The sequence below is a fragment of the Nuphar pumila genome, chromosome 7, assembly GCF_984573655.1.
Source record: "Nuphar pumila chromosome 7, dmNupPumi1.hap1.1, whole genome shotgun sequence".
In the NCBI taxonomy this organism is placed as follows: Eukaryota; Viridiplantae; Streptophyta; class Magnoliopsida; order Nymphaeales; family Nymphaeaceae; genus Nuphar; species Nuphar pumila.
Window position 1 is genome coordinate 26,268,593 of NC_143255.1, and position 56,576 is coordinate 26,325,168.

General features: G+C 38.2%; 1 protein-coding gene and 1 pseudogene across 1 annotated transcript; one reads left to right on the forward strand and one right to left on the reverse strand.

Moving 5' to 3' along the window:
* Positions 1 to 1,071: 1,071 nt before the first annotated feature.
* LOC149831606 (GDSL esterase/lipase APG-like) lies at positions 1,072 to 5,458 on the forward strand (annotated as a pseudogene).
* Positions 5,459 to 30,486: 25,028 nt separating this feature from the next.
* Positions 30,487 to 31,514, reverse strand: LOC149831607 (uncharacterized). The gene is made up of 2 exons (XM_090013047.1): positions 30,915 to 31,514; positions 30,487 to 30,777 (listed from the first exon to the last, which is right to left on the reverse strand). The coding sequence occupies exons 1-2, from the start codon at positions 31,512 to 31,514 to the stop codon at positions 30,487 to 30,489; spliced, it is 891 nt and encodes a 296-aa protein (XP_089869173.1).
* Between the last annotated feature and the right edge of the window lie 25,062 nt (positions 31,515 to 56,576).

The following is a 56,576-nucleotide window of genomic DNA, read 5'->3' on the forward strand; positions in this document are numbered from 1 at the left end:
TTTTTTAAAATATAATAGAGTTCAGATATCCATCAAATCCGCATATCGTAGCAAAAATCCAAAACCATTCTGAATCCAATTATAATAGGGTATGGTTTTGGTTTTACCAAATTTGACTAAATGAAATTAGATTCGGTTGGATATCAGACAAAATCCAATCCATTGACATCCTTAAGAAAACCTCACATCAACGATAGCACATTGGTGCCCCTCCGATTGGTAAATCCTTTGAGGTCCCAAGGTAGTACACCCAGCTTCAATCTTGCGGCAAGAGACACCCCCATGTGAGTTTCGAACTTTGGTCTTCTCATGTCAAGTGACAAACCACAGTAGGCCCATATATGCATACTTAGCTTTTTTTGTGGTACTTGATCATTTATACGATCTTTGGTAACTGCAAATGAATGGGCATTGCCCATCAGAATACAAATGGGAGTTAGTTGGCCTTGAGAAAGGCCAAGCGTCAGCCCAAAATACAAATCAATCAGGTCAGACAATATCTTGGAATATTTTGGATTCTCCAACCTAACTTTCTCTGAATATTTTTGGTAACAAACTATACTAAAAACGTTATTGAAGTATAAAGGCAATCAGACCAGATGATATCTTGCAGAATATTTTGCTTTTTGAATTCACTAACCTTTCTTCCTCTGAAATATTTTGCTAACCAACCATTCTAAAAATGTTACGAAAATCAAATGACATCGGCCACAATTGGAATCCATTGCTTCCATTGAAAAGGGCCATAACCTCCAATCCTATTGCTTACACACACAATAAGACGCAACTATTCACTTTGAAGCTTTATTCTAGTAACCTCTCTCTCTCAGGCGCACACATAAAAACTCACATTGTGGCATTAGATTTAAAATAATGAGAAGAAATTTGTTAGGAGGACGAGTGGTGTAACCACTAGCATTATTAAAGAAACCAACTTAATGGATCATCGTAATTTCTGTAGTAGTGATCAATGCCCAACTGTTAGCAGTAGAGAATTTAACATAGCACGTCACTGTATATCAACTGAGCATCAAAACTAGGAACTGTGTCTAACAAGTTGTCGAGCTGGAAATGTGTAGGTCTCTTGGAAACTTAACCCCTAAAAGTAAATGCACTCAAACAACCTTCATACTCTACTCATAAATATCCACTCTAGCTGTCTGCTAGTGCACTCATCCACAGTGCCAATATACCCAACCTCCCCCTTTTTCAACCCTGCAATTTTCACCTTCACATAAGCCCACCACCCTCATTTTCCCAAGCTTCAACCAACCTTTGTACACAGCAAAATGGGTTGGTGTCTCTCGTACTTGGGATTTCTTCTTCTGCTGGCCTTTCCAGTGCATGGACAACTTGTTCCTGCAATCATAACATTTGGGGACTCAGCAGTTGATGTGGGAAACAATAACAACCTCTACACTCTGGTTAAGTCTAACTTCCCACCTTATGGAAGGGATTTTGTTTCACATTCTCCAACTGGAAGGTTCTGCAATGGAAAACTAGCTACAGATTTTACAGGTAAATCAACCAAAATAGCTGATATGAGTCTCAGTAAGCAAGCACCACACTGGCTGTTTTCTCTTTTGGTAAATGTTTTGCAAGCTTTATATTTTTCAAGCACAACCTTATATGTAAAATGCTTTACCGATTGGCAGCTGATACTCTTGGATTTTCAAGCTACCCACCAGCATACCTCAGCCCTCAAGCTTCTGGGAAAAACCTCCTGATTGGTGCTAATTTTGCCTCAGCTTCTTCTGGGTATTATGAAAGGACTGCAATACTATATGTAATAATCTAGGAGATAAAGTACTTGTTCTTTTGCGACATTTTTTGAAGATATGTTAGTTCATTTTTGTTGAATGGTGCTGCAGAATGCCATTCCTCTGTCCAGGCAGTTGGGTTATTACAGAGAGTACCAGTCTAAACTGGGGGAGATTGCAGGGAGGTCCAAGGCCTCTTCCATCATAAGCGACGCCCTCTATATTTTGAGTGCAGGAAGCAGTGATTTTATTCAATACTACTACATCAACCCACTGCTGAACACAGTCTACGCCCCTGCCCAGTTCTCAGATATTCTAGTTCAGGGTTTCTCTTCCTTCATTCAGGTCTCTCTCTCTCTCCCTCCCTCCCTCCCTCCCTCTCTCGTGTGTCTGTGAAATTTGTTCTTTAGACATTAGAGGCAGTGACTTTTACTGAAATGGGCACAATGGAGGAAAAATAAAAGAAATAGAAAATGTTTCTAAAAATTTGCCACAGATATCAAGATGAGGAAAACCAAATTTATTTCTTGAAGAAATATTCACACAAAAACTCTACATGAAAAAGGTTCAATAAGATAATCTCAAGCTTTCCCTCTTTCTCTCATATATATGAGATATGAGAGAGTAAATCCCCTCTAACAAGTAACTAAATGGGTTGTTTAGTTTTCAATGTTGCAGGCGCTTTCTGCTTAATGTGAAACTAAAGATGTGTTTATAATGTATAATGGGGTGGCATGTTCGACAGGAACTGTATGGGTTAGGTGCAAGAAGAATTGGGGTCACGTCCCTACCGCCGTTTGGTTGCCTGCCTGCCTCCATCACTCTGTTTGGACTCGGTAGCAATGAATGCGTCTCAAGATTGAACAGTGATGCCCAGGTTTTCAATAAGAAGGTCAGTAGTGCTGCTCAGTCCTTGCAGAAGGCACTTCCCGGGCTTAAGATTGCGGTCTTTGACATCTACACTCCCCTCTATGATCTTATCAAGGACCCTGCCAAGCAAGGTAACCAACTATATTGTGGCAAAAGCCATCAATTTTCATGATTTTCTTGGCTTTCCAAACACACCTGTTCCACCAAAGTTTTCAAGAGTTAAGTCAACGACTATGGTTGTGCTCGCTCATCTTTGTGACCGGATTGACAAGTGATGGATGGTCACGATTTTTTCTTTTTTTCTAAATAAGCATAAGTAAATTCGGGTGGTTGGTTAAATGTAAAACTGATTTAACAACATTCAAGATTCTTTGCTTTGGCTAGGCTCAGCAAATCCCTTGATTGACCAAGTCTATTTAAGGATACAAGACTTTGCTATCGACAAAAAGAGGATATAAGTAGGGATGTCAACGGGACCCACCCGTATCAAACCCTATAGGGTCCGGGTATGGTGATAAATAAGAAGATCTGATTAAGACCCGAGTCCAGACCCGAAGGTCTGATTAATACATGCACTCTGGTATAGTTTGTGAAATTTTATACCAGACCCGGGTCCGACCCGAGTTCCGATTAAGACAGTGCAATTTTTCAATGTAAAAATGATAAAAGACATTGTTTTACCGGGTATGGCCTGGGTCGTGTTCTTATCGGGTCTGGGTATGGTTTCTCTTATGGTGGGTCTGATTAGACCCAGGTCTGGACTAGATACCATACCTGAAAATCGGAGCCAAGTCTGGTTCCACCTGGGTCCGAACCAAACCCGACCCGTTGACACCCCTGGATATAAGACTTGGCGCTGTTTACTCGTGTCTTTACTTTGATTGAGCCCAACTGCACTCTAAGGGCACGTTTGTGTGCCACAGAAAATGGGGCTTTTCCGCGGAAACAGACGAGACCCCATGCTTTTCCACGGGCCTCACATCCCATTGAAACACAGGATTCACTTTCAGCGAAGAAAGGGGCCTGTGTTTCAACGGGAGCCCCCCCTTTTCAGCCGAAACAAAGTCCGACGGGATTAGGTCAGACTTTATTTCCGTGGAGAGTCTGCGCGGAGGCCCTTTCTTTGGCAAACAAACGTGTCTCAAGGGTACGTTTGCATTGCATGGAAAGTAGGCAGTTTCTGCAGAAATGCATGGGTCCTGTGCCATTTCTACGGGCCTCACAATGCAACACTATGTGCTGGACCTTGGACCCTCCTTCCTAGGGGTGCACACGAGCTGGACTCGAGCCAAACTGATGCTCAAAAAGCTCACCTCGTTCAGAAAAAGGCATGTTCAAGCTCAGCTGGAACCGAGCTTGAACAGCATGTGTACAAACTCAGCTCGAGTATGGCTCGGCTCAGCTCAAGCAAGTTAATTTTTTGAAAAAAAAACATTTTCAATGAAAGTGCGGAGGGTGGGATTCAAAGCACCCACCTCTCTCACAAATGTCAAATGCACTACCCACTTGATGAAACTTTTGTTTGTGCCTTTGATCCAAAAAAAAAAAGTTATACATATATATATTCAATGAGTCTGAGCTTGTGTTCAAGCTCGGCTTGTTTATTTACTCGAACGAGTTCGAGCTGGGCTTAAATGAGCCGAACCTGAGTTTGCTCAGCTTGTTGTATCTCTTTCCATGTACTCATTTCCATGGGAGGGTGGTCTGATTTGCATTCCGTGGGAGGAGGTGCCGTGGCAGGTGCTGCCATGGCACCCTCTTCCACCACGCACCCTAAAGGCTCACTCTGTTCACTGGTTATAGCAACTGATTCTACTTGAGGCTACTACTATGAATATCCTTATCCAACACTGGAAACTTCATTCTCAAGCTTGGATTCGAGATCTGATTACTTTAGATGCACATGCCTCTGACCCCACCCCCACTGCATTTTACATTCATGAATCTCTATGGGAAAATGAACCTCAAATATTCATTTTTGGGTAGATATGAGATGCATGAATCTCTATGGGAGAAGGTGCTGACCCTTTTATCCCAGGTTCGACTCTCACTGAGTGTGTGGGTGCTTTCAACTGGTGGGCTCCGTAAGAACATAGGCATTGGTGACCTCACCCGGGGGTTTACCTCTCAGGAGGGCGAGCCTATCAAGTGACCCGGCAAAAAATATGCATTGCGGGGATCTGTGCTCCTTCTATTCTATTGGTGATCCTCTGTTTTCTTGACCGTCAGATATGCCACCACATCGATACTCAAGATCCATCTGGTGTGATGTGGACGGTTGAGATCTAGGGCATTCAAACAGCTGTATCATTTTTTTTGTCTCTCTTCCAACAATGCCATTATCTGACTTGAGACTTTGGTGGATGCATTCATTATTGCAAGAAACTTCTAATGATTCATTGGAGGTGGTGCACCTAGTTATTCTAACATTCCAACTGGAACCCACCATCATGGCCCCTACCTCACACCCATTTAAAAAGTGGGAAAGGTCTGCTTTTTCTTTCTGACTAAGCCATTGTGAGACAATGGATCACCAACCTTGAATTTGTACAGGATTCTTTGAGGCCAGGAAAGCATGTTGTGGGACTGGAACCATTGAGACCTCACTTCTCTGCAATGCCAACTCTCCTGGCACATGTGCCAATGCGACTGAGTACGTGTTCTGGGACAGTTTCCATCCTTCTGAGGCTGCCAACCAGGTCTTGGCCAATGCACTTTTGCTTCAAGGGATCTCTCTAATCTCATAGGAGCCATCATCATTATCAAGCAAACCATGCTTTTTTATTCCTTTTGGGTAGTTGGTCTCTAAAATATTTTGTTTCGTTTGTGACTATATATGTTCTAGTTGGTACATTAAAATATTGTAATAAACTCAGACTTTGCTGTCATGTGAAGTAGTGATCTCTAGTTTATAAGGATATTGGGTATTTGATTGGTTTTGTCCTGCCAACGAATATAGGCTAAAAAATTGCTCAATGGTGCCTTTATTCATTCATCTATCTAGAAAACTAAGATAAGCCAAGAAAGTTTAGTGGTTCTAGTGTAATTTTCTAATTTATTTTCATTTTATAGATGAGTAGAGTTGGGAAAACGAGCCGAGCCACTCAGCTTATGTTCAGCTCGTAAAGGGCATATTCAAACTCGCAAAATAAGCTCACCAAGCTGAATATGAAACAATAGGTACTCAGCTCAGTTTCACTCGTATGAGCTTATTAAATAGCAAAAAGTATAGTTCAGATTTTTCATCATATAATATACGTAGAACATATGATTAAACTATTTGCTTTGCAGAAAATAGGTATAGTGGTAAATTCTTAATACTTCTAGCTCTGAGACATTGTTTTTTTTATCGTAATCTTATTTTCATCGATCCAGCTCTAAAACAATGTTATTTTTGGTAAACAAACTTGCCGAGACTTGGCTCATCTAATTAACTCAGACTCATGAACCAACCTAAATGCCTGCTTGACCTGCTTGAACACTTCAAGCTCAGCTCGTTTGCCAAGGGGTGGGTGCCTGAGATATTGATGAACCAACCTAAATGTCATCTTCCTCTCTCATTACTTGTTAAACGATGATTGGATTTTTAGGATGGAAAATAAACGAAATTTCAATGAGAGTAATAATCACATATCTTAGATCAATCGCTTCCAAATTTTGATTAGATAAGAATTTTAATCAAAACGGCAATCATGTTGTTGAGCATTTGGCTTATCCATAATTTTATGCATAACCAATCAGTGAGATATAGTCTAGCCAATTGGTTTATCTCTAACAAGCAAGCATAATTGATCTGTATTCTGCCTTGACTGACGATCTTAATATGGTTTGTCTGCTTCTTTGCTTTTCAAGATATTTGACTCTTTCCCAATATAGTGCAATAACTCGAGGTAAATCTTTGAGTTTTTTAGCATGATGACCAATCTGAATCACAATAAAATGAATAATTGAAGCTTGTTGTCGGATGACAATAGTATGCCTTGGCTAGGCGTGGACTTGAGATATCGCAAAAGCCTCTGTGCTACCTCAAGATGTGACCTCCTTGATGCATACATAAACAAGCTTAAGATATTGACACAATGGGCTATATCAAGCTATGTTATAGTAAGATATATCAACTGACCCACTAGTCAATGATAATGGCTCAGGTCATTCAATGGTTCTCCTTCCTCTGAATTATGTTTCATATGTTGCTCCATAGGAAAATCCGATGGTTTGGCCCCCAAGTAGCCATGATCTCCAATTATGTCCAACGCGTATTTATGCTATGATAAGAAAATGCCCTTGCTAGATCTTACCACTTTGATTCCCAAAAAATATTTAAGTGCTCTTAGGTCCTTGATGTGAAATGCATTGTTTAGAAGGACCTTTAGTTGACTAATTTTTGCAACGTCATCTCCAGCAATGATAATATCATCAATATATACGAGAGCAAATATACATCCATGCTTTGTGAAGCAAGAAAACAATGAATAGCCAACTTTAAATTGGGTAAAACCAATCCCTTTAAGAAAACTTAAAAATTTTGCAAACCAATTTTGAGATGACTGTTTGAGGCCATAGAGAGATTTATTGAGCCGACAAACTTGTTGCTCCCCCTATCGCCTAAAACTAGGAGGCAATTTTATGTAAATTTGTCTCCGTGTAAAAATGCATTGTTAACATCAAATTATAAAGAACCCAATTTCTTACGATGGCGACTGCCAATAGGCACCAAACAGTGGCGAGCTTAGCCACGAGAGCAAATGTTTTGTGGTTGTCAAGGCCCTCTATATGTGTATAGCCTTTTGCAATAAGATGTGCTTTATAATGCTCAATGGTCCCGTCGAATTTGTACTTCACCTTGTAAACCCATTTGCAATCAATGAAACATTTACCTGGTGGAAGATGTATAACCATCCAAGTTTGGTTGTCTTCGAGGGCTTGAATTTTGACTACTATTGCTTCTCTTTAATTAGCACACCCTACAACTTGGGCAAAGGTTTGGGGTTTTTGTTAATGGCTTCAAGGAAAGCACGGTGAGATAGAGAGAAATTTTCATATGTGAGATAATGAACAACGGGATACCTTGTACCTTTTTGGTTGACACTCTAAGCATTCGATGTGGGCAAGCAAAATGCAACGTAGCATTTATAATCCTTGAGATAAGTAGATTCAGTCCTCTCCCTAGAGGATCATCTGATTAAAACCGAGATAGGTGGTTCTGACTAGGTCAAACTAGAAGTGGTTTGATTGACTGGAGAGGGAGGAATAGATTCAGATGAATTGGGATAATCTTGTGAACTCGATATGCTGTGATTTAGAGAATCTGGTATAATGTCGTCTGAAGTATCAATTTTTTGGATTGAAAATGGACCATCCGGTGTAGAATCAAAGAAAGTAATGGGTAGGACATCTCCATTATTAGGTGGTGCATATATATCAGATTGGAATGGAAAAACGTGTTCATGAAAGATCACATATCTGCTGGTGAAGGTAACATGGGACTCAAGGTCATACAAACGATATGCAACTTGGCTATATGGATATCCAATGAAAATGCATTTTCTTGCTCTACTATCAAATTTTTGGGAGTGATTTATATTATGAGTATAGCATAAACACCTGAAAACCTTAAGGTGTTTATAATTAGGACTTTTTTGGAATACGATATCATGAGGGGTTCATCCATTATGGGTTTTGCTAGGGACAAAGTTTATGAGATATGCGGCAATCATGATACATTCTCTTTAAAATTTGATAGAAAGATTTGCTTGAAAATGCAAGGCCCGAGCCATATTAAGAAGGTCTCGGTGCTTGCATTCGACCGATCAATTTTGTTGGGGGGTGGGTATATACACAACTATGTTGATGAAATATACCCTAGCTGCGAAAAAATATTTGCATTTCATTAAAATAAAATTTACTCTCATCATCACTCCTAACCTTTTGGATTTGAATTTTAAATTGGGTTTTGATCATGACAAAAAAATCTTGAAAAAGAAAAAAGGTTTTGGATTTATAACGCATTAGGTAAACCCAAGTTGAGCAAGAGTACCAGATAATAATAGAGTTTGATGTCCTCCCCATAAATCAATATGAATGAGTTCAAAAACTGATATAGAGTTAATAACACTATTTAAAAATAGAAGACACGGTTGTTTAGCCAAACAACAAATTGAACATATTACATCAAACTTGCAAGAATTTATTTTATTAGAATCAACAAGATACTGAAAACAAAAATGCAAAATATGCCCAAGACGATAAGATAAGCAGGACTGAAATTAGAGAGTGTGACTCCACTCTTGATTTTAAACATATAAAGGCCATTTTGCATTTTACACACTCCAATTGTCTGCTTCGAGCAACGGTCCTGAACAATACAAGATCCATTGGTGAAAACAGCATCACATTGTAAATCTTTTATCAATTTGCTAATGGATATCAAATTGTATTTGAAGCTAGGGACACATAAGACATCGGTTAGGCATATTTGTGAATTAATGTGTGCACTGCTAATGTGGGTGACTAGAGTAGACAATCTGGTGGGTAATCCTATTGGTGGACAAATAATGGGTCATGGCGAATATAACAAATCTAAACTAGAAATTGTGATCGGTGGCCCAAGTGTTTATTATCCAACAAGAAGAGCAAGAAAGAAAGGCTAAAATTTTACCTGCTAGGCTGACTTATGGTTTCTGTTTACCTTGTGACATAAGGGTTATGAGATATTTATATTTTTCGGGTGTGATATGAGGTATGGCAGTTCCTTCACTTGATGTAGCCGAATTCACCCTTACACTTGTGTTGCCATTGTTGATTGAATTTGGATAACTATAAAGTTGATAACATCGAGTCTTGATGTGACCCAATTTACCGTAATGGTCATATTTGGGTCTTGGACGATTTGGATATGTTCTTGGTTGAAAAAAATCTTGTATTCATTCATTTATCATCCTTATGCTCAATTGTGGCAGCCAACATGCCATGTTCATCGGATAACGGAAGAAGAACTCACATCTCTCTTTGTCTCTCTTCTTGAATGATGAGGGCATATGGCTTCGAGACGGATGGAATCAGTTTTATTAAGAGAATATAGCTTTGAATAGAGCTGTAGCTATCATTAAGCCCCATCAAAAATTGCATCAATCGATCTCTTTGTTGTATGTTTTGAACAACCTTCATTGCTCCACAAGAGCAAGTTGGATACGAGATATATGAAGCTAATTCGTTCCATATTCCTTTAAGCTTCATAAAATAAATGGCAATGGATGATTGATGTTGTTTGTGGTTAATTATATCAAACTGAATTTGATAGATGCGTGATGCATTGTGATGCATTTGATTGAGAGAACCACTTATAGAGTTAATTCCAGACATCAAATGCAGTTTCTGAATATATAACACTTGAAGATATATCCTTATGAGTTGAGTTCAAAATCCATGAAAGCACCATATCATTATATCTTTGTCATGCCATAAATGAAGTATAATAAGTACCCAGTCTTGGAACCGTTTCATCGATAAAACTGGGCTTATTTTTGGCGCTTAGAGTCATACACATAGCTCATTTTCATGTCGAATAATTATCCTTAGTTAAAACCTAGGATACCAACACCATACCTGAGTTGTCTAAGTGATGCAAAAAATATGAGCTAACGGTTGACTTCATTGATAAATCTCCTTCGATGTTGGTTGATTTCACAGTCTCTGCAACCATTTTTCTTAGAGTAATTTGTGTTAAACACGCTCCACTATTGTGATTGAATCAGCTGTTGTTGCGAACTGCAGCTTACAAGTGGCACTTGATATGGCTTCTCACGTTCATATGAATATTTAAAAGAATAACATCTACAACCTGGTGCTCAGTCCAGCAAACAAAATGTGCAAAGCAGTGCATGATGCAACTGTGAAATATCGAGATGAGCATAAATAAATAACACCGGCTTTGATATCGTGTTAAACGACGATTGGATTTGTAGGATGGAAAATAAATGAAATTTCAGTGAGAGTAATAATTATACAAGAAGAAAGAAGAGAAAAAAAAACTATGAGCTTGAAAATCCCATGATTTTAGGATAACTCTTATCTGTTGGTTATTTACAACAAACAAATCTCAATCACTTTCAAATTTTGATTAGATAAGAATTTTAATCAAAACAGCAACCATGTTGTTGAGAATTTGGCTTATCCATAATTTTATGCATAACTAATCGACGAGATAATGATAAGGTCATCTAGCAGATTGGTTTATCTCTAATTAACAGTACTTGAGAGGGTGTTTGATAGTTGGATGTAACAGTCTGTGACAATTCAATTCCCACCAAATCAGATCGCAAAGGATAGGACTTCTACATCTTCCATTTAATGTGGGACATTGGGCTGAGTTTGGATGGGATACAAATCATTGCGACAGATGTTTGTGCCTTGTCAATCAAACATGTCAAGAGAATTGAGAAAATTAACAAAGCATATATATTGGGATAATTCAAGGGAAAAACCCATCACCGACCTCACATTGGCTGGCCTTCGGTTGGTAAAACCCTTGAGGCTCCCCTACCCACTGGGGGAGTACACTCAGCTTCGACCTTGCAGCAAGGGACACTACTGGTGGGATTCAAACTTGTGACGTCCCATCAACTTGATGACAGTCACAAGTTACCTCCACCAGATGAGCAGGAGCCCTTGTGGGAGTTATGAGGCATATGTTGCATGACAATTACTAACAAAAAGTTCATTATAGAGTGAGTTTTTTATCTCTTAGTATTTATCCAAATCATAGCTTCTAAACTTTTTTTTATTGGCAAGTTGGGGTCAGGCAGACCCAAACCATATTACAAGAGATTAATTAGCATCCAAATTATTTGGGTTTGGCACTCATTCAGAAGGTTTATCCTCCCAAATCCTATGTGCACATAGAGCACCTATTCTGGCCAAAATATGGGCTACAATATTACATGATTTATCAACCCACATGCATTAAAATCTATCATAATCTAGCATCTTTTGCACTATGCTAATAGAGTATGTGGTTGTTGGGTGAAGGGACTTATTTGTTGAAATTTCACAACCGTTAAGGTGGTGTCGATAAAGTCAATGCCCAAAAAATAGTCTAGAGGTGCACAACAATGATACTTTCTTAAAAGCGGTATATGCCCCTTTAAGTGAGAACTCGAGTGCGATAAAGTGGTTTGCACCTCTGCTTTTGGGATACAACCAAACCCACACCTATTTATGCTCTACTGCTTTCTATTGCATTGAGATGACTCACCAAAATCACCTTGAGCATTTTTTGAGAAAAAAAGAAGAACATAGAAGAAGAAGAGTTGCAGAGAAGTGTTTGGAAGACCAAGGACTAATCAAGGAATATAAAGACCTAGGTTAGAATGGCTAGTCAATTGGGTTGCATCAATCCATTAACCACATTGTTTGCATGTACTTATTAGCCTGGGTATGTTCAAAATGGGTCTGATCAGCTGATTGGTCAAACCCAAATATTTTATTTTAAATACTTTATTAAGGAATTCAAAACGATCTAAAAAGTGGTAGAAAGAGTGTCAACTTTAAAATTTAAACAAAACATGACCAAGTCTGAACCAACTGGGCCAAATCTAAATTCAAGTCCAAGATCAAATCAGAGTCTAAATGTAAAGCCAAATCCAAATCTAAACTCTAAAGTTCAATTGACATTTCCCTAGAGGATCTTGCCTTTAAAATCACTCATACACTATATAAACCCCATGGATTTTTTAAACATAATCATTATGGGTCTAAACAATTATCATAAAGTAAATTTTTTCTCCAAAAATCATTTCTTAAAACTTAGGGCAAAAGGTGGGTATTTGGCCAAATTCATGATTCAAAATGCACATAATTTTGAATCAAAGCAACAACAATCCTCGTGTGGATCAAAATTGTGAATAGAAAATAAGAAGTTACTTATGAAAGTCATCTTAAATGAAAGTACCTTCTAAGTTTGAACATTCTCTTAGTGGGTATGAGATTCAAATTATCTTTGAAACTAAGTAGTTAAGCTTTGAACTTAGTCTAGATGTTTGACATCCTATGCTCATTCACACACACTTCTATTATGTAATCATAGGTGTCATCAATATATATATGGTGCATGTATTTAGGTTTCCATGCAGTATCCCATTTCATAAGTACTTTGCAAATAACCTAAATCTCATAGAACGCAACCCACACTTTTATACTTATATAGGTGAATCCATCAAAAGTGGAAACTAGTTTAAACACTTTCACCAATCTTGGCCTATGGATCTCGCTAAAAGTCTTTTCTTTTTTTATTTATGATAAAGTACCCTCAACGAGAATTGGGTCACTTAAAGAGCCCATCCCCTATGAGGTAAACCCTAGGTGAGGTCATTGACACCAAAACCCTTACAGGGTCCACCAATTAAAGGCACTTGCACACTCGATGGGAGTCAAACCTTGAACAAAGGGGATATGAAGGTCATGTGACTTATTCTTATATCACATGTTTTGAGCACTTATATTAGAATAAGATACAAAAATGCTATCTATCTTCATATATATTTTATTGCTTGTTTAATTACCCTAGTGAGTTGTTTTTTTCATTGAACAAAGAACTTAAGTGACTTCAGTGACTTAGTTGGGTTACCATTGTGTGTAATTTCTTTTATAAATTTTAATCACATTCCATCCAATGCACTTTTTATGATTATTGTGAAAGTCTTTTTGTAAGTGGATTTGTCAGGCTTATGCAAGGCTTCATGTACTCAACTAAGATTACTCATTGCTTGAGTAAGCTACTGTGGATCTTTAAACTTTTGAAAACAAAATGGGTTTTTATGAAAAACATTTTTAAAATGGATCCAAATTTGAGATATTGGGGGACCGTTCTTCAAGGCTGTGTGTTTTTCCTCCTTTGTTAAGGAGGGATCAACCAAACCAAGAGCTCTAGATCTTCGTTTTTGAGATTGTAGTTTGCAATTGAATGTACTCTGTACGTGAATCCTATAAAAAATGAGTTTGGTGGCGAGAGCCACCAAGACTTGGAAAAAATAGAAAACAAACAAGAATATACGAACGTTAGGCTTTTAACACTTATAAAATACAAATAAATGATTAAAATAACAATAAAAAGGGATTGGATCTCTCATCAGGCTTAGGTATCCTTTTCTATGTTGACGAGTGCAGGAGAGCTAAAAAAAAGGGGTGAGATAGAGGATCTAAGTTCTAGACTAGGCTTGGTAGAGTCAACTAGGCTAGATCCACTAGGCAAGGTCATGTAAAGATTTTTACAGAGTAAGGGTGCAGTTAGGGCTCAAACTCTAGATATTAAAATAGGGGAGGTGGTCCTCTATTTATAGTTTTTTTTGTCAGATCCAAATATGTTTCATGAATATCCAAGATTCATCTTTCTAAGTCTGATCCAGATTGAGATGAACGACTCACAATGGGTAGTTTTTGAATGAAGTGTTGAGATTTGTCCAAGGCATGTTGCCTAAGATAAGGGACTATTTTTTTGTAAAGGGGATTTTTGCTGAAAATATTGTGTTCTCGGTTTGAAAGTAGGATAGGATAGGATAAGGGTGAAGACATACTTTTAAAACCTGCGGGAATCGTTCACGACAATTGTGATTTGTTGTCAATAATAGGTGTTGACAACAATTCATGGAGGTGGCTCATTCTTAACAATAAATTATTGTGTCATTAGAAAATGTTGATGCTACCTCCAAAAAAAAGGGGTTAACTCCTAACGAGTTACGACAATTCAAGGATACCAACGCTAATTTAAGAAAATAATGACAATAATTAATATGTTGTTAGCAACATAAAACTTGTTTTAGCTATAATTTTTTATGTTGATGCCGGATTGACCTGATTTTTGACTTATTGAAAAGTGAAAATCTTCTCTTTAATTTTCTTGTCATAAAAAAGCTAAAAGAAGTAATTTTGAAGGTTAAAAATCAGATTGAAGTTAACCTTGTTTTGGGGTATATAACAAAAACATAAATTTTTTTAGTGTAAATATTTTAATAAAAAATGAGGTGCCTACATATGCTCCTATTTGTTGTCGAGTATGAAAAGGTTGACCGATAACAAAGAAGTAGACACACCAAATTTGAAAAGAGTTAAATATTGGCTCTAACAAAATATTTAAAAAAAAAAATCTTCTAAAAAACAAAGTCATAGACGGCTTGATAGTATAAGAAGATAGCTAAAGGCATGTACGTAGCTCAATGTGAGTGACTCCCTTTGATGCATGTATTAAAATCACATAGGTCTGATCAAACTAGGTTAGTTTGCAAGCTAAGCTATCCTTGAACTCAGTGAATGTGAGTGGGAAGTATTCGTTGAACAGGGTCAGACAAAGACGAAATTAATGCCTTGTCACTTGAAATTGCATGAAAAATAACTAGTGATTTTGATGAAGACAAAGACTTTTTTTTTAAAAAAGGATAAAGACATGGACAAGCTTTTTAGGACAAAAGCATTGAAAAGTTAAATACATTTTGAAAATGTGATGAAAGGTGCTAGTTTCAGAGATGTGCCTTTCAGAAAAGATTAGGTTTAAAATGATTCACATGCTCGTCAAATGAGTTTCAGATTGGTCCATCAATCCTTAGAATATCCTAAGGATCTAATATTCATCTATCTACAGGGTGATCATAAAATAAGGACTGGGTAGACTTTTTTTTTGTAAACAAGCTTGCCAAAACTTGGCTCATCTAACTCAGACTCATGGACCAACCTAAATGTTGGCTTGGCTCGCCACAAAAAACGAGCCAACCTTGAACACGTCAAGCTCAGCTCGTTTATTAAGATGGGTGGGTGCATGAGATATTGATGAACCAACCTAAATGCCGTCTTTCTTGAGAGGGTGTTTGACAGTTGGATGTAACTGTTTATGACAATTCATCTCCCACCAAATCAGACCGCAAAAGGACAGGACTTCTGCATCTTCCATTTGATGCTCATTGGGCTGAGTTTGGTGGGATACAAATCATCCCGACAGATGACTGCCCTGCCAATCAAACATGCCACGAGAAATTGAGGAAATTAATAAAGCATATAAACTCATCTTGGGATAATAAAAGGAAACCCCCCATCACCGACCTCACATTGGCTGGCCTTCGGTTGTTAAAGCCCTTGAGCCCTCCTGCTCACTTAGGAGTATACTCAGCTTCGACCTTGTGATGTTCGACCTTGCAGCAAAGGGCACCACTCGTGGGCTTCGAACTTGTGACGTCCCATCAACTTGGTGACATTCACAGGTCACCTCAACCAGTTGAGCTGATCCCTTGTGTGTTTTATCAAGCATATGTTGCATGATAATTACTATCAAAAAATTCATTATGGAGTGAGTTTTTTTTTTCTCTTAGTATTTGTCCAAATCATAGATTCTAAACTTATTTTTCTTATTGGCAAGTTGGGGTCGGGCATATTACAAGAGATTAATTAGCATCCAAATTATTTGGGTCCGGCACCCATTCAGAAGGTTTATCCTTCCAAATCTTATGTGCACGGAGAGCACCTATTCTGGCCAAAATGCGGGCTACAATATTACATAATTTATCAACCCATATGCATTGAAATCTATCAGGCATCTTCTGCACTATGCTAATAGAGTATGTGCTAAGGTGGTGTTGATTAAAAGCGATAGTTGTTTTTTTTTTTTAATGAGAACTCGGGTGCAATAAAGTGATTTCATGACCTCTAGGGTGTTGATAAAGAATGCTCAAAAATAGATTAGAGGTGCACAGCTACGATACTTTCTTAAAAAGCGATAGTTGCCCTTTTGAATGAGAACTCGGGTGCAATAAAGTGGTTTGCAACTCTGCTTTTGGGATATAACCAAACCCACACCTATTCTTACTGTTCCGATTGTCTATTCACTACGCCACAAACGGTGCCGTCACTAAAATAAATAAATGGTGATGGCTTCAAACGTCACCGACTCTCGTATAATTAAGGAAAAAAAGGATGCCCTCCCGCTCTTTTTTGGTCTACATTCGCTTTCTTGTTTGGGATCAATAGTGAAATGCTCTGCAACGACACCATCACCGACATCATCTGTTTTTCTACCCCGGATCGCTGGTGGCACAAGGACGACCACTCGATAGGCAAGAGTTTTTTGTGGCCCTCTCTCTCTCTCTCTCTCTTCTCTCTCTCTCTCTCTCTCCCTATAGATTGTTTAGGGTTTCCTTTGAAAGGGGTTTCATCACTTTCTCTCTTATGAATGGGAGAGACTAGAGAAGGAGGTTCCTTCAAAACAAAATGGGAGGGAGGGAGGAACGATTCTCTCTCTCTCTATTGAACTCTCATTGTTAGGGTTTCTATGTTTGTGCAGGTTCTAGCAGGTTTGCGTATGTCATTCATCGTGTGTCCTCAATTCAGAATGTTGTTACCATAATAATGAAGAAGTTTGTTAGTTCTTTACATTTGCTCCCTTGTACATTATTTTAGTTTTTCAATTTTTTATTTTTCTATAGGTTTTTTCTTGAGGATTGGGTCTTTTTTCCATTATTATTGATAATAAATAGTAAAATTCATTGAAAACCATAGTCATAGATATCAGCAATATTTTCATGGTGTCATCATTGAAAAAAAATGAATGAATATACTGCAGAAGTTAACATATTTGATGGGTTTTTCTCAGATGAGGTTTGTGTGACAGAGAACTATACTTACGATTATTACGGTAAAGAATATTGCAAGGAACATTAAAAACCGTCATATAGACAGTGGACTATATCTCCGTCTCTTCAATGATCTACACATTGTCTAATCTCCATAAATCATTGTTTTAAGGGCTTTCTCTCTAATAGACCATGCAAAGGTGTGGTTTTTTTAATACTAAATACTCAAATTCTGGTTTTGATCTTAAGAATGGCTATTTTTGGATAGGTTTGGTGCCCTGGTGTGGACGTATTGCAAGAGGGTGAGGAGCTTCAATGTGACCCATCAACATATGATTGGCTTTAGTATTGACTGGCCCTCCTTGAGGTGCATACTTGAGTCCTTTTATAGCTATAAATGGCGTAGCTTGGAATGGCTATGGTCAAGTTTATTATTCATAATATTTCATTTGTAATGAAAGAGTTTCATCTTAGCTTTAAGGTCACGCTTCTGTGACCCTGTGGATTTATTGCTACAGTTTCGACATTCGACAGAAGATTCGTGATGAAGCTTCTGTTTTTCCTTTTTTCGGTTTTCTTGCAAGAGAGAGCTCTGCCGGAACAATTCGCCGGAAAGGAAAAAAGGGAAAACGGCGATGGAGTCGGATCTGCCCAGAGGTCGCCGGAGCAGGCGTTGCCGGAGTCCCAGCGACGAGGAAGAAACAAAAAAAATTTGTAATCCCTGTTTTCTGGTTGTTGGGTTTTTCTGTTTCGTTTCTCAGAGGTGAAAAAAGAAAGGCAGATCTTCGAATCAGTGTTGCTGCTGTTGCAGCGGTAAAAAAAAAATACGAGTCGTTTTCGTTCTTTCGCCGGAAAGAGGCGGCAGCGGCGGATGGAGAGAAAAACCTCCGGTTATACGCCAGAAAAAAAATGGGAACAGCGGCAGACGGAGGGTAAATCTGTGTTTGTATGTTGTGACAGTCGGTGAGAAGACGCCGATCGGCTTCGGATCGTTCACCGGAAAAAAAAATAGTCCCCTTTCTTCTTCTGCAGGTTTTTTTTTGTGACAGGCGGTGAGAAGGCGCCGATCGCCTTTGGTTCGTTCGCCGAGAAAAAAAAAACGACGATGGTATACGGGCGCTGTAGCTGCCCAAAGGACGCCGGAGAGCTGTCGCCGGTGAAGCAGCAGAGGAAAGGAAGGTAATCCCGTTTCCTTCTGCAGTTTTTTTTTTTGTTTTTACTTCTGTTTTCAGAGAAGAAACCCACTGATAGATCTAACAAAAACGATACTCATTTTTTTTTCCTTGTTCCCCCTTTTTATTTTATGTTTTGCTTTCAGAGGTCGCCCGATGCCGGCGACCTCTTAAGTTTTTTTTTTTTTGTTGGGGTCGCCTGCTGCAGGCGATCCTCTTGTATTAGATATTAAATTTTAAAAAAAAAAAAAAAAGAAACGACCCTGATCTCTTGTATTAAGTTTTTTTTTTTAAAAACAATGTATTTGCTGAGGTCGTCGGATGTCGGCGACCCTCTTCGTGTTTAAAAATGGAGTCTCTATGCCCTTGAAACCTGATGTAGATCCCTGATGGGATCTCCTATTTTTTTTGCAAAAAAAGATGCAGATCTCTCATGTTTGCTTGCTTCTCGATGAGGCTTCTGATTGGCTACAACAACTAATACAAATCCTAGATGGGATCTGTGTTGTTGTTTTTTTCGATAAAAAAAACACAAACGCAGATCTCTTCTTGAGAAATTTGCCAGATAAGAAAAAAAACTAATAGTGTCTCTTACCTTTTTGTTTTTTGATCTGTTTTTTCTTTGATGACGGGAGTCGATCGCGTGCACACCACTAAACCTGGCGCACCACCAAGGCTGGCTCTGATGCCACTGTTGGATCGAAGTGAAGAAGAGAACAGAGGATTTGAGGTTAGATATCGTAAACGGCCTTCTTCAGAGGGGGTTTCTACTCACACATCACTTGCGTAGTGAGTAATCCCTTCTCCATTAAAAAAAGAAGGGTTGCTGGGAGATTTACCTCCCTCTGAGTAGTTGTTTGCCCCAACAACGATTTATGTTTCACCTGGAGTTTATCCAGAACTTCGCAATAAAATTTGGTGTGTGTTTTATGAAAATCCTTTTTTAAAATAATATTTTTAATGAAAATTCAGTGAAAGCCAAACACCAAATAATAAAAACCGGCTCACACAAGTGGTGGAGTTTGGGTCGATCTTAGGGAACAGGAGATACTTGTATTCAAACACATAAGCTAAACTACTCTTTATTGCCAAAATGAAAATGTAAGAGAAAAGTAAATCTAATTAACTATTACAACGAATGAATACCCTACACAGAGGGCTTAGAAGACTTCATTACAAACCCAAAAATTGAATTAAATTCCTAAATTCTAAAAGAAAATGGACCAACAATCAGAGTTCATCATCCAAGTAAATGGACCAATGGCAAATAAGCACACAATTCACTCAGAGTTCATCATCCAGCATGAACAAAGAAGGCTACAAGTACAACACTAACAAAAAAGAAAAAGGAATTTCTAAGAGTACGTATTACCACATACAAATACGTTTATAAGACCAACATAACCCTTGCAGTACCAGGAGGTGGTAAGCTGTCTAAAGTCACATATTTGGCATTTGATCATAAAAGAACTCCTGCAATCCAACCATTGTAAAAGCCTCAGGCATTCCATGCAAGAGATTCTGAGATAACAACCACCATATGCTCATGGCTGCTCTAATTTCACTTATGAAAACTGCTGATTAAATCTTCTGATTCATTGTCAAGACCCATGTGACAGTTTTTTATAGCAATTCATCAGAACATATTTTCCTATTTTTGTGCTCCCTAATATGCTAGTAGATGCTATAGGTATCATGTAACAACAATTATCTTCTCTCAATCACCAGTTATTCAAGTTTTAACAACTACAACATCTGGAATCTTCAGAAACATCTTTAGCATAGAAACAATAGATTTAGATAACCATATAGATTTTTAAAGCAATATTTGCTATAAATGTCCTCATAATACCAGAGATACAGTACATAGTATGAGGGAATTCTGTCTTGTTTAATCCCAGGTCCTATGGTAGAATGTTGAAACTGTAGCAATAAATCCACAGGGTCACAGTGTAAGTAACTGTGGCCATGTTTCACGGAGTTGTTTCAATCGTTAAAGAGAGAGGAGGGCTCACTCTTTCTCTAATGTTTGAGACTTTAGCCTTATCGAGATTAGGACAAGATGCTGCAAGCCTTCTCAGATATCAAGGCAAATCTGAGCTCCCATACACATTCTATTGCGAAGCTTGAGACGCAATTGGGACAACTCGCCGAGGCGCTTAGCAGGCGGAGTGAGGGGGCTTTACCTCACCAACCCCCTGAAGAGCCCTCTGAGGTCTCTAAAAGGTCCTCTCAAGGGACCCTCAGACCCTCAGAAAGACCCCTCAGGGATCCCTCAGAAAAGCAAAAGTTCAAGAAAACATACATTACCTCAAGAAGGGACAAGAAGACTCGAAGCACTGAAGCCTTTTCTTTTCTTTTAGAATTTAGGAATTTAATTCAATTTTTGGGTTTGTAATAAAGTCTTCTAAGCCCTCTGCGTAGGGTATTCATTCATTGTAATAGTTAATTAGATTTACTTTTCTCTTACATTTTCATTTTGGCAATAAGGAGTAGTTTAACTTATGTGTTTGAATACAAGTATCTCTTGTTCCCTGAGATCGACCCAGACTCCACCACTTGTGTGAGCCAGTTTTTATTATTTGGTGTTTGGCTTTCACTGGATTTTCATTAAAAATATTATTTTAAAAAGGGTTTTCATAAAACTCACACAAAATTTTATTGTGAAGCCCATTCTGGATAAACTCCAGGTGAAACATAAATCGTTGTTGGGGAAAACGGCTACTCAGAGGGAGGTAAATCTCCCAGCAACCCTTCTTTTTTTAATGGAGAAGGGATTACTCACTACGCAAGTGATGTGTGAGTAGAAACCCCCTCTGATGGTTTGCAAGGTGAAGTCTAAACTATACCCTGCGTATAATCAGTTGCAGGAAGGTAAGATTGTTGAAGAGGGCGATTACTATCAATCAGATGATATGTATGACTTCTCTTATGATCATGATGTCACACATGGTTTGCATATCACATCTCTATTGTTCGATGACACATATATGGAAGAATGTAATCCAAATGATATACCAAGTGGATGGGCACTCAAATAAAGAAGAAGATAAAGAGGACGAAGATGAGGTGGAGGAAGAAGAAGAATATGAAAGTCAAACAAGTGAGGTGTTGAAAAGATTATGGTCTTCATTCATGGTATATAATTGTTTATCATAGCTAATGTGTTTCATATATGATTTTTTGTTATAGTCATGTGCACTAACTTTCTGAAATTATTTGTAGGCTTTGAATCGTTTCGCGACTGCAAAAGAGGAGCAGGATGCGAGGATAGTGTGGCAGAAGGTGACTCCCAATCGATTTGCTAACATACTGCACAATATGAAGACTACAACAATAAAATCAACTGGTGGGATTGATGATCCACTGTGGTGGAAGGGCCATGACCCTTCTACTATCAGGTCAGATTATTGAGATGCAATGTGCGACAAGTGGGCGAGCCATGAATTTTAAAACCGCTCAGCAAAGGCTGCATAGAACCGAGTGAAGATGCCTTATGCCCATCTACACACAGGTGGTTATAGGACTTTTGGAAGCCACCAGACGAAAATGGTAACTTATCAATATATATATATATATATATATATATATATATATATATATTGTCAAATTTATAAGTATTTCTGCATACTTTCTAATTAGTTTTTTTTATCATTTAACCTTGTAGGAAGCCAAAAAAAGAGACATTGTACCTTATAAGGATGTGTTTGTTGAAACACATAAACGTAAGGGCATGAGAGAGTTCGTATCAGAGAAGACGAGAGCGACAACGGTATGCATTTATTATATTAATAAACATTATAATATATAAGTTACTATGAATTACATTATCATAAATATTGTAATTCTTAATTATTAATTCATATTATAATCATTACTTTGTAGGAGTCATACGAGCAGCAGATGGTAGAGCAATACGGCGATGACTCCACTCAACATCTGTCTTTTGATCCTGCGGCATGGGTGACTGCATCCGGTGGACCCAAAAAGGGTCATGTGTTTGGGTTTGGGAGTAATATGAACACCACACCAATCGTTGCCTCCTCCAGCCAAAGCTCTCAGAGTTCTTTCGCCAGCATCAACTCTCATCGTACGATTGACCCTGCTAATTCTTGGGAGGGTGTTCACCAGTTTGTTAAGGACACAATGCGTGACTTTTTACATGAACTCATTTTTTATGTTGTCCGTAATGAGTTGTGCAACTTTTTTGGGAAAGGAAAACTTCGTCTGCATTCAACATGAGCTCTAGTGCTCGTCAGGTATGAATGATTGAAACACTATGAATTTTTATTGCTAGCATTAGAACATATGTATGCATGATTGAATCACTATAAAAAAAAATTGACTGTCTTGAAATACATATATGCATGATTAAATCACTATGAATTTTTATTGCTAGCATTAGAACACATGTATGCATGATTTCATCACTATGAAAGTTTTTGACTGTCTTATAACACATATATGCATGATTGAATCACTATGAAAGTTTTTTTGACAACCTTAGAGCACATATATGCATGATTGAATCACTGACATTCTTTTGACAACCTTATAACACATAACTACATGATTGAATCATTATATTTTTTTTAATCAGCCTTTATTAGAACAAATATATAAATGATTGAATCAGTATGAAATTTTTTTGACTGCCTTATAACACATATATGCATGATTGAATAACTATGAAAGCTTTTTGACAACCTTAGAACACATATAAGCATGATTTCATCACTATGAAAGTTTTTTAACTCCCTTATAACACATATATGCATGATTGAATTACTATAAAAGATTTTTGACAACCTTAGAACACATATAAGCATGATTTCATCACTATAAAAGTTTTTTGACTGCCTTATAACACATATATGCATGATTAAATCACTATGAAAGTTTTTTGACAACCTTAGAACACATATAAGCATGATTTCATCACTATGAAATTTTTTTATTGCCTTATAACACATATATGCATGATTGAATCACTATAAAAGTTTTTTAACAACCTTAGAACACATATAAGCATGATTTCATCACTATGAGAGTTTTTTTACTGCCTTATAATACATATATGCATGATTGAATTACTATGAAAGTTTTTTTACAACCTTAGAATATATATAAGCATGATTTCATCACTATGAAAGACTTTTGACTGCCTTATAACACATATAAGCATGATTTCATCACTATGATTTTTTTTTACTGCCTTATAACACATATATACATGATTGAATAACTATGAAAGTTTTTTGACAACCTTAGAACACATATAAGCATGATTTCATCACTATGAAAGTTTTTTTACTGCCTTATAACACATATATGCATAATTGAATTACTATGAAAGTTTTTTTACAACCTTAGAACACATATAAGCATGATTTGATCACTATGAAATTTTGACTGCATTATAACACATATATGCATGATTATGATACATAACACATATATTTGACAGCCTTATAAACCATATATGCATGCTTGAATGACTATGACATTTTTTTGATAACCTTAGAACACATATTTGCATGATTGAATCACTATAAAAAAAAAAATCAGCCTTAGAACACATATCTAAATTCTGTTAATGTTCTTCACTTTATTGCTAGTCTATGTGTCATTCTGCCATGTTACTTTGATTATCTTAGATTAGGTGCATTGCATATAATTTATTTCATTATATTTTGTTTATCAATACTAACATTTTGGTTCTCTTGTAGGATGCTGGAGATGATCAGCGTAGAGAAGCTGATGGAGGCATGGATGGAGGAGCAAATTGAGACAATGAAGAGGACGATGATCCAAATCTTGGCGAGAATTAGCTTTATCTGTTGAATTTGTTTCAAACGAAACTCTTTGTATATGTTCACTTATGACAAATTAGAACTTGGCAAGGATTATACTGGGTTGTTAATTTTGTTTCACTTATAACTTGTGTTAAATTTGCTTCACCTACTTTGTATTTGTATTTTTTGTATGTACTTTATTTTTTATACACGGGATATATAAATTGTATAACGAGATTTTTTTTCGATATTTATATTTCAAACAATTTTTTTTAATTTTTTTTATTTTTGTAATAGATTAGCGATGGATAATATCTGTCGCTAATTAGTATCGACCTCCAATTTAGCGATAAATTAGGAACATATATTTATCTGTTGCAAAACTAAATCAGCCAATGTTTTGCGATGGATTATAATTTGTTGCAAATCCGTCACTATAATAGTGACAGAATTTGCCACGGATGTGTATCTATTGCAAAACCAAAACTCTGCAGATTAGCGATGGCCTAGCGACGGATCATGGCATTCACTAATCCATCACAAATTAGTGACGAAAGTAGTGATAGATATGTTATGTCGCCAATTAGCGACTAGAAAATTATGATGAACGTTATTCGTCATTAATCCATCGCTAGTTCATCGCTAAACTGTTTAGCGATGGATTTGCATTGGATTAGCGGTGGATTACGTCTGTCGCTAATTCACAAATTTCTTGTAGTGTGTGTATATATATATATATATATATATATATATATATATATATACAAAATTAGAATCAAGAATGTGAGAGAAATATTATTTTTTATTGAACACCCTTAATTAGTAGCGTGTTGTACATATTTATATTACACACAACTTAAGAAAACAAAAAGCTTACAACCGACCTTCAGTTGTTGATAACAATTCACATTTGATGTTATCTTCATTATTGATAAGGTGAACCATATCCTTGCTATATCGATAATGATATTATGGATATAGCAAGGCTAACCGACTAGCTCTATGTTATCTTGATTCTCGATAACAATGGTTATTGATAACCATTCACGTGTACATTTGATAGCAATTTTCATCGATAATCTTGTTATCAAATATACATGTGTACAATGATTCTTTTACTCTCCCTTAAGTTGGAGCGTGCGAATTGACAATGCCCAACTTGGTTTTGAGGTTAGTGAAATGATCAGTGCCGAGCACCTTGGTGAAAATGCCCGCATACTGGGAATGTGTAGGAATGAATCATGTTTGAATAAGACCACTTTGAATTTTTTCCTACACGAGGTGGCAATCAATCTCTATATGTTTGGTGTGCTCATGATAAACTGAATTGGTAGCAATGTGAAGTGTTGTTTGGTTATCGCAATGTAGCATTATGGCTTGAGGGTGATCAATACTGAAATCCAATAGCATGTACTTGATCCATGTGAGTTCACATCATGTTAGGGCCATGGATCGATATTCGACTTCAGTCGATTATCGTGATACGATAAACTGCTTTTTAGTCTTCCAATACATAGGGTTGTCCCCAATCATGATGCAATAACCAAATGTGAATCTATAAGTCATCGGGCAGGAGGCCTAGTCTGAATCACAGTAACCAACTACTTGAATCTTGCTAGTGGATGACATTAGAATTCCTTGTCCTGTGAAACCTTTGATATATCGAAGGACCCATATGGCACCGTCCATATGAGGTTGTCGTGGTTGACTATTGAATTGACTTAGAATATTGATTGCAAAAATGATGTCAGGTCGGGTTATGGTAATTAAGGCATAACAAATGACCCACTAGGCACTTATATTTCCCTGGATCTTTCAACAAATCTCCATCTTCATTATTGAGTTTGGTATGTGGTTTCATGGAAAATTGACTTGGCTTGGCTCCAAGATAACCCATGTTCTGCTGGATATCAAGAGCATATTTTTGTTGAGATAAGAAATTACCATTTCTAGATCTTGCAACTTCAATGCCGAGAAAATATTTTAGTTGTCCAAGGTCCTTCAATCAAAATTGTTGATTGATGTGAGATTTAAGCTGCTCGATGTATGTAATATCATATCCTGCAATGATGATATTATGTGCATAAACTAGAACAAAAATGTATGCCACATTAGTCGCTGTTAAAAAGAATGAATAATCGGCTTTAGATTGGACAAACCCTTCTTTAAGTAGATAATGTGAGAGCTTGGCAAACTAGTTTTTAGAGAATTGTTTGAGTTCGTACAGTGATTTGTGCAACTTACAAACTTTACGCTTCCTTGAACAGAAAAGCTTGGTGGCAAGTCCATATACGCCTCTTCATCATGATCTTCGTGGAGAAAAGCATTATTGACATCTATTTGATAGAGATGCCAATTTTTTATTGCTACAATAGCTATCAAACATCGCACTATTACCAACTTAGCCACAGAAGCAAAAGTTTCATTATAATCCAATCTTTTAATTTGGGTATAGCCCTTGGCCATTAGTCGAGCTTTATACCTTTCAATGGAGCCATCAGAGTGGTATTTAATTTTATATACCTATTTGCAACCAACGGGGTGTTTGTCTATGGGTAAATCCACAATCGACCAAGTGTTATTCTCCTTCAATGTCTTAATCTCTAAGGTCATAGCATCGCGCCAATGTTGAAACTTTATGGCATAGTAAAAGCTTTTAAGTTCTAAGTGCTAGGAAATGGCACTTAAGAAGACACGGCGTCCTTTAGAAAAATGATCATAACTTATGACTTTGGAAAACTCATGATTCGTGTTGTGGACCTCCTCTCTTGTGTCGATCAATTAGAATATGGGAGCAACCGTGTAACAATTGTAGTCTTTGAGATGCGGTGGTAGTTGACGAGTTCTTTTGGATCTTTGGAGATAAACTTGAGTTGTTTCAATGGCTTTATGATTGAGAGATTCAAAATTTGGATCAAGATGATTGAGATTAAGAATCTTATTGACTTGAATATCATTAGGTTCTTGATTCTCATAAGGTTGAGACTCGAATATGGAGATGGGTAGGATATGCCTTTCCTTTTTATCCAGGTTGTTATGATCTTGAAAGAGAAGCACATTTTCATAAAACTTTACATCCCGAATAACAAAAACCTTTTTTGTTTCAAACTCATATACACGATAACCGACTTGACTATATGGATACCTTATAAAAACTCCTTTGCATGCACGATTATCAAATTTATGAGAGTGATGTATATTGTGGGCATAGCACAAATATCCAAAAATATGAAAATGATTATAAATAGGATCTTTGTGCTTCAAACCTCAAGGCTCTCGCAATATTCAGAAGATCTTTGTGCTTGCATTCCACCATGTCGTTTTGTTGGGGGGTCGCAACACAACTATGTTGGTGTTCAACACCCTTTTTCTTTAAAAAAATTTGCATATTATTTGAGAAAAAATCAGTTCTATTGTCAGATTTGAGACTCAAAATCTTGTTGTTGAATTGATTTTTAATAAGTAAAAAGGAATTTTTGATCTGGACTATGGCTTTTGATTTGTGCCGCATAAGGTGGACCCATGTAGTTCTCAAATAGTCATCCACTATGGTAAAAAAATATTGCGCTCTGAATAATGAGGTGATTTGATATCCCCCCATATGTCGCAATTGATTAATTAAAAAGGTTTTGATGAGAAAATTGACCTGTTAAAAAAAGGAAAACGAGTTTGTTTGGCTATATGACATATATCACAATGATTGTGAGGAACATAACCATGTACTTTATTATCATTTATATGAGTTGCAATTTAGTATTTGAAAGATGTTCAAGTCTTAAATGTCGGATATTGGAATCAAAAGATGAACTAGTCAAAGAAAAATTATCACCGATGTCAAAAACATAAAGTCCACCATGTTGTTTACCTACTCCAATCTTCCTCTTCGAGAGATGGTCCTGAAAAACATAATGATCATGATAAAAGAAAATATTATAATTCAAATCTTGGATCAATTTGCTCACAGAAAAAAGATTAAATTTAAATTTTGAGACAAAAAAGACATTTGAGAGAAAAAAATTTGGTGTCAATCGGAAACTACCCATCTGAGTAGCATGTGTAGGATATCTGTTTGGCAATCCAATAGGAGAAAAAATGATGGGCTTTGAAAGCATTAGATTTGACAAGGAATTAATAATATGGTCTATCACGCCCATGTCTATAATCCAATTTTGGGGCTATGTAGAACAAACAAAAGGGGCATCGAGATTACTTGTTAGGTTGGCCATAGGTGCTAGTTTGATATTACCTAAATTTATTACAGCTAGTATTTGGTCAAGTTGTTCCTGGTTAAGTCATTGGGGGCTTTAGACTGACATTGACTTGTTGCCTTCGGCAGTTATAGGATTCGCGCTGACCTGACTCCATTGATGAGCATTGGAGGGAACCGTAGAGGTGAAAGCATTTGGCCTTCACATGGCCGAGTTTTCTATAATGATCACATTTTGGATGGACATGATTTTGCTGACTTTTATTTAGATCTGTGTTAATCTGTACGTTGGATTTGTTTGTGATTGCCACCACTGGTTCTTGATTAGCCATGACCCTAAGATCATGTTGTCTCTCTTCTTGAACAAGTAGTGCGAAGACTTTAGATATATTCAACAATGGTGTCATCAAAAGCAATTGGCTCCTTATGACACTGTAACTCTTATTCAATCCCATTAAAAATTGCATAAATCTTTTTTGCTTTTGTTGTTCGTGAATGACCTTAATGGTTCTGCATGTACATGGCGGATTGGTTATATATATGGACAACTCATCTCACAGACCCTTCATTTTTGTGTAGTAGGCTATCACAAATGTTTTCATCTGCTTGAGATTTATGATTTCTTGCTGAATTTGATATATGCACAGAGCATTCGATTGAGAGAATCACTCATGAAGTTCACCCCATATTTCAGTAGCGGTTTTAACGTAGATGACACTTGAGGATAGATCTGGATGCAACGAGTTGAGTAACCATGACAACACTATGTTGTTGCATCATTCTCAGGTGACAAATTTTTCAAGAAAAATCAGTTTTTTGATGAATCCATCTACAAATTTAAACTTGTTTTTCACAGATAGTATCATAGTCATGGCACTGACACCATCTGGTATAATTGTCGTTGGTTAATGGTTGTGATACTAGCGTCATGCCAGGATTGTCTGAGTGATGGAGAAAAAATGAGCTCGTTATTTCTTTAAGATTCTGGCTTGATGCGCTTTCAATTCTGCTATCCATCATGTCGAGGTATTGCCTTGAGTGCTTTGATACCATATAAGAAATTAAAAATGTGAGAGCAATATTAATTTTTTATTGAACACCCGTAATAATGAGCATGTTGTACATACTTATATTACACTCAACTTAAAAAACAAAAAGTTTACAACCAACCTTCAGTTATCGATAACAGTTCACATTTGATGTTATCTTGATTATTGATAAGGTTGAACCATATCCTTGCTATATCATTAACGATATTGTAGATATAGCAAGGCTAACCAACTAGCTCTTAGTTATCTTGATTCTTGATAACAATGGTTATTGATAACTATTTACGAGTCACGTGAAAATTTGATAGCAATTTTCATCGATAATAACACATATAAACAGGCGTGGATTCTCCTTCACTTCGTCATGCAGGAGATTCTAACGTCGTCACAGAGAACGCAAGTGAACTCGAAATCGACCCCAAACGGATGATTGTATCATATAATACCACTTTGACCAAACCAAAATGCACACTAATCACCCCTAAAACGCATTCAAACTCTTAACAACACTATGCACATAGAGACCCTTATTCAGAGAGAGAGAGAGAGAGGTAATATGAGATCATATTTGGGAAGGGATGCTATATGCCATCACATTTTGGGGGACTCCTCGGTCTTCTTGCCACTAACAGCCTCTCTAGCGGTTTCGACGATAGTGCGAACCAACCCTCCCTGGTTCTGCTGCTTCTCCCCACTCTCCTCCACATGCTCAGCCCTCTCTCCCGCGCTCTCACCGGTGCCGCCACCCTCGCCGTGTGCATGCCCCGGTCGCAGCACTGGCGCCCGCGACAATGCCGCCTCCTCTCCCTGGGCCGCCACCGCTGCACGTGCCTCCGCTTCTTTCTTCCCGGTCTCTGCTTCCTCCTTGGCACCAGTGAGTTTCTCCTTGATCGTCCCCGCCATGCCTCCAATCGCACTGAATATCGAAGCTTTCGCCTCCCCAGTCCTACGCTTGCAAACAAAACAACTCGGTGAAAAACACCATAAACAATAATCTGGTTAACAAGTTTGAAGAAAAGGAATTTTAAATAACACCATACTTCTCCTCGACACCTTCCTTAGACTCCTGCGCCTTGCGTCTCATCTCCTCCTCAGACTCCTTGGCAGCTTCCTTGGCTCCTTGCGCCTTGCGTGTCATCTCCTCCTCAGACTCCTTGGCTCCTTGCGCCTTGCGGGCTGTCTCCTCCTCAGACTCCTTGGCAGCTTCCTTGGCTCCTTGCGCCTTGCGGGCCATCTCCTCCTCAGACTCCTTGCCTCTTATTTTGAGTTCTTCCATTTTCTGCCTCGCTTTCTCCTCTGTCTCCCCCATCCTCTCCTGCACCACGTTTGCGAAATCCATGTCAACTCTCTCTCTCTCTCTCTCTCTCTCTCTCTCTCTCTCTCTCTCTCTCTCTCTCTCTCTCTCACACACACACACACACACACACAAGATAGAGAGAAAGAGATTCTTGCCTTAACAGCTTCAGTAGTCTCTGATGCCCGCTCCTTAGCCTCTTCCTTCTTACCCAGCACAGCCTCCTTTGCGCGAGCAGCGGCCTCCGCCACCGACTCCTTGTACTCCGGCGCCTTCTCCGCTGCCATGTCCTTGGTCTCTCCCACCCTCTGCTTGTACTCCTCCAAAGTCTCCCCTGCCCTCTGCTTATACTCCACCTTCCCTGCCGCGGCATCCTTCGTCTCCCTAGCCTTCTCCTCGGCAGAGTCCTTGTACTCTCCGGCCTTGCCGACGACCGCATCCTTCGTGTCCGCGGCCTTCTCCACGACGCTGTCCTTCGTCTCCTTGGCCTTCATGGCAGCAGAGTCCGCGTACTCCTTCGCCTTCTCCGCCGCGGCATCCTTCGCCTCCTTGGCCTTCTCTGTGGTTTCCTGAGCCTTCCCGGTCACTACCTGTATTATGGAGCCTAGGATGCCAGTCCGTTGCTGCTCTTTGCCCGTCTCCTCCTTTTGGAGGACACCGCCACTCCGAGCAGCAACAGCTTGGTCGGCACTCATCTCTAGCTCCTCCGCAGCTTGCCTCGCTGCTTCTCTGTCTCTCTTCTCTTGTATGGAAGCCATTACTTTCTGTCTCTAGAATACACTAAAAAAAAGTCGAAGGTAAATGGTGATAGAATCGAAGGATGGTTTGAGGAAGCAAACTGGAGGAAGTAGGGATTTTGTTTTGTGGTGGTCCTTTTATAAAGGGATGGGGCTTGACACAGTGAGGACACACAAATTGGGGTTTACGAGAAGGGTGGGGGCGTGTGTCAAGAGGGAGCAGCAGCATGGCACGTGGTTTCCTTGGAGCTGTCTTATTGGGGTGAGTCGTTTTGCATGGGTGTTGCTGATGGAGAGTGCTACGTTTTGATGAGCATGCATGCTTTTAGGCCGACTTGGGCTTAGAGTAGGAGTGGCAAAACCTGACACGACCCGCCAACCCGCCTCTTAGGCGGGTTCGGGTCGGGTTTAAGCCAACCCGTTTAATAAACGGGTCGACCCACCTAACCCGTTTATTAAACGGGTCGGGTTCGGGTTGGGGGTATGCCAACCCGGCTGACCCGTTTAATAAACGGGTTAGGCGGGCGGGTCAACCCGCCGACTCGCCAACCCGACCTGTCAACCTGACCCGCGAACCAGAGAACCCGTTTACCCGACCCAACCCATTTATTAAATGGGTTGGCGGGTAGTGTCGGGTTACCCATTTATTAAACGGGCCGGGTTCGTGTTTGCCACAGCTGACCCATTTAATAAACGGGTCGGGTTCGGGTTGAGGTATGCTGACCCGCCAATCCGCCAACCCGTCCCGGTCGACCCGCCAACCCTACACGATTGCCACCCCTAGCTTAGAGGTCTACCTTTTTTAAAAAAGAGAATAAAATCAATAAACGAAGAGACTTTCTGTTTTGGCTTTTGTTTGCAGTTGTCCTCTGGTGAAAGACTGCAAGATGACATCTCATCGCCTGTGCCTTCTTTTGTTGCTCAATTCTTTGTTTTTTTTATAGTCTGCTCATTTCTTTCTTTCAATACCTTTAATAAAAATTTCCTGTTTTTAAAAGAATAAACAAATAGTTTTCTGTTCGGTAGAAGGTTTTAACAAAAAAATCAGACTGAATAACCCAGAAAATGAAAATATTGATGGACGCCCACGTAACCCGTTTGGAAGTGAGAAAAAAAATTATAAAGAAAAAATTACTTATGAGAAGTAGGGGTGGCAATTTCTGACACGACCCGCCAACCCGCCTCTTAGGCGGGTTCGGGTTGGGCTTAAGCCAACCCATTTAATAAACGGGTCGACCCGTGTAACCCGTTTATTAAACAGGTCGGGTTCGGGTTGGGGGTATGCCAACCCGGCTGACCCGTTTAATAAACGGGTTAGGCGGGTGGGTCAACCAGCCAACCCGTCTGCCCGACCCGCCAACCTGCCTACCTGCCAACCCGATCCGTCAACCCGCCAACCTGACCCGCGAACCTGAAAACCCGTTTACCCGACCCAACCCATTTATTAAATGGGTTGGCAGGTCGTGTCGGGTTACCCGTTTATTAAACGGGTCGGGTTCGTGTTTGCCACAGCCGACCCGTTTAATAAATGGGTCGGGTTCGGGTTGAGGTATGCTGACCCGCCAACCCGCCAACCCGACCCGATTGCCACCCCTAATGAGAAGCATTGATATAAGAAGTTATTTTATAAAAAAAATTCTCTTGTTTGTATGGTATGTGAAAATTGATCCGAAAAAAAAATGTCGTGTCTTGATTAGAAAGAGCTGCTTTTAAGACATTTTTTTATAGAAAAACTATTTTCAATAAAGGGACAAAATTTTCCTGTCAATTAAAGTCATAATAAAATAAAAAATTTCTTTTCAAAATTTTTATTATTTAAAACGAATGAAAAGTGCAACTTTTTCTTTTTCTTACCATTTTCTCTCTTCCAAGCATACCCAAACTAATATCATAGTGACAAAGCTCGCTTCTAAAAAGTTTCGGCGAGGAAAATTTCTGCAATACTTTTAAAAATAAGCTTTCAAAATAATGAAAAAATACTGTTATATGAAAATTGTAATACATATGATAAACATAAATCCAAAAAATCAAATAATTTGTTATACAAAAAAATCAAAGATTTTTAATGCATAAACGTTGTATTAAAACACGATATATATCTTCAAAAGTAAGTCTTTTTTAATTCATGTTTTAAATAATATCAGCCATTCAAAATGTCGCATTTGCAACTGTTTCAAAATATATACGATATTTGAGACCATTGCATGTCAAGGACATACAGACCCGCGTTGGAGCCATCAAACACTAGGACCTGCCATAACCAATGTAGTTTGTATTTGTTCATACCCTCACCATGACTAGCGAACCCAACAACACTCTTGGGATTGATATGAACCCACACAGGGTCATGATCCAAGAATAGTCCAACCCGAGCATCAAGATCACTACCATTTCTCTGAACAAACTTAACTATCTCTCATGGTTCAAGTCTGCCACTCTATATTTGAGCGACAGATCCAAACTAGGTTGCCACCAAAAAAAAGCCTAAACCTGATTCCACCTTGGATGAATGGAAATCAAATAACCACCTCGTCATGTTCTGGCTCCTCAATTCCATGGAACCTAGGATTACCGAGGGATTTCTTTTTCTTGACTCTGTCGAGGCCATCTAGACAACAGCTTGAGACCCATACAATGAACAATATAATGTTGCTCCCATGTACCAACTTTCTTGGGGAATCTGTGAACTGAAGAAAGTGCCAGATCGCCCCTACCTCAGGAAACTAAGGAGTATGTGGGACAAACTGGACTCATACTCCCTCATTGATCAGAGAGACATTAAAAAGCAAAAAGAACAAGAAAGGATCTTCCAAATGCTCGTTGGACTCGGCCCAAACTATGAAAACCTTGGTAATCATATCATCATGATTACCCAGCTCTCCTCCTTAAACGTTGTTTGCTCCACCATCATGAGAAAAGAAAGTCGCAGAATAGCCATGAACCCAGGCAAATCCGAAGATTCTAAGCAACCCGAGAAAATCATATTCACTATTAATGTTGGAATAAAGTAAAGATATATGCAACAACACTATAAAATATTAACTTAACAATGGAGTAAGATATTGAAAATCTTTAACACAAAGTAAAAGCAAAAGGTAAGAGATTACACATCTCGTACAACCTCCAAGACCTCTATTTATAACTAAAAAGTAAACCTATAACTGTTACTTCCTCATTAATAGCCACCACTCATGACCCATTTATAACTCATGAATTACATAACTTACTCCTTAAGTTTAAGAACCACAACACAATCGTGGATTCTAAAACGTCTCTAATGCATACCCACTAACCCATGACTTATGGTTACCCATTCACGTAACCCCCTTTTGCATCATATTCTATCACTCCCCCTTGATGCAAAACTCGATACACCTAAAGTGGATCTGAATTTCACAAACTTTGAATAGCTTAGTGCTTTTGTAAATCCGTCTGCAATTTGATCATTTGTAGAGCAATATTTCATCGCTACAGCTCCATCGGCAACAACTTGTCTGATAAAATGATGACGCAACTCAATATGCTTGGTTCGTTCATGGAACACAGGATTCTTTGTCATGGCAATGGTTGCTTGATTGTCACAATAGAGTTTTGTTGCATTCGCTTGTTCTTGATGCAAGTCCGCCAAAATTCTTCTTATCCAAATAGCTTGACATACAGTTGCATTCGCAGCAACATACTCTGCTTCTGAAGATGAAAGTGCTATTGTTGCTTGCTTCTTTGACATCCATGACACGGCTCCTGATCCAAGATTAAAGATGAATCCACTTGTGCTTTTCCTGTCATCTACAAAACCAGCCCAATCACTGTCAGTAAAGCCAGTTAATTTGAACTCAGAAATTGATTGGTACCAAATCCCATAATTAGTGGTAGCTCGAATATAATGAAGGATCCGTTTTGCTGCTCCAAGATGATGTATCGTTGGACACTGCATAAACCTTAAAATTAGGCCAACAGGAAACACGATATCTGGACGAGTCTGTGTAAGATACATTAGCCTTCCAACCAAACTTCTATACAACCGTTCATCAGCCTTCATAGTACCATCATGTACTGATAATTTTTCATTAGTATTCATGGGAGTGGAACACGGCTTGCATGACACCATGTTAAACTTCTCAAGTAAGTCTAAAGCATATTTTTCTTGAGAAATAAAAATATCATCAACACTTTGTTGAACTTGAAGTCCAAGAAATAGTGTAACAACCCTAAATCAGACATTTCAAATTCAAGCATCATGTCCTCTTTAAATTCTTCAAAAAGTATACTCGACGAGCCTGTATAAATTATGTCATCTACATAAACACAGACAATAAGAAAGTCAGTACCTGATCATTTTACATATAAAGTGTGCTCACTCTCACTTCTGTGAAATCCTCTTTGCATTAGATATGAGTCAAATCTCTCATACCAGGCTCGTGGTGCCTGTTTAAGGCCATAAAGCACCTTTTTCAACCTGTACACCTTCTCTTCCTTCTCTTTAACAATAAATCCTTGAGGCTGGCAAACATATACCTCTTCTTCCAAGAACCCATTCAAAAATGCAGATTTTACATCAAATTGAAAAACTGACCATTTCATATGAGCTGCTAATGCCAAAATAATTCTAACAGTTTCAAAACGTGCAACAGGAGAAAAAGTTTCTGAAAAATCTACTCCAAATTCTTGAGCATACCCCTTAACGACTAACCTTGCTTTATATTTTTGCACGCTCCTATCTGCATTATATTTAACCTTGTAAACCCATTTCACACCAATAGCATTTTGACCTGTGGGTAAATCTATAAGTTCCCAGGTATCATTTTTCTGAATGGCTACCATTTCTTCTTCCATGGATTTTACCCATTCTTGTTTCTCACTAGCATCCTCGTAGCACATAGGTTCTTCAACCAACAAGGCAAAAGTACACGATTCATAAATCTCTTTTATGGATCTTACCTTTTTAGGTAGTGAGTCTATGTCCTCATTATCACCATTGTTTTGAGACATACTTGTTGAAGCTTCCAATGTCTTATCAGATGCAAGGGGAACGACCTCTATTTTTGACTTATCTGCATCTTGATTCCAAGTCCAAGAGCTTAATTCATCAAAAATAACATCACGACGAATGATTAAACTCTTAGATGTTGGATTATATAATCGATACCCCTTTGTTGTGTCACTATAACCAACAAAAATGCATTTTTCACTTTTCTTATCCATCTTGCTACGATCACTATAATCGATCAAGGAATAAGCAACACAACCAAAAATTCTCAAATTACTTACATTTGGCTTTCGCTGCCACCACGCCTCATATGGAGTCATGTTACGCACAACTTTTGTTGGAGATATATTGAGTAAGTATACTGTTGTGTTCACGGCTTCAGCCCAAAATTCATTCGGGAGTTGTTTTTCAGTCAACATGCTCCTTGCCATTTCCACGACTGTACGATTTTTTCGCTCAGCTACACTGTTTTGCTCTGGTGTTTTTCTTACTGTTAGCTGCCTGCGAATTCCATTTCTTTTGCAAAACTCTTCAAAATCATTAGACAGAAATTCTCCCCCTCTATCTGTACGTAGACACTTTATAACATGCTCATTATACTTTTCTGCAAAAGCCTTGAACTCTTGAAATTTTTTAAATGCTTCTGATTTTTTAGAGAGAAAAAACACCCAACTCATGCGAGTAAAGTCATCAGTAAGCAATAAAAAGTATCTACTATTATTTAAGGATGGAGTGTTCATGGGACCACAAAGATCTGCATGAACTAACTCAAGAGGCTTTTTGGCTCTCCACACCTTTCCAATGGGAAATGATAAACGATGTTGCTTCCCATATACACATCCTTCACAAATTCCATCATTACACGTTATACTAGGCAATCCCAAAACCATGTTTTTGGTTCTTAGTATTTTCAGCCCATTATAATGTAAATGGCCATATCGTAAATGCCAAAGATGTGATGGCTCATCCTCTTTACTAATTAAAGCAACATTATTCACGTGTGTAAATTCAAGAGGGAACATTCTATTAGGTGTCATCTTGACTCTTATAAGAGGTTTAGTGTCCATTCTCCTTTTTCTAATTTCACATATTCCATCATAAAAGTTAAGTGTATACCCATTCTCAATTAATTGTCCAACACTCAATAAATTGTATGATAAACCAGGTATATAATAAACATCATGAATCATTCTTTTATTACCTGATTTAACATCAACTTTAATAGTTCATTTGCCTTCACTTTGTACCTCTTTGTTGTTTCTAAGACGAACATTCATTCTCATGGACTCATCAATATTGTGAAAAAGTCTTTTTTCACCTATCATGTGGTTACTACACCCACTATCTAGAAACCACATATTATTAACCTTGGTTTCAAATTGTGCAAGGAAAAGATTACCTTGTTCTTGTTCTTCAGCAACATTAACCTGCTTTTTTGATTTCTCCCAACACCTTGCTTCTACGTGCCCATACTTCTTGCAATAATGACATTGTTTGTCCTTATAATTCGGCCTTTGATTGCTTCCATTGTGCTGACCCATTTCAAATCTTCCACGACCACGACCACGATATCCTCCTCTACCTCTTCCTCTTCCTGGATATTTATTCTCTAAGGTACCTTCGCCACTCGTTTACTTGTTGGAAATATCTACCTTGTCCTGAAATGCATGTTCAATGCTTTTTTCGATTGACCTATTCAATCTAGCCTCATGTGCCAAAAGAGAACCCATTAATTCGTTAATAGAATAATTATTCATGTCCTTAGATTCCTCTATAGCTATGACGACATGATCAAACTTTGGTGGCATGCTTCGTAGGATTTTTTCTACTACTTTTTTATCATCAATTATTTCTCCAAATGTTCTCATTTGATTTACAGTAGTAGGAAATCTTGCACGGGCTCATTTTCTTTCATTAGCAGGGTCTCAAAATCTCTACAAAGTGTCTGGAGTTTTACAATAGTTACCTTACTATCTCCATGATAGGCTTCCTTCAAAATAGTCCATGCTTCATTTGACTTGGTGGCTGCCGCAATTCGAGGAAAAATATTTTCAGTCACGGCTTGCTGCAAAACGAGAAGAGCCTTGGCATCTCTCTTACGCAACTCCTTTACTTCATTTGCTGCATTTTCTGTTGCTTTTGAGCTTTGTGTCTCTACAAAACTATTTTCAACTAGATCCCAAAAATCTTGAGAAATGAAAAACGTCTTCATCTTAATACTCCAAAATTCATAATTTTCTCCATTAAAAATGGGTACCAAGGCATGTGAGAGATTTATAGAGTTCAGATTTGTACTGTTAGACATCGTAAATTACACCACGTAATTACCAACCAACTTGAAGATCCGGCTTCGGCAATGATCTTCGCAATGCTCAAATACACTCAGCTTAATCGAACCTGGGGCTTTGATACCAAACTTGTTGGAATAAAGTAAAGATATATGCAGCAACACTATAAAATATTAACTTAACAATGGAGTAAAATATTGAAAATCTTTAACACAAAGTAAAAGCAAAAGGTAAGAGATTACACATCTCGTACAACCTCCAAGATCTCTATTTATAGCTAAAAAGTAAACCTATAACTGTCACTTTCTCATTGATAGCCACTACTCATGACCCATTTATAACTCATGAATTACATAACTTACTCCTTAAGTTTAAGAACCACAACACAATCGTGGATTCTAAAACGTCTCTAACGCATACCCACTAACCCATGACTTCCCATTCACGTAACCCCCTTTTGCATCATATTCTATCAATTAAGGGTTCCGAAAATAAAAAGGACCTTAGACATTCTAGTGACCGTGGAAGGAATCATAGAAGAGTCTCATGCACACAATGCAAGAAGGACGGTCACACTCATGATAGGTGTTGGATCCTCCACAGCAAACCAGAGATGAACAAAGACAACTCGGGCAAAGAGAAAGACGCTCTTGTCCATGTTGCCAACAACTACTCAGCACTGCTGAGACCCCTCTCACTGTGGAGAGGATCACATGGATTTTGCAGAACCTCAGTAGAGCCAACATTGCCACCACTACGTCCCTCCGAACAACAGAAGACACAGGTAACTTCTCCCTCGTGTCTTCCCTTGACTCTTTCTTCTGGGTCGTGGACTCAGGGGCCACAGACCATATGTTTGGGTCCACCTCCTGTCTTCTCAACATGAATGATTCTCCCCCTCAAGGACTAGTTACCATAGCCGATGGGTCCCTCATCCTCGTAAAGGGAATTAGGGAGACTAAACTTTTTGATAACACCATGACAAGAAAGTCCTATATAGGCCTCCCCTCACCTTGAATCTTCTCTCTGTGAGCAACCCAAACTCATAATTGCAACGTTATCTTCTTGCCCACTAACGTGGTATTTCAAGACCATTGAGCGGGGAGAAAGATTGGTGAAGGCATAGCCAATCACAGTCACTATGTCCTAGGACATGACAACAACACTCTTATTTCCAGTTACTCAAATAATGTTGGAAAATCATGGTACCTTAGATTCAGACATCCTTCCAAAATGGCTATAAAAACTCTTTTTCTAAATTTGGATTATGACTCTCATGATTGTGATGTTTGTCGATATGTGAAGCTCACTCAAGCTATTTTTCCCCATTCAAAGTGGGTAACCAAAAAACTCTTTGAGCTTGTCCACTATGTTCTGTGGGGGCCAACCCCAGTCGACACCTACTCAGGTTACAAATACTATGTAATAGTTATCAATGATCACTCGAAGGCCACATGGGTGTACTTTATGAGATAAAAAAGATGAGGTTTTCTTGAATTTCAAAGAGTTTTCAAAATGGTAGAAAACTAATACGGGTCAAAAATCAAAACTCTAAGAACCGACAATGGCTCTAAATACATCAACGAGCCATTCGTTGAGTTCAAAAAAGGCCAAGGAATCGAACATCAAACTACCTTCTCTGCCTCAGATTCAACTCTTTCTGAGGCATAGAGGAAAATTTGTCACCTCCTAGAGGTCACAGGAGCCCTTCTATTCCAAATGAATGTCTCGAAAGAGTGGGAAGTCTCATTAAGAATGTGGTATTCCAAATGAATGGAGCGATATAGTGGCCACAACCTGCTACCTCATTAAGAGACTTCCCAATAAAAGTTTGAATGGGAAGTCTCCTCTTGAGATATTAAAGGGAAGAAAAATCTCTGTGGACCACCTACGCATATTTGGGTGTACCATATATGCCCAGAGTTCCCCCAAAGAAAGGGATAAACTTAGCCCTTATGCCATAAAATATGCATTTTTAGTGTACTCCTTAACAAAAAAAAAGGATACAAATGTGATGATATCGATAACTGCAAACTCTATATCTCAAGAGACGTCAGCTTTGATGAAGATATTGCCTACTTCATGAACAAAAACATACAAGGCAACCGATAGGGGGAGAACACCAATATTGTTCTATCAAATCTAAGTCCCCTCGATGATTTCCTCATGTATCAACCCTCAGAAAGAACATTCAGCTACCATCCAGAACAAAACATGACTAACTCTCTTAATGAGGAAGCTGCCAGTCATGACGATGCTGAAATCATTTTCTTAAGGCGGTCAAAATGGGTGACTCACCCTCCAAGTCACCTTCATGATTTTGTCACTTATTGTGCCACAACATACCCCATCGAAAAGCACATCTCTTATGACCATCTTCCTAAGGGGTTCAGTGCCTTCTTGAGTAGCATTACCTCCACTCAAGAACTGTCTAACTATGAGGAAGCATGCACTCAACCTAACTGGGTCAACGCCATGCAAGAGGAGCTACATGCTCTTCACAAAAATAACACATGGGACATCGTTTAGCTCCCACAAAACAAAAAAATTTATTAAATGCAAATGGATGTATAAAATAGAGTACAGAAGCGATGGAGCCACTGAAAGATACAAAGCTTGACTCATCGTCAAAGGCTTCACACAGACCCAAGGCAATGACTATAAGGAGACCTTCACTTCTGTAGCAAAGATGAACACGGTTTGAGTTCTCCTATGCATTGCTTATGACCTAAAATGAGAAGTCTACCAATTGGATGTCAAAAATGCCTTCCTCCAAGGTGATTTGGAAGAAGAAGTCTGCATGCAGCTTTCCCTGAACATCCTAAGAAAAGCAATAAAGATACCGTATATCATTTAAACAAGGCCATATATGGACTAAAGCAGTCACCTCGTGCATGGTATGCTAAACTCAGTTCTTCTCTCACAGAAAAGGGATTGCAAAGATGAATTGTTGACAACTCCCTATTCATAATGTGAAACAATCAACAAATAATTGTGGTACTAGTGTACGTGGACATCATAGTTATTGGGAACTGCCAAAGGGAGATCTCTAACACCAAGGAATACCTTCACAGGGTTTTTGAGATCAAGGACCTCAGCAAACGCAGATACTTCCTTGGCATCAAAGTGGCCCACTCTAGAAAAGGCTCTTCTTATCACAAAGAAAGTATGCCATAGAGACTAGAAAAATCGAAATCAAGCCAGCCGACACCCCCATCAAAATGAATCTAAAGATTGGCATCACCAACAACGATCCAATAAAGGACATCAACATATATCAATGTCCAATAGAAAAATTAATATACATGATCATGACCAGACAACACATCTCCTTTGTCGTTAGCTCAGTGAGTCAGTTCATGTACTCCCCTCGTCAAGATCACATGAACGCCATAGACTATATCCTAAGGTACCTCAAAAAGAACCGAAGGCAGGGGATCTGGATGAAAAAAAATGAACATGTGAACATCAAGGGATACTCTGATGCGGACTCAACATTGAACGCCCCAAATTTTACCAAGTTTTTTTTATATAAAACATTTTTAATAAAATGCTCTTTTACTGATACACCGTGAAAGATTGTTCTTACTTTAAAATTCATTTTCAAATACAAGTTACAAACCAGGATGCAAATTTCATAAGACAATTGCACACTTTTGCAAAACGTAAATGTCATTCTATTATATAAAATATAACTTGCATAAAATGTATATCAATATTTATAAAATGTATAAAATTTCCAAAAACCACAAAAGCAGTTCCAGGTCCACATCCACTAATATCCATGAGTTGTTGTTGATAAAAATATTTGAATTTGTGCATTATAAAATTTTGGTGTCTACAGATGCTCATGTGTCCTTTGTTGCCACATATGCCTACTATTGAGTACCTAAAAATAGTAATAATTGTGGGGTGAGACAAACTATAACCTCAGTGTTAACCAACTACTCACACAAACGTCATGAGGTAATAGCACGAGATCAGGTCCGTTTGAAAAGGTCACTATACATAAAACCCCTTTTTCCTAGATAGAAAAAAATGTATCCGCAACTCATCGAAAGTCGACCTTCAGGAGAACTTTTATTTAAGAGAAGGAAACTCAAAGGAGTTGACTCACCCTACCTCAGGGTAGACTCGAGGACTAAAAGAACACATACAAGAAAGAACTCAAAAAGGGTTGACTCTTTCAACACAAGGGTTGATTCTCAGCTAACAAAGAGGAGTTGACTCAGATACATCCGGGAGTTGACTCTTAAAAATCTAAAATAATATACAACAAGGGGAGGAGTCGACTCTTCATTTCAAGGAGTCGACTCTTAATGTTGAACATAACAATAACATAAACTAAGATGAGTCTACCCACCCAACTTAGGGGTCGACTATAAGAGTAAAACATAATACCAAAACTTAAGAAGAGTCGACTCTTCTCATTCATAGGTTGACCCTTAGGTATGCCCCACACTGAGCAAACAATCTCATGCCATGTCTGCTTATATGCATGAATATTTTATTAAATCTTTTCATTTAATTATTGTTGCATTACATGCTATGCACCACACCCATTTATTAATGTAATCCTACTTATCCAAAAGGGCACCACTCCCCTAGCCACTTGGGCATCACCAGACCATTCAATGGGTGTTCATTCATCCCTTTCATTTATAAAACCCATATGGTTACCTTGATGCTTGCACCAGTCTCCCAACTCTGGCCAATCAAAAAAGATATTGATGCCTTCTTACTTAAGGCATTTGTGATCAGGTTCGCCTTTTCAGAGTGATACAAAATGAAGAAATCATAATCTTTTAAAAACTCTAACCACCTTCTCTGCCTTAGATTCAACTCTTTCTGCGAAAAGATATACTTGAGGCTCTTGTGGTCTAAAAACACTTTAAAGTTTTCTCCATATAAATATCGTCGCCAAATCTTTAGAGCAAAGACAACTGATGATAATTCTAAATCATGTATAGGATAATTTCTCTTATAAACTTTCAATTGCTTGGAGGCATAGGGAATAACTCTTTTATACTACATCAGCACATAACCCAAACCAGTGGCTGAGTCATCGCTATAAATAATGAAACTTCCTGTACCACTTGGCAAGCCTAGCACTGAGGTTGAGGTCAATTTCTTATTCAACATCCTAAAACTTTCTTCGCACTTCCCTTTCTCAAAAGTTTCGTCATTGGAGCCACAATCGTAGAGAAATTTTGAATGAATCACTAATAGTATCTAGCAAGTCCTAAGAAACTCTGAATCTCTATAATATTCTTGGGTTGCTCCCATGCCATTAAAGCTTCAACCTTGGTCAGATCCACTTCTATACCATTACCAGAAATTACATGTCCCAAGAAAATGATGTGATCAAGTCAGAACTTACACTTTGAGAATTTTTCATAAAGTTTATGTACTCTCAGTGTTTCTAGTATAATTCGAATATGCACCTTATGTTGCTCTTCATCCTCAGAGTAGATCACAAACTGATCTAGATAACTCTTGAATATACGATTCATCAAATCCATAAATGTAGTTGGGCTATTTTTCAAACCAAATGGCATTACCAAAAATTCTTAATGGTCATATCTGGTCCTGAAAGTCATCTTTTGTACATCATCGACCTTGATATGCAACTGATGTTAGCCAGACCTCATATCAATCTTCGAGAACACTTTGACTAACTTCAACTAGTCGAATAAGTCCTCAATTCTAAGTAGTGGATATTTGTTCTTAATTTTCATCTGATTCAACATACAATAATCGATACATAAACACAATGACCCATCCTTCTTTTTTATGAATAATATTGGAGCTCCCTATGGTGACACACTAGGCCTGATAAATTTTTGATCCATCAACTCTTGTTTTTGTTTCTTCAACTCTACCAGCTCTTTTGGGGTCAATCGATACAGTTCCTTAGAAATTGAAATAGATTCAAACACTAAGTCGATGGCAAACTCTATCTCTTTGCAGGGAGCTAAATTGGTCAATTCCTCTAAGAATACATCTTTGAAATCTTGAACCACCTCCAACTCTCCCATTATCGTCAAATCGCAATTCAATGTTGTAACAGTTCCAAAGAATATTTGACATTTCTTCTGAGTGTACTTTTGGACCTTCAGTATATAAATCAAGTTCTCATCTATAAAATAGCTTACTGCACTAAACTCGATCACAAGACTATCAGGTGTCTCCAATAAGAGCTTTTGACTACAATATTTCATACTCGCAAAATGTTCATAAAGCCAATCCATATAAAGGATAATGTGACATCTCTAGGATGATAAGATTGGTTGGGAACAATTGTCCCCCAATCGCTACCTCGATACTCAGGAGGTACTAAATATAATTTGATTTCACTCCCAAAGGAGTGACTACCTCGAGACACATGTCTAACTTTCTCGTTGACAGATCAAGAAGTATAGCAAAATCAAAGGACATAAAGGAATGAGTGGCACCAGCATCGAATAATATACAAGCAAAAAAATCTATAATAGATAAAATACCTTTGATTGCCTTGCACTTACTGCTCGAGTCTGCCTCCTCTGTGGTGGCCATGTATACTTGTCTAGTTGGCCTCCTCTGCTATTGATTTTGTGGAGGTGGCTAGTATTGCGATTGTTGTTGCTAGTGTTGTCGTCCCTGAAGTCGTGGAACTGTTATCCTCTTTGGACACTCCTTAATAAAGTGTCATATCTCTCCATACCCCAAGCACACTCCAATCTCCATGGGGCATGGATGACTACTATGTTGCATCTGATGCCTCTGGCAAACTATAGTTGTGACTTGTCTCTGTTTGTGACCTCATTTCTGAGTATGTGGCCTCTTATACGGTCTTGTTCTACCTCTGTTTTTCAGGAATGACCTCCTGCCTTTCCTACTGGATAATGATGCCTTTGAGCGCCTCTAGGCTTTCCTCGAGGAACTACAGTCTTCCTCCATAACTGTGGCCACTTCAATGGCCTCACTCAATGTCTAGGGACCATAGGTTATTTGACTTGACTGCTAGAAAATTTAGCTGAATCAAAATTTTATGTTTAGTTTTTTCCTTCCATTAATAGATGTCTCACATATTTCCACACTAGCATCAACATAGGGTTCATCAATCTCAGCAATGGAATAAGCAGAGAGACTTCATGATGTGAGCTCTCAATACATTGACCGAGACTATTTGGGCACAATATACGCAAAAGCAAGGTGTATCTTACCAGTAATTTATGAATTTGTATATGCATGCATTCACAAGGAGGTTGAAACCTGAGAATGCAGAGTATTGGGTCAGAGAGATCGAGCATATTTTTTAGATCCTAGATGTTCTCAAGGAAAAGAAAACACTCTTTGGGTCGTACCGATTCAAGGAGGGTACAGAGATGTGGTGGGAGATCACCCGAGAGGTTAGGTTCGCAGTAGTAATGGTAATCGATTGGGAAGACTTTAAGGAGAAAAGTTTTGATGCCTACTTTTTAGTGCACGTTCGAGAGCTCAAGATGTAAGAGTTCATGTATCTACGACAGAAAGAGCTGACACTGTCTGAGCATACGAGCAAATTTCATCACCTTGAATGCTACTGTCTGAATGCCTATACGACTGAACGTGCTCGAGTGATGAAATTTACATATTACGGGTTAATTATCTCAGGCCAATCATAAACCTTACTCACAGATGGCAGAACGGATCCTAGACTGTTGGACTAAATCTAGACTGATTCTGGACTGCTTTGATACCAAAATTATAATGCCTCAAATTTTACCAATTTTTTTTTATATAAAACATTTTTAATAAAAATCCCTTTTACTAATACACCATGAAAAAATTTCTTTAAAGTTTCTTTTCAAACACAAGTTTCAAACCAGGATCCAAATTTTACAAGACAATTACACACTTTTGCAAAACATAAAGGTCATTCTATTACACAAAATGTAACTTGTACAAAATGTTTATCAATATTTATAGAATGTACAAAGTTCTCAAAAATCATAGAAGTAGTTCCAGGTCCATGAGTTGTTCATGTGTCCTCTGTTGCCACATCTACCAACTGTTGAGTACCTGAAAATTAGTAATAATTATGGGGTGAGACAAATTATAGTCTCAATGTGAACCAACTACTCACATAAATGTCATGAGGTAGTAGCACGAAATCAGGTATGTTAAAAAAGGTCACTATACATAAAAACCCTTTTTCCCTGACAAGAAAAAAATATTGATCCACAACTCATCAAAAGTTGACCATAAGGAGAATTTTCATTCGAGAGTATAAAACTCAAAGGAGGCGACTCATCCTACCTTGGGGTCAAATCGAGAACTAAAAGAACACATACAAGAAAAAACTGAAGAGGAGTTGACTCTTTCAACACAAGGGTCGATCATCAGCTAACAAGGAGGAGTTGACTTATATACATTCAGGAACTGACTCTCAAAAATCTGAAATAATATACAACAAGAGGAGGAGTCGACTATTCATTCCATAGACTCTTAATGTGAACATAACACTAACATAAACTAAGAGGAGTTTACCCACCCAACTCAAGGGTCGACTCTAAGAGTAAAACATAATACCAAAACCTAAAATGAGAAAACTCTTCCCATCCAGGGGTCAATCTTCAGGTATGCCCTACACCGAGCAAATAATCTCATGCCATGTCTGATTATATGCATGAATATTTTATTAAATCTTTTCATTTAATTATTATTGCATTACATAATATACACCAACCCATTTATTAATTTAATCTTGCTTATCCAAAGGGGCACAACTCCCATAGCCACTTGGGCATCATCGGACCATTCAATGGGTGTTCATTCATCCAATTTCATTTATAAAACCCATATGGTTTGCTTGATGCTTGCACCAGAGTCTGAAACCCTTCGACAAGGCATTTCTTTTCGTAGGACCTTGAGTCAGAAATCTTATCTCTCTCTCTGAAGTCGATGTAGTGCACTACTAGGCATACTGTAGTAGCTTCACCTTCGCCTTGAGTATCAAAATCCAGTGTTCTCTAAGCTCCGTTGTGAGAAAATGACACCTTAGACTCAATTGACAAGAATTCTTTTCATGAGGTTGTTGTGTGCTTGTTCACATCTGACAAGCTAGCTCAAGCCAAAAGAAGACCAGACAAACGTAATAATCATCTAATGAAGCTTGCTATTAAATATTAATTCATTATGCATCATAAGTACCCTCTTGGTACTATGGGTCAACACTCAAACATGTTCTTGTAACAAGATACTTTTAGGGTCATCACCCTAGAATACAAACAATGCGTACGCACTTGCCTTTCAGTTATACTAGTTTGGAAATACCCATTACTGAAATTTGTAGGATTTCATATCAAAAATGCATTACACAACATGCAATATGCATCAATGCAAAAAATGGTTTCTCCTTAGACCACCCAAACTCACATCAATGTCTCAATGTGCACACGTAGCTTCAAAAACACTAAATACAAGTATTGCAGCTCATACACAACGATTCTCAAGTTGATATATAGAACCCTAGGCTTAACAACCCATACTTGAAGCCAAAACACCAAGAAAAATACATTAGGGTGTCTTATGAGTCAACTCTTATATTCAAGGGTGAACTCTCTGCCTGCAGGAGTCGACTCTTTAATCCCAAGGGTCAACTCTTTTATAATAGGAGTTGACTCTTTTATAACAGAAGTAGACTCTTTTGTTACATAGGTCGACTATTTAATTACAAGGGTTGACTCTTTATAAAAAGAGTCGACTCATAGAATACAAGGGGTCGACCCTCTACCCCCAAAAACAACATAACAATATGAAAAATATTAAGAGTCGACCATTGATTTGTGGGGTCAACCTTCGAGGTTAGAATAGCATACAAATTGTAAAGGAGTCAACTCCAAACCAGTAGGAGTCGACCCTTAACGGGCCAAACCAAAAATTCCCAATTCAAAACATAACTTTTCAATAATTTTTCATGGATTCTCATTCTGAAACATGGGATGAACATTTCTAACATGCATTTGAACAAGAAAACATGATCAAAACTACATTAAACCCTCATACTCATTGAAACACATACAAGTAAGCTTTTGAAAATGTTATTTTTTAAAAGTACAACATTCATGGGTGTGTGAAATTATGAAAAGCTTAAATTAAAATATAGTTGGGCAACTTTATAGCATATTCAAATAAACATCATCTGCATTTTTATATGCCCTGAGAGATCATGGAGTAGGAAGATCACATATTGAAATCATTGAAACAACAGAAAATCCGCCAAAGACAGTTCCTTACATGCGAGGAATCAAACACCAGTGAGAGCTTCCAACGTTCATTCTATGGTGTGCAGCCCCTCCTCCACTACAACGTGATGGGTGTAAGGGAAAGGGGGCTAAACCAAGAGAAAAGAGAGTGTGGGGTTTGGTGTGGGAGACGAGCAAATAAGTGAGGAGACGAGAGAGTGAGAAGAGAGAGAGAAAGTGATTATGCGTAATGAGAATTAAATAAAACCCTCTTTTTAGCCCAGCTTAGAGTAGGGTAACACTTGTCAAAACCAAATAAAATGGTGGGGGCAGACTTATAAGATTTAATGACAGCTTTCCTTACCTAAAATTACCAAAACACCCTTATAAATTTGTAATTCCAATGTTAGCCTTTTTTAAGCATTTTACCCCTTTTGCTAATTTATTTACAAGAATGCCATTGCCTACAAAACCAATATCTTTCAAGCAATTACCTTGTATATCTCTTGACAATTTAATCCTCCTACTTTTTATAAAAAAAGGATTCTGCCCTTTGTCCATAAATTATGATTCTGCCCTTGGATCTAATCGGATCTAATCCAAATCCTTTTTCAACGATTTTAGGGTCCAATTCTCGTGAAATCTACTATATGACAGTATAAATTATGAATTATGCATAAAATTCACTTATATATATATATATATATATATATATATATATATATATATATATATATATTAAAATATAAAAAAAATATGGACTTAAAAAAAGTCTAGATGTTTTAGGGCAGGCAATGCTGAGGACAAAAAATCTACCATGGAGTTCTGTACATTCGTTGGAGATAATCTAGTTGCCTGGAGAAGCAAGAAACAAAACACCATCTCCAAGTCCAACGTTGAGGCTGAATACCATAATCTAGTTGAAATTACTTTTAAGCGAGATGGGCTTCTAAATTTCCTCTCTAATGGAGATGTTTTGTAACAATCAAGTTGCCATCCACGTAGCTACTCGGTCTTTCACAAAAGAATGAAACACAATGAAATTGACTGCCATTATGTTCGTGAGAAGGTACAAAGCAAAGAAATTTGCACTCCTTTCACCAACAGTTCAGATCAGTTAGCCTATGTATTTACCATGCATGGCCAAACCACGTAAACCACTGTGTGCCTCCTCTCACTCTCTCTCCTTTGTCTCTGTCATGCTCACCAATTGCACCACCTTTGTTAACAGTTTCTCCCTGTAAATATAAAAGTATTGGGTTACACTCAGACTAGTGCACTTTTCCTGAACACACTTATGTTCAGCCTAATAAAATCTTGCCCCTTCCCTTGGATTATCCAAAAAAATAAAATCTTGTCTGTGGTGGCTCCCACTTTTTCAAAGTCGGACCTGCTTCAAAACCAGTCTCTGAACCAACAGTCCAAGCCTAGTTAAATCTGACCTCATCTCAATCCATGCATATTGAGACTGGATGAAAATAATGCATTTCCTGACTAGGGGAGAGTAGGGATGGCAGTGGACAGGGGCGGGGGACAAGGTCTCCACCCCCGCCCTGTCTCAAAAGGCTAACCTCCATCCCCGGTCCATCCCTGTGGCGAGGGGGACTTTGGACCTCCATCCCTGCCCTGTCTCAAACAAATTATCCCTGTCCCCACCCTGCCTCTGTCTCTGTCCCCGCCCTGCCTCCGTCCCTGTCCCCGCCCCCGTCCCGTCTGTATTTTTGTTTCTAATATTAAAAAAAAATAGAGATTACCCTTTTTTAGTTTCCCTTTTACCGGGTGCTGGTGGGTAGGATTTGCCGAGCGGTGTTGTCGCACATGTCGTCGGGGCAGGGTGATTTTCACTAGAGCTCGCATTGCCTGGCCACGATCAAAACGCCCAAGAACGAGTCTCTAGAATGGTAGCGCCCATTTCAGGACATGGTGATTGGTGGCCATTGCCACCATCGACGAACGGGGTGGAAGTCGGCAACTCCTCGCAGTCGCGATCATCCTCTATCCTCAGAAGCAACACCTTCTTGCTATCGTCCGACATCGCTTCCCCCGTCCCTCGACGGACTTCGACGATGATGATCGCCGATGGTGGAGAGAGAGAGAGGGCTGAGGGCAGACAAATGTGTTGTTGCTGCTGCACACGATTTAGGGTTAGTGACTTAGTAAGTTAGTAATTTTTTTAACCGGGATGGGGCGGGGCGGGGTGGGGGAAAGTGTAAGTCCATCCCCGCCTCCATCCCCGAACGGGGATGGATTTTAACCTTCGTCCCCGTTTCCATCCCCGTTTCATACCCTTCATCCCCGGTCCAAACGGGGAGAGGCGGGGTGGGGCCCCGCTTTCCCCCGGTCCACTACCATCTCTAGGGGAGAGGGTCAAGAGTCGGAGGTCCAGGGCTGAGGTCAAACCGCCGGAGGGTATACGCCTGTGACTTTATATAGCATGATGCCGCCCATCTTTGAGATCCACAAACATGCAGATCAAGGTGTGGACCCTACTCCTTACATCTGACCCGCACTTAAACCAAATTGGTTCTACTCATCCTCTATGACATCCCTATCTTCATGCCCTTCTTTAGGATTTCACCGCTGCAAGTTGTTTTAGTCGAATTGGACTCCACAGATGTGATCTATATCATTTATTTAGTGAAGATCAATATTTAAATTGCTGAAATCCGACTTGTGCATGGGGTTTTTGGCGATTCAAAAATCAACTGTCGACAAAACACAAAATTTTGTGACTTAAAAAATCATATTTTTGGTTAAAAATACAATTTAAAGATTGATTCTTATTAACTCGACCATGTTGAATTCATTTGTAGGGTCAAACATGATCAAAACAACTTTCATCATAAGATCTGTGAGGGGTATGAAGATGTGGGGTGACATAGGGATGAGTGGAATCGAACTGCGCTCAAACAGCTACAATTTATGATCCCCTCCACAGGCCAAAACACTTAAATGCATGGATTGAAAGTCTGATGCCCGGGGTTGGACTAGAGATTCCTGGTTCTCTAAGATCCAAAGGATTCAAATGCACCATAAAGGTTTACCACCCAAGGCAGGGCTCAATGTGGATCGATCCTGAGTGATCCATGAGTTCCTAGTCATCAAAAAAAAAAGGTGCGCTCTGGTCTTTCGTTGGAGTGATCATATCTGATCACTCATTTCTTGTATGAGCTAATTTTTTAAATTAATATTATATCATTATTTTTCTTTAACAAAACTTCATCCAGGCTGATTTTTTAAACAAAACCCACAATAACTAGGCATATATAGTTTTTTATATTATGTCTGATCCAACCTTGATTCTAGATACTCAACCTAACTCAAGGTCATCTTCCGTAAACTAATCCTTTTCTCATCAACTTCCAGAATATCCTATTTTGTGAATGAAATAGAAGCATTGCCGGTGGGCAGCGTCCTTAAATTATTATTTCAGAAGGCATCAGTTGTACATTTTCCTAAGTTCTTTTGATTTTGTGGCATTATATTATAAAAAAAAATGTGACTCGCTGGGGGCAAGGAGTAGGAGTCCGGATCGGGTGCAATCACATGGCACAAAATTTGTGCATTAAGCACATGATTGCCCTCCATCAGGCTTTGGGCCCCACAACTGACAGGACCTATCCTCATGATGGAGGGTGATCAGGTGCATATTGCACAAATATTTGTGCAATCATATTGCACCTGATCTTTTCAGGTATGGCAGGTAGAGCCAGCAGGGCTAGGTCTATGATCCTGTGAGCTATTTCTCCGTGTAAATATGAAAAATATTTCCAATCTGCATCTAACCAAATTAATGTAGTTGGTCATCATCTGTCTGAAAAATGCTTTGCTGAAATTTCAAACATCCTTGACAATACGTTACCATCCCTTTAAAGCTTGAAAGATGAGTGTTAGCACTTTCTACTTACCAGCGGATAGACATGCAAACTAACGTTAAGGTGCATGCACAAGCAACAGCGGCCTGTTTCTCTTAACATGCCTCTCTTCAGACCGTGGTCTGAATCAAATCAAACTAAATTAAGTCGCCTCGACATTGATTGATAGAAAGCTTCGAGTCTCCAAATATCCATCACTCTTTTAACCATGGAGTTTGGTGAGATTGGTACGACCTCCTCTGCTCTGTCACAAAGATATTGGTAGAACTCGACGCACAATGCAAATCATGACATGCAAGTTGGAAGAAAAAAAATATAAAAAATGGTATGAGTACATAGATTTAAAAAAAAAATTAATCAACAAAAACGTTTCACATTTTTAATATATAAAAGTATATTTTTACTGAATTGTTATAAAATTATTTAAAGTAATTAATTAATAGTCAAATAATAGTGTACGTGTCAGTGTCCATGTCGACATGTTAGAGACTCTACCATACCAAAGTAGTGTTTACGTGTGACATAACTCTTCTGTTCTCTCGCTTGAACAATTAAGTAGCCAGCCTATCAGAAAAGAAACAATAATAATAAGCAGCCTAGGCTAACTATATATTTTTGTGCTACACAACCGTAGATTTATTCTTTGTATTTGATCCAACGTCAAAACCTTTGCTCGAGTCTCTCTTTCAAACAAAATCCTTGCTGGAGTCTATCTTTGATTAGCAAGATAAAAAAATCTTGGATATATTGGAAGATTAATTTGTACTAGTTTTTCATCATATTAGATTATTTTCTTTATAAGGGTCGGAGCCCTTTGGGATTTGAACCCAAAACCCCTTTGATTATGATGGTTTGACTTGTAATCCAGCTTTTTTTTTGGTGTTCATTCTTTCAGGCGATTCCTCTTGGAGTGATTCTTCTTGGTTTGCCTACCCTCTGCCTAATGAAGGCGCACACCCTCTAATAAGTCAATAGCCCAACTTCAGAAAGTAGTAACTAAAATAGACCTAGCTCAACCACCGAGGTGGTATCCCATGTGGTAAGCAGGGTCCTGTCTCAAGCTGAAGGCCCAGGATCAAATCCTCTGCCACATGAGGCGGCTGTTGTAATTCAGATAGGGTCCACTTAACCCCAGCTTGACTTTCAAAAAAAAAAAAAAAAGACTTAGCTCCGTACTTTTTGTCAAAAAGAAAAAAAAAATCCCCTCAATTTAAACCAGTTATAAATTACCACGCGCAAAATACAAGATATATAATAGCACTTGAATATAGAAAATCAAGGAATCAATTAAGCCTAAAGAAAGAAAGAGATATATCCCAAAAAGTGAGGCTTATATGTTCTTGGTGGCGAAGACCAATGTTGTCAGTATAAGTATTGTCCCTATATTGTTTGGCCAAACATTTAGGTGAATCGGCCATACCGATACTTAAGTAAATCGTTCTGAATCGGCCAAAAACTAATTAAAAATATTATGTGTCAATCAAAACATGACACATATTAAAGCCAATACAAATTTATTTTAAGTATTTTTATATTTATTAAAAATAGATGATGTTAAGTTTATCTTGCAACCAGAGTTTCCCTTTTTATCTTTTTTGAAAGATTTGCTTTCCTATTCTTTTATGTTTATTGTTGCTTATGGCTAGGCTATATAAAGCCCTTTGTATTGCTGATTCCATATAATGAAATCTGGGTTCTCTGGTTGTACCATGGATGTAGGTTATACTGACCAAACCACGTAAATGCTTTCTCTCTACTTTTCTTATTCTTTTCGTTATTCTACATGGTATCAGAGCTTCCAAGATTCCTGCACGTTTGGGTGACCTGCTGCTATTTCATATCGTTATTGTGGAGCCTTCTAGCGTTCGAATCTGATAGCAGACACTTCTATTGATCCTTTTGTTGATAGTTGACGCCTTCTAGCGCTCAGATCTGATAGCAAGCGCTTCTACTGATCTTCCGTTGCTACCGTGTGTTGATCTGCCTTGCTCATTTTTTTTCCAAACCTGTTGCTGTAACATTTTTTTATCTATAAACGTGTGAAGGTTGTTGAACGAGAGAAGGCAGTCATGCTTCTTTTGCGTTTCATCTCTTTGTGTTATCGTTCAAAGTCTTTGTGATGCTGCACATCCTAGATCTGATATATATTGTTCTGATAGCTGATCAGATGATCAACAATCAGAATTTATCTTCTTTTCATATCGTCTATTGCTACTTCAAATGGGCAATCAGAATCTATATTATTGTTTGTGCTTTTGATCAGACCAACGATCAACATCTGGCTACTCGTTGGTCTGTGAACCTATGTCCTTGGAACATGACAGTTCGTAAGATCAGCAAGAGGGACTGTTGTATCCATTTTTTTCTTATTATCAAATAGCATCATGGTGGAATGGCACTATGAAAATTCCAGTCAATCTTCATCCAGCACGACTGTCTTTATGCACGAACAAGTTAGTCCTAGCATTAAGATCACATCCATATTGTTAAATGAGACAAACTACATTGCTTGGTCTAAGGCAGTTACACTCTATTTAAGTGGCAAATCTAAACTTTGCTTTATAACCAGAAAAATTGTTAATCTAGGAACGTTAGATCTGAAATATAATTATTGGAAATCAAATAATGACTTAGTTATGTCTTGGTTACTTAACTCTATGGAACCAAAAATTGCTGAAGGTTTTTTGTTTCTTAATACTGCTGAAGATGTTTAGCGGTCAGCTAGTGAATTATATGGAGAACAATATAATCTTGCCTGAATGTATCCGTTGTCTCAAGGCATACATGATTTAAAAAGAGTGATCTTCCTCTCAGTGAGTACTTTAGTAAAATGCATATGATGTGTGATGAATTGGACTCCTCTTCCTCCACTGTCATTGATCTTCGGCTTTTTTATAAATTCAAAGAGCAAGAACGCATTTTTCAGTTACTCGCTGGCCTTGGATTTAATTTTTAAAAAATGAGAAGTCAGATCCTTATGAATTCTGAGCTTCCTTCATTAAACTATGTTTTTGCTACTCTTATGAGAGAATAATCAAGAAGAAAAGTTATGAACCATGTCAACAAAATTGAAACTCCTGATAAGATTGTCTTCAGTGTTAAAACTAAATCCTTGAAAACTTCTGATGATCGTGGAAAAAGAAAAAACAAGAAATGGCTTTGCACTCGTTGCAAAAAGGAGGAACATTCTCATGAGCGATGTTGGGTTCTTCATGGTCGACCTGGCACTAACAAACCAAAACAAGTTCATGCTGCTATAGAACAAAGACTTGATAACACTCAAGCTTTAAATAAAATCTTTGATCTTCTCTAATCTTTAAAAGATGGATAGGTTGAAACTGCTTTCTCCCACTCTGCCATATCTTCTTCAAATAAAGGTATATCTTCTAACTCTTATGACACTTGGATAATTGATAGTGGAGCTTCAGAACATATTGCCAAAAATATTTTTCTTCTTGAAGATTTCAGTTATGATCATGGAAAAAGACTTATCACTGTTGCCAATGGGAAAGTCATTCAAGTTGAAGGGGTTGAAAAAATACACTTCTTTAACAATCAGTCTGTTTTTAAAGTTCTTTATATTCCTCAATTTACATCAAATTTGTTATCTATTGCTGGAATAGTTGAAGATTTGATTGCATTGTCACCTTTTCTTCAACTAATGTATTGTTTCAGGACCGCAAGACGAGGAGGACGATTGGTAAAGGGAGAAAAGCTCATGGGCT

Bases quoted from the DNA above. Each gene is read 5' to 3' on its own strand.
- LOC149831607 (XM_090013047.1), bottom strand. From the start codon at position 31,514: ATGGCTTCCATACAAGAGAAGAGAGACAGAGAAGCAGCGAGGCAAGCT. The intron at 30,778-30,914 runs GCAAGAATCTCT...AACGTGGTGCAG, and splicing joins AGACTACTGAAGCTGTTAAG to GAGAGGATGGGGGAGACAGA.